The 72,089-nt window shown below is 38.9% G+C and overlaps 2 protein-coding genes across 2 annotated transcripts; both read left to right on the top strand.

The window, feature by feature from the left end:
- The first annotated feature begins 14,776 nt into the window (after positions 1 to 14,776).
- Positions 14,777 to 25,095, top strand: sdc4 (syndecan 4). Its single transcript, XM_017480079.3, has 4 exons — positions 14,777 to 15,228; positions 22,497 to 22,709; positions 22,860 to 23,028; positions 23,475 to 25,095. The coding sequence occupies exons 1-4, from the start codon at positions 15,169 to 15,171 to the stop codon at positions 23,624 to 23,626; spliced, it is 594 nt and encodes a 197-aa protein (XP_017335568.2). The 5' UTR covers positions 14,777 to 15,168; the 3' UTR covers positions 23,627 to 25,095.
- A 9,544-nt stretch (positions 25,096 to 34,639) lies between these two features.
- Positions 34,640 to 43,722, top strand: gdf5 (growth differentiation factor 5). The gene is made up of 2 exons (XM_017479397.3): positions 34,640 to 35,615; positions 41,914 to 43,722. Exons 1-2 carry the CDS (start codon positions 35,168 to 35,170, stop codon positions 42,774 to 42,776), a joined length of 1,311 nt encoding a protein of 436 aa, XP_017334886.1. The 5' UTR covers positions 34,640 to 35,167; the 3' UTR covers positions 42,777 to 43,722.
- Positions 43,723 to 72,089: the final 28,367 nt, after the last annotated feature.

The raw sequence follows: 72,089 nt of genomic DNA, 5'->3' as shown, positions 1-72,089 counted from the left end.
TTCAGTAATATTTGCACAGAACATGTTCAATGTTCATGTTAGGATTTATTGCTGTTGATTACATGTACTGATAAACTATGAGAATGACTCATCCAAAATAGCACATGTGCTTTTCACAAGCAGGAAATTCCAGGCGTTCCACACTAATGCCCCAGTCGTAACGCTCAAACCTCTAGTTGCTGCTTGGAGTTTCCTGCCACTCCACCCCCACACAGACTCACACAAATGAACATGTTCTGCTTCCCCCCTGTGAAGTTCCAGTGAAATTCATCAGTACTTACAGGAGAGAATTACTTCTCCCCCAACATAGGTTGTGTCGCAAATACCAGAGTAAACATCAGCCATTTAAATAAACACCACCAAACTCTATAACACATGAAAATGATTTTGACAAGATCCAGTCTCACTGGGTATCTCATTCATATCTAATTTATAATATTCTTTATATAATATATTTGTAACATACTATACATCATTATATAATTTAAAGGTGCAATAGTCTTTTTTTTTTTCTTGCATGTGCAAATATCCTGGAAAATATGCAGAACATGATAAAAATCATGTTTTAAGCCATGACCTCAGCACATGTGTATTATGTGGCATGTGTATTATGTAGTGGGTTAGGTTGTACTGCTATACATAACAAGGTATTGAAATTAGGTATTGAAATCATTTAGATATATAACCTCATTTAAATGTATGTAATCTTGGATAGCTCAAGTGAAGCTATGTCAACAATGGTAACAGAATAGGTTCAGGTAAATTGATTATAATTTAAGTACAGGGCAGCATAGGCATTTTTGACCATCCTCATAAATCAGGATTATGGCAATTTTTGCATGTTTCTGGTGCTAATTCTTGTCTTTCAAGCAGTTTGAATGGTCGAGTGGGCAAATGCTAAATATTAAAATGCTAACAGCAGCACTTGCTCATCACTGTAGCAAGTAGAGTACTTCTGTAACATGATTAGACAATAAGTCACTCAAGAAAAGTGAAAACCAATTGTTATAATTCAGTATTTCATTGAATTTTGTGTTTCTAGTCCTATAACTTGGCTTTCAAACAGTTAAAGGCAGAGTGGGCAAAAGCTAAATGCTAAAATTCTGGAGGAAATTTTTTTTTAGATGTTTGCCACTGTAGCAAGCAGAGTGTTTGTGTAACACAATTAGACAAAAGGTCACTCAGGATAAGTGAAATATAATTGTTATTAATCACAAAACCGAATAAATCAATCGCTGCCAAGTGGACATGCTTATCTAAGAACCACATTTCTGAAAGCCAAGTATAACCATCCTGTATATAAACTAGCTTATAGCCAAGTTATTCACTGTTGTTAATAGCTGGGGAAACTTGTTTTAGGTATGAGAAAGAACAGCAGATGTGTTCCAGCTTTGAGGTGTCAAGTGGCTAGTTAGTTGTAGGAAGCTTTTTGGCTTTATCAACTACTTTATAAGACTGTAGTGCTGGATAAAATGTAAAGCATAATTAATTAAATTCACTTATTGTATGTAGAGAGAGCTCCATGCATCAGTTCCTTATTATTCTGCAATGTCTTACAATATTGCTGTGTATTATTATTCTTGCTACTCTACTGTTCATTATTATACATTTCCCCACTATTCTGTTATTCTCTCATCATTATCATCTGTAGTAGGTACTTTTATCACAGATAGGGCAGACTCAAGGAGTAAAAACAATCATTCAAATGTTGGACATACCTACTAAACTGTTAGAGATCTTTAAATTATTTTAATAATCTTACATTATTAACCTTCAATGACTATAGCTTAGCTATAGGATTGAACCATATACATTTTTTAACATTCTGACTGAACTTAAGCTAAAGGGATATTTGTGTAAGGCAAACTGGATGCTTCTGAAACCAATCCAAAGTTCAGCTCACTAATAGGTGACATTTAACATGATTTTGATCATGGATCTAGGAAAAGTGAAACTATTGTGCTGGAGGGGAAGGCAAGAATACTCCCATTTATATGTGATTAGGATCACACATCATGCATATTTTAAGTTATTTAATTCTGTTTGAATTTAATTTGCATGCATCTTTTATTTAGCAGTTGACCTTTTGTACAATATGAATTTCCTCTATGTGACAAGAAAGCCACAAAATCAAGGAACAATGGTGAGGACAAAGTCTAGCACAAACTTTGTTTGGTGAGTTTGACATCATCACATCTCAATGCATGCAGAATGAGGCACACAAAGCACAACTGCTATTAACTAATTTACTTCTTTACTATTACTTAATTTACTTGTTAGTTCCAAATAGCAGAAAATTGCAGGCCAAATGTATTTATGTTTGAATACATGAGGGTCCGTTATGGCAGTGGTGAGTGTTGGCCAAACTAGCCAAACCATAAAGAGAAATATGTCAGGTTTTTAACAGTATATGGAATCTGGACCAAAAATGTTTCAAATGTAGGCAATGCTCATATGGCATTTAAAATTTGTGGCCCAGCTATAAAGCATGTAGTCTTATCAAGGCTGAGTAGGGGCTGTTGTGGCAACCAGATTCGGATGATATCATTGCCCTCATCCAATGGTCATATGTGGGCCAGACAAAGTGGTAAGTGTTGCCCAGCATAGTGCCATTACTCGTTTGTTATCAGGACAGCACATTAGCTGGAGATAGGGAACAGATGGCACATCTCAGCTGACATTTAATTTGACTGTTTTATGATGACCTCTACATGTTACAGTTACCTTGTAATACAGAAATACTTGTTTATGAACAATGGCTGTACTGACTTTAGTTTATATATATTAACCTTAATGTATATGCAGACAATTTGCTGTGCCATAAAATTGTGGAAATGTTGATTTCTGGTTTTACTGCAACAAATTAATGGTTACAAAACAAGAATTAGTACTTAATGTAATTAATGCTATTTACCATATCTGTATGTGTTTTAGTGTGTCAATATGTAACCCTATTTTTTTGTCAGTCTCCTCCAGCCCCCAGATATTTTGTCACATTTTAATCTTAATAAGATTGTTTTTACTATTTAAAACTGACAATAATACTACTTGCTTTGATAATTAGGTCAGGACTGAGTAATTCACCACAGCATTGAGTCTTCTCACAGGGTGAGGCCCACAGTTCATGAAGCCACTCATTACACTTAACCAAATCCTTTGATTTTCTTCAGTGCAGACAGTGTCCCAGTGTTGACTTGTGCTTCAGCTACACATGGCCCAATGTGCTCAGCAACCACTTTGTGATGGAGCATACATGTCTGATATATGCTATTTCATCTGTATGGCATTAAATGCATTTTTATTTTCTACAAATTTTTTGTGTGGTAGGTTGGCCAACTGTGTCAACTTGGCCAACAAAGTCAACTGTGAATTGGAGTACCTCGAAACCACATGTATACCAATATATACAGTGGTGCTTGAAAGTTTGTGCATAAATTTCTGCATAAATATGACATAAAACAGCACTTTCACACAAGTCCTAAAAGTAGATTAAGAAAACCAAATTAAACAAATGAAACAAAAATATTATAATTGATCATTTATTTATTGAGGAAAATTATCCAATATTACATATCTGTTAGTGGCAAAAGTATGTGAACCTCTAGGATTAGCAGGTCATTTGAAGGTGAAATTAGAGTCAGGTGTTTTCAATCAGTGGGATGACAATCAATGGGATCGGGTGTGACTGAGTGCCCTGTTTTATTTAAGGAACAGGGATCAATCAAAGTCTGATCTTCACAACACTTGTTTGTGGAAGTGTATAGTATGAACAAAGGAGATTTCTGAGGACCTCAGAAAAAGAGTTGTTGATGCTCATCAGGCTGGAAATGGTTACAAAACCATCTCTAAGAGATTGGAATCCACCAATCTACATTCAGACAGATTGTGTACAAATGGAGGAAATTCAAGACCACTGTTACCCTCCCCAGGAGTGGTCTACCAACAAAGACATATAATAGTCCTCGAGGTCACAAAGGAACCCAAGGTAACATCTAAGCAATTAAAGGCCTCACTCACATTGGCTAATATAATAACAATCATATGGACAAGTCAGAAGGCTATTGGAAAAAAAGTTTTGTTGAAGGATGAGACAAAAATATAAGTTTTTGGTTTAAATGAGAAGTGTTATTTTGGAGAAAGGAAAACACTGCATTCTGGCATAAGAACCTTATCCCATCTGTGAATCATGCTTTGGGCCTGTTTTGCTGCATCTGGCCCAGGACAGCTTGCCATCATTGATGGAACAATGAATTGTGAATTTTATACCAGCGAAGTCTAAAAGCAAAATGTCAAGCCATCTGTTCATGAACTGAATCCCAAGTGAAAGTGGATCATGCAGCAAGACAATGACCCTAAGCACACAAATCGTCTTACCAAAGAATGGTTAAAGAAGAATAAAGTTAATGTTTTGGAATGGAAGTCAAAGTTCTGACATTATTCCAATAGAAATGTTGTGGAAGGACCTGAAGCAAGCAGTTTATGTGAGGAAACCCACCAAAATCCCAGAGTTGAAGCTGTTCTGTACTGAATAATGGGGTAACATTCCTTCAAGCCGATGTGCAGGACTGTTCAACATTTACCGGAAATGTTTAGTTGCAGTTATTGGTGCACAAGGGGGTTACACCAGACAATGAAAGCAAAAGTTCACATGTTTTTGCCACTCACAGATATTTTATATTGGATCATTTCCTCAATAAATAATTGCCCATGTGTAATATTTAGTCTCATTTGTTTAATTAGGTTCTCTTTATCCACTTTAAGGATTTGTGTGAAAATCTGATGATGTTTTAGGTGATATTTATGGAGAAATATAGAAAATTCTAAAGGGTTCACAAACCTTCAAACACTACTGCACTGTACATACTACTAGACTATAAGAATGCATGGCAAGCACAGTTAAAAGTTAATGCAAAAATATACACATATATTTGGTTACATTTGAGGCTCCCACATGTAAGAAGTCCAAATGTGGCATTACAACTAGGTTCCATACAGCTTGAATTTGTTAAAATATCTGACCTTCCAAGTCATGTCTATTTAGAAAATAAATCCTTAAGTATTGTTGTAAGTAAAATTTGGTACTTTTTTTTTTTATTATTATTATTTATCAGAGAACATGACCTTGTGATACAGAGGCAATACCCTGGAGGTTGGCATAATCTTAAAGACCAGACCAAAACATGGGCAAATTGTAATACCTTTAACACATGTGCTCATAAGAAACTTTGAAGGACCTTAAATGTAGTTTATTAATACTACAAATGCTATTTTGGTACTCAGGTAAAATCTTAATCATTTGTCTTAAATAAGACTTTTGCTATTTGCATCAGCCACATAGCAATCAGAATAATAATGGAATTATCCTATTTCTTTGTGTTGTGATTTAGGCTACAATTAGATGTCATAAAGAGCTGCATCAGTAAAACATGACTGTGAAATTCTGTTCTTAAATTTCTACTTTGTATCAGATACATAAAACCACTTGGATTGAATTTTTCATTGTATCCAGAGAGGCAACAACACTGCACATGCCATGGCTGAAAACAACTCATTAAATGTAAGAAAAGTAGAAAACAGCAGGGCAGAAAATTATTATATATTTTATGCTGTGGGTTCAATATTATAATAAAATGAGAAGCAAACACATGCTAACATGCACACAAAGGTTTTCATTGTTGTACTGGAGGTGGAATGACTGTTAGACATCTGTGTCAGAACCAGGGTGATTTGTTGTGTTTTTTTTTTTGCATGGAAACAAAAGATTCTAGCTGGGAGAAAGTCAAGGCAGAAATGAGGAGAAGGGCAGTGTGGGTCTCTCTAATGTAGAATACTTTGGATGTGATTGGTTTTTGGGGTTATGCTGATCTAACACTTGCTGCTTACAGCTTCACCCAAACTTTCACCCATTGGAAGTGTTTGCTATGGCAACTATAACCAATAATTGCAGGTACACTTAGATAGACACAGAAGCATCACATGGATACTTCTCAAGGATGCCAATCTCTTCATCTGAATAATTTTGTCCACTGAAAAAAGTTTAATGAAAATTTACTGACAGAGTAATATATTATTAGCAAAGTAGTCATTTTAATACAAGAATAATATGATAATAATATAATCAGTCGTTATAATTACAATAAAATTCCATTATTGCAATTGCTTATGCTCTTATGATGATGTTAAATATGAGCAAAGAAGGCGGTGATAAAATTGTCTTTATTGTTTAACCTTTTGATCTTTTGTTCAAAGAATTCACAAAATAATTCGCTCCCATGGATATCAAACAACACAGGTTTATCCCAAAAAAATCTTTGTTAAATATAGGTGTGCAACAATTATTGGCACCTTTTTAGTCAATACTTTGTGCTACCTCCCTTTGCCAAGATAGCAGCTCTGAGTCTTCTCCTATAACGCCTGATGTGGTTGGAGAATACATGACAAGGTATCTGAGACCATTCCTCCACATAGAATCTCACCAGATCCTTCAAATTCTGAGGTCCACACTGGTGGACTCTCCTCTTCAGTTCACCCCACAGGTTTTCTATGGGTTTCAAGTCAGAGGACTGGGATGGTCATGGCATGATGGTCATGATTTTGTGGTCAGTAAACCATTTTTGTGCTGATTTTGATGTATGTTTTGGATCATTGTTGTTCTGGAAGATCGAACCATGGCTCATTTTAAGCTTTCTGGCAGCTGCAGTCAGGTTTTCATTTAATATCTGTTGATATTTGATAGAGACCATGATGCCATGTATCCTAACAAAATGTCCAGGTCCTCTGGCAGAAAAACAGCCCTAAAACATTAAAGAGCCACCACCATAGTTAACCGTGGGCATGAGCTACCTTTCAATATGGCTACATCTCTGTGTGCACCAAAACCACATTTTGGTTTCATCTGATCAAAGGACCCAATCCCATTTGAAGTTCCAGTAGTCTGGCAAACTGAAGAGGCTTGAGTTTGTTTTTGGATGAGAGTAGAGGATTTTTTTTTCTTGAAACCCTTACAAACAACTGGTTGTGATGAAGGTGACTTCGGCAGGGCCGTTTCTGGTCATTTTGGCGACCTAGGCAAGATTCCTATTGTTGACTCCCCAACCCCCCATCAATCACCAAAACCATCCGCACCTTCCACCGCCATAAAATGTGGGGAAACACTTATGTATTTTAGAAATAACATTATTAGCATGATACAGAACAGAATGAAAACATATACTGCATATTGAAATTATTCATGTACAATAACTTTTATACTTTTTTCTGTTGACTGAAATTGTTTGGTAGGTCTACACTGGTTGTCATAGTAACAACACCATCTTCAAAATACACTAAACATTAATTTCTGATCACTGTCTTTCTCATAGCATTAAAAAAATCCATCTTTATTATGCTAATATTCAGTTGCTTAAATTTGTTTTGGGGAACACATGGGGAATTCTTGCTTGGACAGCTTAACATTTGTGAATGTGTTGTGCTCATCGTGATGAACTGCTAACAGGTGTTAATAGGTGGCAAAACAGGTATTTACCATCCATAGACTACTTGTCGCATATTTCTCTTTCTTTTTCTTATCCTCGTTGTTCTTTTTGCAATACTGAGTTCCTGATGGCTTTGACCTTTTCATGATGAAAGAACATTCAAGCACTGTAAATCTCTATCTCTTCTCCTAATAGCGTGCCCACTATCACCAGGGATACCAAATAAATAATTGCATGCAATCATAAAGTGTTGCCTTAATAAAAATAGAAAAAAGCTAAATAACTTACTAATTATTATTATTATTATTATTATTATTATTATTATTATTATGGCAGGGACTTTGGGGCGCTCACTGGCGCCCCCAAGCTGGTGGTGCCCTAGGCAATCGCCTAGTTCGCCTATGCCTAGAAACGGCTCTGGACTTTGGATTATAGATTTGGAGACTTTCAGACCCCAAAACGCAACTAATTTCTGCAATTCTCCAGCTATGATCCTAGGAGATTTTTTTGGCCACTCGAACCGTCCTCTTCACAGTGTATTGAGACATTATAGACACACGTCCAATCCAGGTTGATTCATAACATTTCCAGTTGACTGGAACTTCTTAATTATTGCCCTAATGGTAGAAATGGGCATTTTCAATGCTTGTGCTATTTTCTTTTAGCCACTTCCCATTTTGTGAATCTCAACAACCTTGTGCCACACATCATGGCTATATTCCTTGGTCTTACCCATTGTTATGAATGACTAAAGGAATTTGGCCTATGTGTTACCTCATATTTTTACCCATGTGAAATAGAAAGTCATGGTTGTTGAAGTCAAGTGTCACATAATCCACGTAATGGAGGTTAGGATGGATGCAAGTGCAGTTAAAGACTTTTATATGAGAGAGACAGGCAGACAAATCCAAAGCACGAGACAATAGTTAGGTCAAGAAATAGGCAAAGGGTCAGGCGATTGGCAAACAGGCATAAACAGGGCAAGGCTAGAATCGAGAACTAGAAACGAGAACAAGATCAAGAACCATGAAACAAAATGAGGAACCGGGTATAATCGCTTGGTACAGTGATAACACTAATACTTTGCAAAGACATTGTTAGAAAACAGTCTCTTTACACTGTGAGTGAGTGTATGAAATTGGATTCAGGTGTGTGTGATTAGAATGAATGAGTGTTCTGGGAATTGCAGTCCATGGTGGCCATGTTTGTAGGCCGCAGTGCAGGATGGGAAATGTAGTCACTGGTTTGCTGTGATATGACAGAACCCCCCGTCAACCCCCCCGGGAGACTGAACGGTATCCTCAGCTGAGCAGGAAGGCAGAGCGACATCCTCAACTGAGCAGGAAAGTGGAGTGTTGTCCTCCTTCGACTCTGAACTTGGTTGGGTGTGTCAACAGACATGGGGGTGAGCAGAACTTGGTTGTCCATGTCAGCAGACTTGGGCGTGAGCAGAACTTGGTTGTCCGTGTCAGCAGACTTGGGCGTGAGCATAACTTGGTTGTCCATATCAGCAGACTCGGGCGTGAGCATAACTTGGTTGTCCGTGTCAGCAGACACGGGCTTGATCAGAACCTGGTTGGTACTGACGTCAGCTTCAGGCGTGAGCAGAACCTGGTTGGTCGAGACGACGACTTCAGGCATGAGCAGAACCTGGTTGGTCATGACGAGATCTTGCTTGATCGTGACATCGGTTTCAGGCATGAGGAGGTCTTGGTTGGTCGTGTCAACAGAATCGGGCATGAGCATAACTTGGTTGGTTGTGATGTCAGTTTCAGGTATGACCAGAACCTGGTTAGTTGTGACGTCGGTTTCAGGCATGAGGACTTGGTTGGTCGTGTCAACAGACTCTGGTGTGAGCAGAACCTGGTTGGTCGTGATGACGTTTATAGGCGTGAGCAGAAACTGGCTGTCCATATCAGCAGACTCGGGTGTGATCAGAACTTGGTTGTTCGTGACGTCAGCTTCAGGCATGAGCAGGAACTGGTTTTTCATGATGTCAGTGTCAGGCGTGAGCTGGAGCAGGTTGGTTGTGACATTGGCTTCAGGTGTGAGCAGAACCTGGTTGGTCATGATGTCGGCTTCGACCTGGCACAGGAACTTGGCATGAGCAGAGCTTGGGTTGGCCATCTCTTTGACCTGGGACAGGACCTTGGCATGAGCAGAGCTTGGGTTGGCCGTCTCTTCGACCTGGCACAGGAACTTGGCATGAGCAGAGCTTGGGTTGGCCATCTCTTTGACCTGGGACAGGACCTTGGCATGAGCAGAGCTTGGGTTGGCCATCTCTTCGACCTGGGACAGGAACTTGGCATGAGCAGAGCTTGTGTTGGCCATCTCTTTGACCTGGGACAGGACCTTGGCATGAGCAGAGCTTGGGTTGGCCGTCTCTTCGACCTGGGACAGGAACTTGGTGAGAGCAGAGCTTGGGTTGGCCGTCTCTTTGACCTCAAACAGGAACTTGGCCTGAAAGGTCACCTCTTTGATCTCGGACAGGAACTTTGCTTGAGAAGCCCTCTCTACAAACTTGGACAGGAACTTGGCTTGGGAGGCCGTCTCTTCGACCTCGAAACGGAACTTGGCTTGGGAGGCCGTCTCTTCGACCTCGGACAGAAACCTAACTTGAGAGGTCGTCTCTTCGACCTCGGACAGGAACTTGGCCTGAGAGGTCGTCTCTTCGACCTCGGACAGGAACTTGGCCTGAGAGGTCGTCTCTTCGACCTCTGACAGGAACTTGGCTTGAGAGGCTGTCTCTTCGACCTCGGACAGGAACTTGGCTGGAGAGGACCCCTCTTCGACCTTGGACAGGAACATGGCTTGGGAGGTCACCTCGTTGACCTCTAACAGGAACTCAGTTTTATGCTGGAACTCTGGAGATGAGACAACCTCGTGGGTCTCAGACTGGAACTCTGGGGATGAGACCGCCTCATGGGTCTGCTGCTGGAGCTCTGGGGGATGAGCCCACCTCTTTGGTCTCATGTTGAAACTCTGCAGGTGAGACCACCTCATGGGTCTCAGGTTGGAGCTTTTGGGATGAGACCACCCTGTGGGTCTTATGCTGGAGCTCTGGTAATGAGAACACCTTGTGGGTCTCCTGCTGGAGCTCTGGGGAGGAGGTATTGACCTCTGGCTGGAGCTCTGCATGTGAGACCACCTCATGGGTCTCAGGTTGGAGCTCTGAAGATGGAGTCACCATCTTGACCTCTGTCTGGAGATCAGCAGAGGAGACCACATACTGGGTCTTAGGCAGGAGCTTGGAGAAGGAGGTCACCAAGTTTGCCCGCTCATAATAGGTGGGGTACGGCCTGCTAGGTGTTTCTGTGAGCTAGGCCTCCTCCAACAGATCCTGCAGGATGGCCCTGGATTCTGGACTCCCAAACACCATCACAAATAGTCCCACAAACTGAGTTACATTCTCCAGTCCCCTAGATCCCATGGCTACTAAACGCTGTGCCCACTGGCAGGCTGAGCCAAAAAAATGGGACAACATGAACCTTAGCCATTGCTTCTCGCTGGTCTTGGGGTCTGCTAGGCTTGAAAAATAGATCTGGCAGTCAACAAGAAAATACAGTGCATCAGGAAAGTATTCACAGCGCTTCACTTTTTCCACATTTTGTTATGTTACAGCCTTATTCCAAAATGGATTAAATTCATTATTTTCCTCAAAATTCTACAAACAATACCCCATTATGACAACGTGAAAGAAGTTTGTTTGAAATCTTTGCAAATTTATTAAAAATAAAAAAAAAGCACATGTACATAAGTATTCACAGCCTTTGCCATAACACTCAAAATTGAGCTTAGGTGCATCCTGTTTCCACTGATCATCCTTGAGATGTTTCTACAACTTGATTGGAGTCCATCTGTGGTAAATTCAGTTGATTGGACATGATTTGGAAAGGCACACACCTGTCTGTATAAGGTCCCACAGTTAACAATGCATGTCAGTGCACAAACCAAGCCACGAAGTCCAAGGACTTGTCTGCAGACCTCCGAGACAGGATTGTAGGGATTGAAGGGTATAGAAACATTTCTGCAGCATTGAAGGTCCCAATGAGCACAGTGGCCTCCATCCTCCGTAAATGAAAGAAGTTTGGAACCAGCAGGACTCTTCCTAGAGCTTCCCGCCTGGCCAAACTGAGCGATCGGGGAGAAGGGCCTTAGTCTGGGAGGTGACCAAAAACCCGATGGTCACACTGGCAAAGCTCCAGCCTGTCTCTGTGGAGAGAGGAGAACCTTCCGGAAGAACAACCATCTCTGCAGCACTCCACTAATCAGGCCTGTAAGGTAGAGTGGCCAGACAGAAGCCACTCCTCAGTAAAAGGCACATGACAGCCCGCCTGGAGGACTCTCAGACCATGAGAAACAAAATTCTCTGGTCTGATGAAACAAAGATTGAACTCTTTGGCCTGAATGGCAAGCGTCATGTCTGGAGGAAACCAAGCACCACTCATCACCTGGCCAATACCATCCCTACAGTGAAGCATGGTGGTGGCAGCATCATGCTGTGGGGATGTTTTTCAGTGGCAGGAACTGGGAGACTAGTCAGGATATAGCGAAAGATGAATGCAGCAATGTACAGAGACATCCTTGATGAAAACCTGCTCCAGAGCACTCTGGACCTCAGACTGGGGCAAAGGTTCATCTTCCAACAGGACAACGACTCTAAGCACACAGCCAAGATAACAAAGGAGTGGCCACAGGACAACTCTGTGAATGTCCTTGAGTGGCCCAGCCAGAGACCAGACTTGAACCCGATTGAACATCTCTGGAGAGATCTGAAAATGGCTGTGCACCGACGCTCCCCATCCAACCTGATGGAGCTTGAGAGGTCCTGCAAAGAAGAATGGGAGCAAGTGCTCAAAAATAGGTGTGCCAAGCTTGTAGCATCATACTCAAAAAGACTTGAGGCTGTAATTGGTGCCAAGGGTGCTTCAACAAAGTATTGAGCAAAGGCTGTGAATACTTATGTACATGTGCTTTTTTTTTTTTTTTTTTTTTTTTTTAATAAATTAGCAAAGATTTCAAACAATCTTCTTTCATGTTGTCATAATGGGTTATTGTGTATAGAATTTTTAGGAAAATAATTAATTTAATAAATTTTGGAATAAGGCTGTAACATTAAAAAATGCGGAAAAAGTGAAGGGCTGTGAATACTTTCCGGAAGTACTGTATACAGGATAGCCAAAAAAAACATCGTACCAATCTGGGAGATCTATAAAAGTCCACTGAGGAAACTGGATCGAATCCAAAACTGGGATGGTTTGCTTGCTTTCCTTAGCATGACGTCTCCTTCATCTTCCTGCTGCATACATGGTGTGGCGAAGTATTCTGTCACGTAATCCACGTAATGGAGGTTAGGAGGGATGCAAGTGCAGTTAAAGACTTTTATTTGAGAGAGACAGGCAGACAAATCCAAAACACAAGACAATAGCGAGGTCAAGAAACAGGCAAAGGGTCAGGCGATAAACAGGCATAAACAGGGCAAGGCTAGAATCGAGAATGAGGATCAAGATCAAGATCAAGATCAAGATCCATGAAACAAAACGAGGAACAGGGTATAATCACTTGGTACAGTGATAACACTAATACTTTGCAAAGACATTGTTAGAAAACAGTCTCTTTATACTGTGGAGTGAGTGAAATTGGATGCAGGTGTGTGTGATAAGAATGAATGAGTGCTCTAGGAATTGCAGTCCATGGCGGCCATGTTTGTAGGCCGCAGTGCAGGATGGGAAATGTAGTCACTCGTTTGCTGTGATATGACATCAAGGAACTAGGAAGTCCTGTTCCTAGTCACCCAGGTGTACAAAAAAAATTAAATATCAATGGGAATATACTCCTCATATGAATTCATAGTGGTGCCAGTAATTGTTTCACACATATATTTAACTTTTTTTCTTTATAAACCTGTGTTGTGTTCATTGTTTGATATCCATGAGAGCAGAGTATTTTTGTGATTTTTTAAACAAAAGATCAAAAGGTTAAACAAAGACAATTTTTCACAGCCTTCTTTGCTCATATTAACCAATATTAGTACCAATATTAGTTGAGGGCACTGTATATCAGCACACACCATAGTTACATTATGTTAGAATGTACAGTGTTTATGAAGGTGGGGTATACCTAATAAACTTAGTGTCCACTATTGTCTAATTAAGTCTTTATAAAAAATTAAGATTAACAGTTTAAGCAGTATGATAATTTCCTCTAAAAACATAAAATGCATTTACTGATAGTTTCATTTTGATAACATGAACTCCAGAATTATTGACCTCCTTCCAAAAAATTGACCAAAAATGAATATATAAAATAAATTACTTTGAGCTGTACCTTGTACAGGGATCTTGGTCCACTCTTCTATGCAGAACATTTCAAGCTTCTTTAAAATCTTATGTTTGTGTACATAGATTGCTCTCTTAAAGTTTTTCAATAAAAAAAATTAAAATAAAAATGTAACCCCTAAAAGCATTTCTATTTTTATGTCATTATCCTGTGGAAAATATCCATCTTTAGCCAAGTCTTAACCTCTTGACAGAGGCACTCAGGTTTTATGCTCATAAATTTTGGAGGGCTTTTCCTTATATACAGTCCCCATTTTTGCCAAAGATGCCCATGTTGTTCATAGCTAAAATAATTATAATAATAATAATAATAATAATAATAATAATAATAATAACAATAATAATAATAATAATAATATAAAAAGTCCAATACTGGTGTCATCTGACCACAACATACCATGCCAAGAGTATTTCCAGTGACACTTGGTGAAGTTTCCCTCTCCCATTAGGCATTTCAGGATATAGCAGTATTTTCTAATTACTGCCAGTGCCCTCTATTTTGCCATGTATGAAGTTTTCCATAATGATGACTATACTGTAATTCCTAGGGCTTGGGGAAAAATCAATCAAAGGATAATGAAGTCAAACATTCCACCACCAGGAACTGCAGTCATATATTCACTGCTGTAATGCTGATGGAAATCTCCAAAGAGGAGAGTGGAGAACTGAACAGACAAGACAGGAAAAACGAAAAACAAAAGAAAGATGATGTAACGCGTTTTCCACCTAACTTGGACGGCATAGCTGATGACGCATTTGCAAGATGACGTAAGTTCCAAGAGCACGTACCTATTGCTTGTTTCCCTCTCAATAGGCTTTAGCTTTCAGTGTGTATTTAGGGTACTGAGTGAATCAATTTTATTTTCTATTATATTTATTTTACATGTTTTTTTTTTTTTTTTTTAAATCTATTTTAAAGTTAAAGGTCGAATGAAGTGACCTAGTCTATAAGTTATAAGACTATCATTATTGGCTTACATCAGATTCAGTTCAGTTGTTAAATTTGGTTAAATAGTATAAAAGCAGTTTAAAGTTAGAAGTTTATTGGCTTTCTATATGAACGCCTTTGCTGGCTTTTTTGTTTTTCGCTTTTCTTTTTTCTTCCGTCTTATTTTTTACTCCTTTATTCCCGTAAACAGCGCGGAGGGAAAGTTTGGTCTCGTATTTCCTGTTGGGGGCGGAGTTTAACTCGCCAACTACAGAACCGGAGGCTGTGGGGCTTCAGAAGAAAGCGACGTCGCTGCTGAAAGTTGCTTTTGTATAACTCAAAATCTAAGCTACGTTTAAAGCGTTTCAGACTATCTCGTAGGAATACGTTTTGTCTTGGTGGGTGTTTTAAACTGTTGGATTCCAAGATGCTGAACGTGTCCCTTGTGTTGGTTTTATTGGCTGCTGCTGCCGCCTTCGCCGAGTCGGTAAGTGACTTAGAGCTGACGTTAAGCCTGATATCTAGCAGTCCAGGCTAACTAACCAGCTAATTTAATATGGTTATTTGTCTATCTGTCTAACCTGTTAGGGTTTTTTTTTCGGTGGGGTTAATTAAACTTGGTCAATTTACGTTAGCTTTATTTAGTGTAAGAGTGGACAAGCAGTTTTTGCCTCGTACTATCAACTGACCTGTGTTTTAACAAAACACTCTGCGAACAGTTTTAATTAGCAAGTGCGCTATACAGTGGCATAGTTTAGACTGAGGTAGTCGGTTGTCCTGCTAGCTAACTCAGCCGTTGTCCCACATTGTTAATACACGTTATAAAGCGACACGGGCTCTTAAACGTTAGTAGGAAATTCATACATTTGTTTGCAATTATTTAATAAATAACAAGTAATGTAGTTTAAGTAATGTAAGGAAGTATTGTGTTTAAGTATTGTAATTATGATAATTTATTTTGTTTGCATGTGATTCAGTGTCTGAAAATTCTTGACTAGCGGCATGTTTTAAGGTTTTGTTAATGTCTAAAATATTGATGTTAGTTTTCTGAGTTGCCTGCTCAGAAAATCACTTAAAAATGCTGAAAACTTGATAGCAAAGCCAACACTTACTGTTCTATTCTCCCTGTAATCAGCTACAGATTAAGTACTTCCAAATTAATTACATCCTTCATTTGTTTTGGTCACGAAGGTTGTCTTTTTTTCAGTGGTTTGTGGCTGAAACATCTGTGTGTGACATGATATAAAGTCTTGTGCCATGACTTGTTTCGCAGTAGGAAATAATGGTCATGTACAGATGTTCCGCTGAACCAGAGCTGAAATAGAAAGGAATCCCACCTAGTGTGTGTGGTCGGTCAGCCATGATAACACACACGCACACAAACAGAATGCAAATGTGCTGAGCAGAAAACTTTCCATTTGCACTTTTGGAATATTGTGTACAAACCCCTGATCTTGGTTTTGCGCCTGTATTTAATTTCCTATTGTGAGGTGATCTAGAGCTTTAACTGTAATGTTCTTTCATTCTCCCAGCAATCATAATAGTCAGCTGGACCAAAGTATCTAATCGCTGATAATTGGCTATACAATGTGATATCTTCTTTATATTGTTTGTACTTTCAGTTCTCTTCAAGTCCAGTATAGGTAATTGTCATTCCATGAAAAATGGAACATGCCGTTTATTGGCACATGCCTAAACCAAAAAATACATTAATAGAGTTGCTTTTCTGTTAAACCTTTTGATTCTTTATGCTAAATGTGGTAGCACATGTTAAAATATCCACTCAGAGAAACCACAACATTCCTCAGAACCATCAAGAAGCATCACATATTCCCTTTCATTTCCCAGTCCTCCTCCTCATCTTCCTCTTATAGCATTTTCTGTGGAATTTGACCCCTTGTGGCCTAGATCAGCCTTCTTTTGGGAATTCACACACTCGGGTGGACTTAAATGGTCCAGCTCTTTTGTTGTTCACTCTTCCTCCATCCATGGGACAAGAGGCTTAAACTCAGGCATGGTGTTAATTTGAGTAAAGATCAGCGCTCTCTCTCTCTCTCTCTCTCTCTCTCTCTCTCTCTCTCTCTCTCTCTCTCTCTCTCTCTCTCTCTCTCTCTCTCATGCATATAAATATGCACTCTGGGTGATGAGAAAAGATGTGAATATGATGGTTTGTTTGATGGTCACACTGGGGTCTAATATGCAGTACTGATATTAAACTTATGCTATCCATGTTATCCTTTCCATTAATCTGGCAGATTCATATTTGTAGAATGACACATAAGTGGAGCATAATCCCATCCAAGCAGTTGAAAGTTAATTATTAAAGATAACCAAAGGACTTCTGTTATTATTATTATTTTTTATTAATGCAGACTTTGTCATACAGTTGACTTAAACATCAGTCTGGTTTTGTGGGAAAAGATTAACACACTGATAATGTTATTCTCTGTGGGTAACAGTAATGTCTGACTGTTAAATCGTGCCCAGAGCTGAATGTGAATATTTTTCCTGGTAATAGAACAACATTTATGCATAGTTACATTACTGGGGAAGAATTTCTACTTGGAAAAGCACTACACTAAAAGCCTTGCCAGGAAAAGCAGTTTAACTCCCATTTTGGGAGGAGGCATGACCATAATCAGCCTGTTTATGTGCATACCACGTGATTAATTGTACTTGTTTGATTTGGGTCATCACAGGGTGCTCACCACTATTTGAGTCACTTTTTTCTTTTTTTTTTCTTTTTTTTTTTTTTTAAATCATTAATAATGTTGTATTTCACTAGAATGTAATCTCCAGTGAATGTCAGAGCAGTGAACTTGATAAATGCTTTCACCAAGATGTAATAATGTTTTCTGCATTGCTGTCCACTGGTCTATAAAATCTCTTTGCTGAATGGTATGTTGGCATGTTGAGAAGCCTCATTAGTATCTGTGGCAACAGACAAAAAAAAGCATAATCTGTCTTAAAGAAAAAAGTAACCATCAAGCATTGCCTTTTTTGACAGAAGTATAGCCTACTACTGTTAAGTTTAGTATTATTTACCGACTGCTGAATGCTAATGTCTAGCTACCACCAAAAATAATTTATTACCCCTATTGTCCCCAAAACACCTGAATAATCACATTTGCAATACTCAAACAACTGTACATTACTTGGTAACATTTTTATAAATTTAGAATATGTGAGGATGGAAAATATTCTCTTCACTATACTTTATATTTACTGAGTCCATTTTTCCATTACATACTTTATTTTTCCATTACACATCGCTCATTGCAAAGGTATGAAATAATTTACACCCAATAGGAAACATTTTATAGTACAATGCAGAGATACATCAGTGAAATGTTGGAGTACTGTTGGAATGAGGGAGCTGAATGAAGCAAAACTCTGACGTTTTATCATCAGTTTAATATGGATAGATGATTTTTAAATTCATTTTAAGAGTCTAAAATTTATCAATTTATCAGTTTTTTTTTAACCGTGAAACTGAGAGAACAGGCAGATGGTACATAGTGAACAAGACATCAGACTGTTAAAGCTTTAAAACAGAAAAAGCTAGAAAACAGAATGAATCTAAACTGAATTGGTATTGTACTGTAGTCCATTTAATATTACATCCTAAAACACTTGAATTGAGTTTTGGTTCAGCACCCCATGTTTGTATTTACCGATACCTAAAACAAGCTACCTCCACCATTGAGCAGTTGTCTTGTCCAGAAGTATCCTCAACCTGTATGTTTACAAAATTCTGATTTGGTCTAATCTAAACAAGTTTTGATTTTTGCATAGAAAACCAGAAATTGTGCTGAGGAAAATGATATGCAAAAGGTGCAGTATTTTTTGCTCATTTCAGAACTAGATAGTTGAGTGAATATAGACTTCAGAGACTGCCACAGCCAGTGCTGATGTCCTCATGTCATACTTTTTCCATGCAAATGCTTTGGAATATAAAATACCCCAAAATATTAATAGTTCCGTACTAAAACATCTAGTTTTCATGTAAATAGTTCTCTCTCACCTCTGTTTACATTTGATTTCTCTTTTTGTTTTGCCTCAACAGTGCAGAACCAAACGTTTAGGCTTTATTAAATTTGAGCTCCGCCCTGTTCCAATGAGCCACTTAATGAGCAGCTTAATTAGTAAAAAAAAAAATGTGCAGGGTGGTGGTACTCCAGGACCAGGATTGAGAAACACTGCCTTAAGAGATTTTTCAGCTAACCACTTACCATATGAAAAGCCAGAATTTTCTGCTAGTATAGTGTTTTCATTAGCCAGGTGAAAAGTTACCGCAAAGCCAAGCACAGCTAGTGCCTGTCCACAATCTGCATGTCGAAAATAGAAAATGTTTGACAATCAACTTAAAATGAAAATCATTTGACCACTTTTTTCATTATTTCAGCAAAATCAAAAATACCCATGTTAACTAGAATACCTCAGTTGCAGGTTGGACAATTGGGCTGCTCTCATTTCATGGATTTGTGTAGCAAAACTGGAAACTTTCAGTTGTCACTTTACCTACATTCACCTCTCAATGAAAATGCATGGCGGTCGAGAGAATTATGTGAAAAGCCTTTTATTCTATACAGCATAATGGGAGTGTTTTCATCTTGGCATTGTACAGTACATAGAAGAAGACTATAAATATCTGCTTTGAAGGTGGAATGCTTCTACAGTGTGAGAGGCATACTCATAGTGTATATAGAGCAAATGGATCTGGGCTTGAATACAATATCCATCTTTTCCAAGCAGTAGGATCATGTTTTGTCTCCAGGGGCATAATGTGTGCTGAGTTATACAGGTATAACTATATAGATCACACGTTTTTGTACTATTATGTGATAAAATACAGGAAGTGGGATTGTCATGAATTCAATAAGGAATGTATTACTAACAGAGTAAAAAGCCTTCTTGATTTTGTTAGAAGATCTAGTAGGCAGCAGCAGTTTTCTACAATCATTTCTCAAATACTTCCTTCAGATGTCAGATTTTGCTTTGCTTTTTCTTTCGTGATTAAGTGTTGGGTACTTTCCTCAGCAGTATATTCTATGTAGTATGGTTGGGTCTTTTTCTCTTTCATGAAAGTTGTAGGTGTCTTCTTAGACATTGGTTCTTGTGGGTTGTTCTCTTCAATTTTGAACTGGTGTGGTTCTCAGAACCTTTCTCTGAGCAAGTTATTCAGCATTTTCTCTTTCTGCTCAAGAGTATTTGAGCTGGTGTGGTTTTCTCTATAACTTCTTAAAGGCAGGGGAGTTTTTAAGGGGGGCTTACACAAGTGCTTTCTGACTGCTCACTGTATGGCTTCCTCTCAGTGGCTTTATATTTCTTTAAAATGAGAGCGCAGAGCTGACTTCAGTTTCATGTGGTATTTGCATAATCCTGGTTTCCTGGAATGGGTCTGGCCTTTTGTCAGCCACTGCAGTAACTTCCCTTGTAAAAACCGCCTTTGTAGCTTATGAAATCATTTAATACCTTTTAATATGTTATTGGATAAATTCACATAATTTTTGTTGTTACACTAACTGAGAAACATGGGAGAAACATCTCTCCTGAATGTACAAGAGTTGGAAACAGTTTGGATTCAGTTAATTTGAGTTGTGTGTTTTATATACCTTCGTGGTGTTAAGTTTTATACTATTATGGTTATTCGCAGGTTTTCGGTACATAAGTTTGAGGAGATATAAAGACTCTCACCTGTGTCTAGAACTGTAGGTAAACCTGTGCTTACATGTTTCCTATCAAGTCTACCTTTTATATTTACATTTACAGCATTTGGCAAATGCCCTTATCCAGAGGAACTTACAGAAGTGCTTTGGAGTTTCTATCAAGAAATACATCCCAATACTTTTATGGAGCAGTAGAAAAACTCACAGTAAACAGGTGTGAAAGAAAACAGAAATGTCAAGTAGTAAGACAAATGTATCAAAGCAGCATGTGAGAATGTAGGCACTTGGAGAAGGAGCTAGTTACCCTTATACACCAGATCATTTGACACAAGGTCACCTGATTCAGTGGATCTCATCATAGGGCCATGGTTTTTATTTAAAATAGGTGTTGCTCTGCCGGTTTACACAAGGTCCTTATTTACACCAGGTTAAAGGACTGACGTACTAGCAAATATGTGACAGCATGTAGACAAAGGAAAACTGAGTCAGTGATGCATGATTCACTGTGTTGGGCTGTGTTGAATGTGGCACCCAATCCCACACACCTACTTGTGTCTTTTTAGCAGTCCATAATCGTTAAGGCTTTTACTGCCATGGCAACATGAGAAATAAATAGGTCGACTGTCTAAGACTGGAACTGTAGCATTCCAGAGATTCCTCTCCTTTTGCTAGTAGTAGACATGAGAATTGGAAGTATATTATCCATTTGTTTATATATTGTCCTAGGGAAGTATATTGTCCATTTGTTGATTTCGTTAATGAAAACACTGTTTAGCTGACTATGGTCCTTTAGCATTCAAGTCTTCTTTTATTGGCTTAAATTATGCCTGACTTAAAAGGTGCACTAATCCTCTGGTCCAGGTTAATTTTGAGGTTGAGTTTATCAGTGAGTGTAGTCTGACAAAGGTCAGCTGAGTGGATGAATAACACACAGTTGTGATCCACCCATTCTTGTGTACATAGAAACCAGCTTTAAATGTTACTATATCAATCTAGACTGATTAAACCAGTCAGGTGTTACTCAAGATGAAACCCAACAATGGCTAATTTGGACCTTTCTACCAGTAAATGAAGAATATTTTATTTGTAGGTTACATGCTTCATGGCTTTCATTATCCTTTTATTACCTTGCGTTTTCCACATGGCTTAGCTCTACTAACAGAATTAGCTCAATTGTTGTCTTTTATTTATACTTTCTAGTAATCATTGAAATTTCAGAGATGACAGCAGGACTGTTGCTTTGCTTTTGAAGAACAATCTGTACATTTAGCCTAAATGTCAAATCCAATTAATGGACCCCATTTACACCTCACTATTTCATGTGTCTTGAGATATCGTCCACATAAAATGTGGCCAGGTCTCATATAAAACAGCTTTAGACCAATGGCCTGAGATGCATTTTTACCATATGTTTATAAAAGTGTAAAAGCATATTTTAGTGTAAAAGCAACTCTTCAAGTTACACTTTACAACAAAAACCCCTCCCAATATGTGATGCATATGATCTATGAATGTCAAGGTTGGTGCCTTTATAAAAAAAAAAAAAAAAAAGTTATGTTAAAAAATTGCATTAAAAAATCACAATTTTTGTTGCCTCAACCATCATCGTAAAGCATCTAAACAAGGAACAGTACTGGAAGTTAGTGTTGGAATGTAATGAGGTAATTTCAGTCTTTCAGATAGGAGATGCATTTGACTACATGTGTAAATGCTTGCGTTTAAAATCTTGTCAGTTCAAATACAAGGCACACAAAATAGCCAGGTGTTTGGCCCTATTGTTTAGCTAAAAGACATTTACTGTGCTCAGGATTGTTGTGATATCAGTAATTTTCTGTATTAGGTGAATCATATAGATAAGGGCCAGTCTCCAAGGTTGGTGTCTCCAAGGTTATGGCTCTATCAGACTGAATTTTAAGCACAAAAGACTCTTCATGATATACATCAAGTCTTCATATTTGCTTACTGAACTCTAAATGCATTGATAGTGGTTTGAATAATATATTGGGCTTCATTGATAAATAATAAGTGGTCTGGTATTGTGTCCCTTCTTATGTAGATGAATGAATATTTATTTGTGTGCATGCAGGTACGAGAGACAGAAACATGGATGCCTCCAAAGGCTGAGGAATCACATGGTGAGCTCGACTCGTCTGGTGATTTCGTTTTCTCCATTGAGGACAGCACAACAATTGATGATGAGGATGAGGGCAATTATGAGGACACAGAAGACTATGATGACATGTCAGGCTCTGGTGATGACAAGTCATTAGTGTATGAAGACTCGGTAATAGCCTCTGAGGTAGGTGATCCAGCATATAAAAGTATTAAATAGCTGAGCAGGTTTAATTGAAACAAAATTAATAGACAGAAATTCTACATAATGTGTATGATCTAAGAAATACTATCTTGCTAATTATTATTATTTTTTATTTTTTTGTCTGCCTCTTAGCCTGAAGAGTTTGATAATCGCATCCCAGACATAGAGCCCCCGGTTCAGCCTCGGCCAACAGATAATGAGATCCAACTGGTGAGACAGAACGAAGTTGCTCACCCACCCAGTGTCCTGTTGTCTCATGCAGGAGAACAGAACATCTTTAACAAGACAGAAGTTCTGGCCGGTAAGATATATCAATCACATTGATTCGGAAACATAAAAATGGGGTTGCTCTCTCATGTTGTATGAGACATGGATCATATATTAGACTGATACTTTGCACCTGCATAAAAATGTCCACCGAACTCTTGTATTCCTAAAATATACTTCAATAAATAAATGAATTATTAGCTAAAAGTACATATAAAAGCCACTACCGAATAGCTAATACTAAACAGCCATAACAGCTATAGTGGCTCCTCCGTGACCCAAAGAGGACGTAGGCCAGACATACCTGGACTCAGGTATTGCTCATTTACCCAGACAAACAATAAACACAAAGTAAATGTATGAACAATGGACAGTAGGAAAGGTTTGAATATTACTTGAAAAAATAATGGACTCTGTTAAGTCTGTTTATATAATTTTATTGTATATTTTATTTACTTTTTATATTTGTATTCTTTTTAGCTGTTATTGCTGGTGGTGCTGTTGGATTGCTTTTTGCTGTGCTTCTTATCCTCCTCCTCGTCTACCGCATGAAGAAAAAGGATGAAGGCAGCTACGATTTGGGCAAGAAACCCATTTACAAGAAAGCTCCCACCACCGAGATCTACGCATGAGCACAAACATACTTTAGCTAACTCAAATATGAACTCTGAACTGTCAACTCACACAGTGCCTCTGAAGCACAGCCTGGCTCCATCTCTCTGTCCAGCCTGAGAAACTGCAAACCAGCATCTCAAATGAAACCATGATTACTCTGACTGTATCTTTGAATTTAACTTTATCAGGAGAGAAGGTGCTCTGTTGCAGCCTGCACTGTATAAGTCCAGGCATTTTCCTTTTTGTTTCTGGTTTCCAATTGTTTTGCTCAAAGTAAATAGCCATTGTGTTCCCTTTCTTTACTTCCCTGTTTTGTAACACTAAAAGGTGTGAATGGTCCATTTTGTGGGTAAAAAAATATGGATTCAGAGTCCTTACAAAACTTAGAAACCGTCAAAACTGACTTTGCACATGTCTGTGTCATTTAGCAGAAGCACGTGCTGTACATGCTGGGGAATGATAGCCTTTTGCTTTTAAAGAAACTGTGCTGAATATTTTTTTTTCATTCTTAGTGCAAAGTGGTAGAAATTGACACTTGACAATTGAGAACATGCTGTTTATCACTATAGCATTAATGCAGGTTTATTTTTAACACAACATACATTCCATATGTCTGGTGTATTAATTATGAATGATCATGTTTCAGACTAAAATAATTGTTAAGTAGCTTGGTCTTTGAGTTTAGCTGCTCCTCTTACTAAGTTGATGTGTGAATATTTTTGCAGAAGAACAGAAGAAAGATCTCTGCAAACAGTTTGTGCATATCCAGGGGTCTGTAAATAGCCGTTTGAATATGGTGAAAATGTACATGTCGGTACTTGGCCATTTTTGGCAAACTTCTATTTACCAAATATTTAAATGCCAAAATAATTCTCTTCTTGTTTTGTCCTGGTATTGAGTATGAAAATTAAACATTGAGTGAGTGACCCTCTTCATTGGCTATATATTGCTTCTTTACCAGTGCAAAATGGGAGTCTCGAATTCATGACTTATACTAACTTTTGTTCTGTTTCTCAGTGTTTTTATAGTTAACTTTTTCTGTCTCTATTCAGTGTTTCATATAATACTTGTATTTTATTATTATTGTGTTAATTTAACTTTTGAATAGACTATTTTATTGCCTCCCTTCAGGTCGGGGGTTTCTCCCCATCTAAGCTATATATGTAATTTAGAAAAAAGAAATCTATACACTAGTGAAAGATTTTTTCAAAGACTTTTGATGCATTTTTATATTGTAAGAGTTTTTATTTCTTTAGTTCTTTTTAAGTGATATCTATTTATATTTTGTAGAAGGATACTCATACTAGTAACAGGGTGAATGAATGAGCCATGTAATTTGCATGGGGTGAAAGTAAGAAAATTTGCTGCTTTTTTCATTCAACACATGATGTGAAATCACCAATTTAGTAAATATATCAGTGGATTGTTGGTTTCTGTATGCAGGTTCTTATCTGATCAGAAATAAAGCTATTTTTGTGCACATTAATTGTCTCATTTCGTGTATTTGGTCTGTAATGGGTTGCATTGTGTCCTAGAACATCTTAGTTAAGTGCTCAAGTGCCTGCTTTTGAATCAGTACAGTCCCCTATGAAACTATTGGAACAGCAAGGCCGATTCATTTGTTTTTGCTGTAGACTGAAGGGTTTGAGATCAAAAGATGAATGTGATAAGAATTTAGAATTTCAGGTTTTATTTCATGGTTTTTATATGCAGGTATGTTAAGCAACAGACAATTTTGTATCGGACCACCCAATATGTAAGTGAGCAAAAATATTGGAACATATAACTGACAGGTGTTATTGTTACTTTATTAAACAATAAACAGCACTGAACAACTACTCTTGATTTTAGAATTCAGATTCCCCTGTGAAGACTGGATTTGTTAAAAAAAGATAAGCAAACATGAAGATCAGAGAGCTGTCTATGGGAGAAAAGCAGGACATGTTTAAGCTAATCAGAAGCATTGCGCAAAAATTGGGTATAGCTAATACAACAATTTGGAATGTTCTGAAAGAGACTGAAACCACTGGTATACTGAGCAACAGACACTGAATGGGTTGGCCAAGGAAAACAACTGATGGAAGGTTTTAGACTGGCCAATTCAATCAAATTCATAATCAACCAGACCTTAACCCAATTGAGCAGCATTTCACCTCCTGAAGAGGAGACTGACAGGAGAAACTGAAATAGGGTGCAGTAAAAGCCTGGAAAAGCAACAAGACATAAGTAATGCCCATGAGAAGGAGACTCCTCATAGAGTTCAGTGTCATAGTAGAGGCCTGGTTTCCAGCCCACCTATAGTCCCATTGTGATGTTGTCCACTTATGCAATGCTGTTCAGGTTTGGTTTCATGGAACCCTGTGAGGTCAATGGGTTGTTTTACAAAATTGGTGACGTGACCTTGTGCAGAAAATTGGTTTCACCACAAGGCCATCCCAGAGTCATCTGGCCACCAATGAATTCAAGGAGAACTTATCACCAGAGCATTCAGTTCCCATACTGAAGTCATCACTAGCAAAAATGCAGTTTTTAAAGACACTGCTTTTCCTTTGGCTCCCATCCACAATCTGTCTAAACATGTACATAAATAAATTAAACTGTACACATTTCCCTATGTACAGTTTTCAAAAAACTGTGCTCCGTTTAAAAAATGTCAGTGTGTTTAGTTTTTTGGTTCATGCATTGTAGGGTTAAATATCGGAAATCTAAAAGGTTGTGCTTTATAGCTGACACTTACAAGAACACTTTACAGTTGGTTTCTTGAGTGTAAGTCATTCCCTTCAAATGCTATTGAGCTATAAATTATGATATATTTTGTGTATGAGCCCATTTGGTAGTGAAATACAACCCCAACTCCAAAAAAGCTGGGACACTGTGTAAAATGTAAATAAAAACAGAATGCAATGATTTGCAAATCTCTTAAACCAATATTTTAATTACAATAGAACATAGAAAACATATCAGATGTTTAAACTGAGGAAATTACCATTTTAATGGGAAAAAAAGGTCATTTTGAATTTGATGGCAGCAACACATCTCAAAAAAGTTGTAACAGGGTCATGTTTACCACTGTGTAGCATCCCCTCTTCTTTTAACAACAGTCCCGATAAGTCTGGGAACTGAGGAGAACAGTTGCTGGAGTTTTGGGAGAGGAAGGTTGTCCCATTCGTGTCTGGTACAGGATTCTAGTTGCTCAACAGTCCTGGGTCTTCTGTGTCGTATTTCTCATTTCATGTTGTGCCAAATATTTTCACTTGGTGAAAGGTCTAGGACTGCAGGCAGGCCAGTTCAGCACCCAGACACTTCTATGAAGCGATGCTATTGTAATAGATGCAGTAAGTGGTTTAGCATTGTCTTGCTGAAATATGCAAGAAATACAATTAATGCCTCCTCCTGGTAAAATAACAGTACTGCAAGTTAAAGTTTCCTTAAATTAGTTACTATGTACATTTAAAAAAAAAAAAAACATTTGGCAGACGCCCTTATCCAGAGCGACTTACATTTATCACATTTACAGGATTGAGCAGTTGAGGGTTATGGGCCTTGCTCATAACCCTATGATAATTTATTAATATATAATAAATTGCTGTAATGAATGCAATAATTTGTGACAAATGCAATACATGGTACACAATATTGTTGTAGAATATTATAGAATTGGGGAATCAGTTAAATTATGTGAGTACGCGGTTTGGGACGCAGCCCATGACATCTATTTGCACGTATAGCATGACAAATAATTAACTGCACTTGAAGCTTTCGTAAAATTAAAAATAAAACACCCAAAACTGTATATGGTACTATAACAGAGACAATTTCCTGTATGTTGATGCATGAAATTCTGGAGGGAACATCGGACGGCGTGGCGTATACCTTTAATCGATCTATGTTCTATAACATGTAAAACAGGAACATGAAAGGAATATTCTAAAAGCAGCTCATGTAAACACCTTAATCACAATATTGTCTTATCCAGAATAAGGTAAATAATTAGATTATTGTTGTCCATATAACATGTACATCAATAATCTAATTATTGACCTTATCTGTAGTAATCCGACGGCTTTTGGCTGCTTTATTTTTCACTGACCACCAGATGGCACTGTTTTCGACACTCTCGGAGCGTTGAATCATTTCCCGGAACAGTCGGGGCAAGCCTCAATGTTTTATGAGGCTTTATTTTCCCATCCCTACCAAACACTAATCCGACCGAACTAACTTTCAAAAATTATAAAGAAAACATATACAAAATACAGACAACAGTTAGGAAAATAATAATAATAATAATAACAATAATAATAATAATAATAATAATAATAATAATAATAATAATAATAATTTTTTAAAAAAAGAAAGAATGCCCCAACCAACCACACACGGCCACCATTCACACTCACACTCGCGTCCATTCGCTCCCAGCATGCATGAGAGAGAACGACAGGAAAAGACAGAGAGAGACTGTGGCTGAATTCTATAAAACAGCCACAAAAAAAAAAAAAAATAAATAAAAATTTTAAAAAAAAGTGAACACATGGGAAATTCATGTGTTTACCAAAATTTTGTTTTTCTGCTACTTTATGAAAAGAAAATATATTTTACCAAAAGAATGTGGACATTTTTATTTAGGCTTCTTTATTCGGCTGTCTACCTGCAAAAATCATGTTAGGTAAGAAGCCAGTTTAACAAATCCAGCGATAAAAACAGTCAGTCTCGATGTCCAAAACCTTTTTTGCGGGTAGTTACATGCCATGGTGAAATGGACATAAGCCTAATAAATTCAGTTTGTAATCAGATATGGGCTGTCAAAAGGTTTCCCATGCTCACATCATCATCATCAGATAACACTTTGTGCAGTGTAAGTGTAGTTTAATGAATTTCTTTAATCCAGTGGTCCATCATCCCAGTTGTGGGGACACCATGCACTACATGTTATCTAACAGCTGACACAGTTAATTTTGTTTTTGAGTTTAAACCAGGACAGGTGTATTAGCTCAGAGAAAGCACAAAACCCCAATAAAAAGGCTGAGATCTGTAATTATTGTTATTATTGATCATTATTTACAAAGCAAATATACCATAACATTGATAGGTGAAGTGAATAACATTATCTCATTTAGGCAGCAAGTGAACAGTCAGTTCTTGAAGTAGATGTGTTGGAAGCAGGAAGAATGGACAGGCATAAGGATCTGAGTGACTCTGACAAGGTACAAATTGTGATTTCTAGACGACTGGATCAGAGCATCTCCAAAATGGCAGGTCTTGTGGGGTGTTCCCGGTATGCAGTGGAATTGGCAACCGGCACCCTTTGATTTATGTGGGGAGTGAAGGCTAGCCCATCTGGTCCAAAGAGCTACTGTAGTACAAATTACTGAAAAAAGTTAATGCTGGCTATGATACAAAGGTGTCAGAACACACAACTTGCTGCATATGGGGCTGCATAGCCACAGACGGGTCAGAGTACCCATGCTTACCCCTGTCCACTGCTGAAAGCATCAATAATGGGCACACAAGCATCAGAACTGTAGATAGAACAATGATGAATCATGTTTTCTTTTAGATCATGTGGATGGCTGGTTCTGTGTGCGTCGCTTACCTTAGGAGGAGATGGCACCAGGATGCACTATGGGAAGAAGGCAAGCTGGCGGAGGCAGCTCTGGGCAATGTTCTGCTGGGAAACCTTGGGTCCTGGCATTCATGTGGATGTTACTTTCACACATACCACCTACCTAAACATTGTTGCAGACTAAGTACACTCCTTCAAGGTACAGTATTCCCTGATGGCAGTGGCCTCTTTCAGCAGGATAATGCACCCTGCTACACTGCACAAATTGTTCAGGAATTGTTTGAAGAACATGACAATGAGTTCAAGGTGTTGACGTGGCCTCCAAATTCCCTAGATCTCAGTCTGATCGAGTATCTGTGGGATGTGCTGGACAAACAAGTTCAATCCATGAAGGCCCCACCTCACAACTTACAAGACTTAAAGGATCTGCTGGTAATGTCTTGATGCCAGATACCACAGCACACCTTCAGAGGTATTGGGGAGTCCAGGCCTCAACGGGTTTTGGTGGCACAAGGGGGATCTACACAATATTATGCAGGTAGTTTTAATGTTATGGTTAATCATTATAAATAGAATGACACTATATTAGTTGGTTCTATTGATTATGTGTTGAACGAATTGAACTACCCACAATAATATTTATTATGTAATTTAATTATATGTTGACACAAGGCCTACGCTCACCACAAGAGGGAACCATATGCAGCTTCTTCTTCTACTTCTGCCTCCTTTTGGCCTACAAGCTTCTGCGCCCTTTTATTGATTTTCTGTTATGACCAACCTGTCTTCTTTACCTACATTATACTGATTCCAGTAATAACTAATGTAGTGCTATCCTTATTGCTAACTGTTACTATAAATGACATATAAACTGTAAACTAAAATTGAAGTAAACTAAAATTTAAATACTTTTATTAAACAACTTACAATTCACACTAATGGCCAGAGGAGGATGAAGTCCCCAGCTTTCTAGAAATCGGCATTGGCATCGGCACCATTAAAACCCCATATCGGTCGACAACTGTGTAACAGCACATATAAATGAACATTTAATGTGCATAATATTTATGTAATAGCCCCTAAGAAAATAAAAAATATTCACTTATGAAATTTTTACAAATAAAAATAAATAAGTTTTAGTGCGGCTTCTCCTTGTGTCTTAGATGCTGTTGCCATCGAAGAATAAAAAACAGAAAATACATTTTTGTTCAAATCAGTGTATAATTAGATTTTCCAATCACATAAATAAATAATGCTGCTTTAATCCAGTAGCAGGTTCTAAACGTATATTTAATTTATTGAACAAATCTGACCAACAGTCATTAATTAAAGACAAAAATAGTATGTATAATTCCATGTATTTTATCTTCAGTGCACAGTTACTCATAAATCTCATATAGTTATTTTAGCTAGTAACAGGTTGTTTTACTTTCTTAAGTCAAAGCTTAGGATATTATTTGAATAATACACATTTATGTCTGTGAGCTTTGCTTGTCTGTCTCTTTGTAAAAAAATAATACAAGCCCAGATGACAAAAGGCATTTTTTAACCATTTCCTGCTTATTTAGCAGCATGTAGCTTCCAAAAAGTCCAGAACACATGAAAAGGTACACTATACATGATATTACATTAATCATGTACAATTAAATATGGTGCACATGGATTTAAAATCATGGAATTCAAACTTACTATCTCACATTATGTTGCATACAATATTCAGGTCTCATCCAGATCACCTGTCCCAGCTGTCATTCGGGGGTACTCCAGCTTTTGTGTCCACAGAAAAACAGCATCCACTTTAAAAGATAACAAAGAATACACATGTGTCAGGAAGAACCAGTCAGAGGATTTGTGATCGTTTGTGAGTTAAAATGTTTTCAGTTTTGTTTGAATTTGTTTATGGCACATCTGTCTCCCTGCGGGAGTTCACCATGCCAAAGTGCTGTTGTGTGTAACATTATATAACATCAATTTAAAAAGTGAACAATGAGTGGTCATTTTACTCTCTGTCTTCAAGTCTGAATGGACGTGTTTTTTTTAGCCAGAATAAGAAAGGATGCGCTATATGGCGTCAAAAGTCTGGCTTGTCACATATCGGCCAAATGGAAAGATTTATTGGCCGATGCTGCTAATTTAAAATGCCAAATATAGGCCTTAGCGATATATTGGTTGACCAATAGTTTCAGTGCTTAGCTGCATTCCCTGCTGATTTTCTTGCTTTGTTTGATTTGCCAAGAGTTAATGAATTACCATTGCCAGTCATGACATTTATGAAAATGTATGAAAAACTTGATACAGTCCCTTCCGAAACTATTTGAATGGCAAGGCCAATTCTTTTGCTTGTGCTATATACCAGAGACTTTTGGGTTTCAGATCAAAAGATGGATATGTGTTAAACAACATAAAACATAGAACCTTCTGTATCAGACCACCCAATTTTTAGGTGAGCAAAAGTATTGGTACAGAAAAGTCTTGAAGTAACTTAAAGTAAATAACACTTAACATCAAACCTGTGACTCACTGACATCAACAAATTGTTGGGTTCTTCTTTTGTGATGCTTTTTCAGGCTTTTACTGCAGCTTCTTTCAGTTGTTATTTGTTTTGGGGGTTTCTCCCTTTAGTCTCCTCTTCAAAAGGCTTTGTTGAGTTGGCCTTTATTAAAGGGAAACTTCTAACAAAGTCATTTCTTAAAGTTCCTCCACATTAATTTGAATTAATTTCTCTGTAAATTAGAAGACAAGATGTTCCTGTAAAAGTCTGCTTTTCTCCCGTAGACAGCTCTCTGATCTTATCCTTTTTAAAAACAAATGCAGTCTTCACAGGTAAAACTGAAGGCTACAGCCAAGGGCAGATGTTCAGAACTATTTATTGTTTAAACAATCAGTCTAACAGGACACACCTGGATAACAAGAAACACCTGACAGTTACATGTTCCAATATTTTTGCTTGCCTACAAATTGGGTGGTCTGATACAAAATGTGCTGTTTTATGTTGTTTAACTCATCTACATAAAAATACCAGAAAATAAAAGCTGAAATTCTGATCTCAAACCCAAATGTCTTCAGTATACAGGAAAAATAATAATAAAAAAAAATTACAATTTTTTTTAAAAATTGGCCTTGCCCTTTCAATAGTTTCAGAGGGGAGTGTATAACAAGGCCAAAATATTACGAACCCTATTGTTTTCTGTTTGGATTCTTCTCCATCTTAATTTTGTCTTTCTTCTTTTGCATTAACTTTTTCTTCTTCTTCTGTCTGCCTGGATATAAACCACTGACCAAAGGTAGACCAACAGTCATGAACTACAAATAACTCTGGCCTCTTCACAAGATAGCCATCTCTTTATTGGTCTCATCCATGTTTAGCCCTGAGCAATGTATGTGGCTTTTGTCTCTGTACCTTGATATCACTGGTGTACTCTTTTCTAAATTTGCACTGTGGCATGATGCCAGTGGAAGATGTGTGGGTCGAGGAACATGGACACAAAGGAAATGTTCTTGCCCTCATATGCTAGCAAAGAGTGGGTAAACCGCAGGCCAGCGGACATTTCCTCCTTTTCCCTTCCAGCTCCCCCTTCTGAAAACATCCTGAGAGAAGAGTACATGTGGCAATGGTCAGACATAAAATGTGCTGTGTTCAGTGTTCTGAATGCCAGTGCTGAGGTTTTCACCCCTGGGTGAGTATGTTTATGTATACATCAAGAGTTTCACCTTGGCGATCCAAAATCTCACAAAAGCTCTCCAGATCCTGAGTGTTGTTCCTTTCAAAATGTAGGTTGGCTGTTGGATGTTATAAATGATGACTGAGTGGGTGTTTGCAGAATACCATTGCAAACGGGCCATAACCTTCATAACACCGGAGATGGAGCCATATAAATGTATGGATCAAGTATGAATGAACAGGAAGATGTAATTCATTCTTTTTATGGATGTAATATTTCAATTGAAATCTTTGTACAAAAAAAGCACCAAAGGCTTGATGAAAGCTATGCTACTTTAGAGGTTTAATGTATTATAGATCCATGAGTAATGGTGCTGATATTAAAATAGTTTTATGAAAGTATTTCATTTTTAACAGATGCTTCCCCAAAAAGCTAATAATAAATGGTATTATTAGACAGTAAAATAATAAGTTGTTTATCTAACAGAAACATTTTACTTTAATGAAGGTAGTGTTTCCTATTATTTATTTTCATTATAGGTTTTTTTTTTTCTTTTTCATTTTATTGATTTCCTCATGATGATAATAACATTATGACGTAAAACCAAAAATGACATTTTACTATGTAAGGCTTAACATTTCCAGAATCTGAAAATGATTACAATAAATCAGTCCTCATTTTATAAATTTTGTTAAAGGTTAAAACAACATCACAATGCCACCTGATAGAAGGGAACTGACATAGCTTTTTATGTTCAGTATTAGTTATGTAGTGATGAATGCACAGTGCATGCAGCATGAGAACTTTTCCACCAATAAAAAGTGCATAGTTTCTGTTTCAAAACAGAAGGGAGTGCCTGCCAAATATCAAAACCATAACAAGGATTCTGGCATCTAATTATTTCTTCAGCAGAGCTTGATATTTATGACTCTAATACAGCAATTATGTTAATGGTGTGATACACTAATGTGCCTGGATTGCTGCAAATAAATTTATGTGTGAAATAGGCCTAGTTATTGAGCGAATATGCTGACGGCATTCATCAAATATGGTGTCAAGTCAAATAGTGTTAGAAACATTTATATAGGGTTTATGAATGTCCCTATTATGGCACAATATATTATACTATAATGTAACAAAATTTGGCTGTCTTAAGTGGGAGTAGGATTTATTGACTGGAGCAAAACCTGGGAAGTTGGAATAATGAGGCGGAGTTAAACTTGGTTGTATATTTTTGAATCATATGCAACTGACAGGAAATGAGGAAGGTCAGATTGTGTGTGGGTGTGTTTGTACTGAAATAACATGAAGTGTCTTAAATCAGAGGCATCCAATTCTTGGCAATGTGAGTGGTGTAGAAGGTATAATTGGAATTCAGGACTAGAGTATATAATTTTAAATGCTTTAACTAACATTTTTAACCTATAACATATGTAGGCTTATTGCATAGAGGAGGGCATATCGAGAGCATCACTAATACATAATTATTTTCATATATCTTCTTTACCCTTCTAAATAGCCCAAGTACACGCTAAAAGAAATGGCCTAAGGTTATTAAAATTTTCCTCTTAGTGGTTTCATGCAGCCAGTGAGCTCCTGAGAACAACGGTGGAAACAGCGTAGACTTAAGGAGCAATATTGCAGTAAAATGAGTCGGGACCTCATGACATCATGGAGTAATTTATGTGGCTACATCTTGGCTCCAATCCGTGCACTCAGGTTTGTGCGTGATTTGCGCACCTGCAGATCTCTCTCTCTCTCTCTCTCTCTCTCTCTCTCTCTCTCTCGTTGTGTGTGTGTGTGTGTTTCACTATTTTCACTGGACAAGGTTCAAATTAAGACCGAGAAATAGATGACGGGTGATTGTAAGACAAAGAAAGAAAAAAGAAAAAAAGTGCCAGAGAGGAAGGGAGAGAAAGTAAATAAGAGAGGGGAGTAAAATAAATAATAGGTTAGGCGAGAGAAATAAAAGGAGAGAGAGGAACAGAGAGAGAGAGAGAGAGAGAGAGAGAGAGAGAGAGAGAGAGAGAGAGAGAGAGAGAGATGTGGCAAGTAGTAAGAAGTGCAGGGTAAGTGCCCAGAACTCCGCAAGATTTAGTACCGTTAACAACGTTTCTGATGTCCATCGTACTCTCGGACCTGCGTGATGGAGCACGACTACACGTGCAAGCAATTCGCCCCACTGTGGTTCTGCAGGGCGATAATCACAACTTTCGAATTTTAACCTGCCTCAAGTCCAACCATGTGAGGATGTACCTTCACTTCCCAGGTTCCTTTGGAACGCTTACCTTCACGCGTTTCTCCTGCGTCGGAACCCGCTAAAAACTACGAGGATGAACGTTCTCGCTCTGTTCTTCGGCTGCTGTGCGCTATTGTGCGTGCACTCGGTATCGCAAGCCCTTGGTCTCGAACCCAAACCGAGGCTAACGTCTTCTGCAGCGAAGAGCGGCACCAAGGTCTCGCGCATTCGCGCTGCGGCGCCGCCGATTCCGGTCGAAGCGATGCCCCCGCAAAGCGCAGCGCACGCGCCCTCAGGACTCACCGCACGCACCAGCGTAGCAAAGGCCATCCTCGCGGCGCATCAAAGAGCGTCGGCAAAAAGGAGCGTGAAGGTGAAAGGTAAAGTGGTGGAGAAAGAGAGACCGAGACAACCGGTTGTCACACCGCATGATTACATGCTGTCTCTTTACTGGTCTCTGTCCACTGGGCAGATAAACCGAAGCGCAATGCACGAGGCGGGCATGGCTAATACCATCACGAGCTTCGTGGACAAAGGACAAGGTATTGGCTACTACTAGTATATAATAATAATAATAATAATAATAATAATAATAATAATAATAATAACTATTATTATTGTTGTTTTGTTGTTGTTGTTGTTGTTGTTGTTGTTGTTGTTCTTCTTCTTCTTCTTCTTATTATTATTATTATTATTAATTGTGCAATTCAAATCAACTGTATTTATGGTGCTTTTAATAAGACATAAAGCAGTTTTAAATAAATGGCAAGAGTAGATTTATATTTAGATCCCTAATGAGGTGACAGTGGCATGTGACAATGAAACCACTTGAGAACAAAACAGAGGAACCAGACCCAAAAGGGAACCCATGCTCTTGCAGTAGAGTAAAGGTAAACAACTAAGTATGCTGAAAGGATGTTCAGTATAAGTATATAGTGAATATGAATCTTATTATAAGCACAGGACAACAGCAGTTCTAAGAAAGCTACAATATAAAAATCTGACATATGAATCCAAAGACTAGAAGCACAGCATCATTTATCAGAAAAAAATCGTATTTTTTGAATGTGAAATTAAAACTGATACTGTCAATTAAGACTGATACAATTGCAATAATGTATCTGTATACTTTCATACAAATTATTCAACTGAATGTGGTTGGCATGGCAGAATGATTCAAAACTGCACCTAAGTACATAGACTGGCATTTATATAAAATTTATAGCCTACTAAGCAATTAATAAATTATGTATTCCTGGGTGGAGCCTGGTTGATTATAACAGCTGTTATTTATGAATGCTTCATTGGGTTCTTATTAGGGCTGTCAGTTGATAAATTTTCTTAATCATGAATAGTCAGACACTAATTGCATGATTAATTGCATATTTAAACACTTTGAGATTTCACAAAAAAAGTGAAACTGTGTTAAGTCAGACAAAGCTGGTAAATGTAAAAATGTATATTTTAGGGATGTGACGGTGAGGAAATTTTCCCACCGTGGGGGTTGAAGCCTAAATACAATCGGCAGAAATAAATAGCTAACCATTTGCTATAAATGAACTACACCACGGTTGCTAGACTTCAATGTCATGTGAATGTTTATCCACATTTTGGGGGGAATTGTGCACAGCATACCTGAACCAGTTTATCTGCAAAGTTTTTTCCTGTTCAGTATGATGACATTTAATGTCCCTGTCAATGTCTGTAGTCCCATTTAGTAAATTGTTAGCAACCGCCTTATTAGCAATCACACTGGTACAGTGATGTAACAGCATAACAAACTTAATAGAAGAGAGTAGTCTCAGTACAAAAGGAAAAATTTATGGATTGCACATTCTATCAGTTTTTGTGTTTTCATCTCATTTAGCTACAAAACACATTTACCCAAACCACTTCGAAAATAAAATTATGTTTCATACAGTAAGTGTACTTACAATAAACCTTAACAGCATAACATAATCAAGAAAAAATCTACATTCTACAAAGCTGCCATGTCAGTGCCTCCTACTCTTCCCTGTGTTCCTTACATCTCTATGAGTGCACAAATGGCTCTGGATTGAACTTTGTAAGCGGTGGACCCATCATGTTCAAAAACATCAGAGACGAGATAGTGTGGATGGGAAGGGATGCATGCTGCGAGCTACAAATGAGATTGATTTTGGATAAACCCTGCTCACGCTCCACTCGATATTGGTATGGTATTCACAGTGGCCATCAACTGCCTCAGTCTTTCTGGAACATTTTGTCTATTTGAGTCCCTGTAGTCCCTAAAAGCCTGAATGACTGTACATTGGCTGTTAATTGTATTTAATTCCGGGCAGTCAATCTCACTTTCAAAGCCATGCGCAGGTTGACAACATTTATTAATGTTCGTGAAGCATTCATAAAAACCATGCACTATCAGGCTAGCATTATCACTGATAGTCGTGGGAATGGCCACCAAACTGCTTCATCAGAGTTCTGCTACCGCTCGCTCTTTTGGACTCTTGCCTTTATAGAATTTTGTTTGTGTTCTTTAAAAATGCTGGCATTGATAACTGCTTTCTTTTCACCATGACACACTCTACAATACATGCTACGTGGCTGTAGACTTCGCTATGTGACAACAAATTCAGGTGAACTTTGAACTTGAAATGATTACGTTATGTGAAAGATGCTATTGATTGGCTATTAGCAGTAATTTGAGCATTTCTATTGTCGGATTTTTGGTTGTTTTGTTTTACTTTTGGTGAATTAAAAACTGGAACTATTTGTTTTGATAATATTGCTGTGGGAGAATTTACATCCAGCTGCAAAGGTGCCGGATACACATAAAAAGGTTCCAGTACGCAGGTGTGCGATATTTTAGAGGTATATTTTTCAAAGTAAGCTCTGCCCGGGCAGCCGTGCGCATTTTATTTTCGCTTTTAAATTAGCGGCAATTCGGGGGCCGCAATTGCTTTTAATGGTTGGTTCATTATTATTCTTAATGAAAAACACAACAACAAAACTGTACAGTGACAAACTCACTTATATTAAACATAGAACATTTGAAACCAAATCTTCCACCATCGACTTGTCAGTCAGCTCGCCTCACTCTTGTTACATGATAAATGAAATCTGATCTCTGCTGCGACTCAGACTCATTCAGCTCATGCTGAATTGAGCAGACACATTCAGTTTTTAATTGTAACGTCCATTCTCTAACAGTTGTCCATGAACCAAAGGAGGTTTGGTTGCTAAACAATATCCAGTAGTCACCCGTCATTGCCATTGTAGTCTGGCACACTCAGTGACTCACAATGGTATGATTTGTTTTTAAATAGTAGGTTATAAACTTTGTAATCCTGTGATCATTTTGCTTAGACAAGGACTGACAATATTGCAGTGGACCCTTGTCCATTGAACCATCTGGGAGTGTTATAAAAGGAAAAGAACAGTGTACAAGTTCCCCTGTCTTCTCCATTGCTTTTCTCAGTTTTAATTTCCACCCTATGGTAATGATAAAAAAAAAAAAAAAAAAAAAAAAACAGGGCAGGTGCTTAACAACCTGAGTATAGTAACAATAACCTGTGATTTAAAACACGATTTTATGATTTTCATTACTATCCATGAGTTAAAAAATAAAAACAAACATGTTCAACAAACATGTTCATGTTCATGTTCAACAAATCTGTTTTTGAAGGTCTATAGTCAAATTATTTAATTCTTCTGATTATGTGGCAAAAAAATTAATATGTTGACAATATAGCTAATATACAAAATCAAATCAAAATCAAATACAAACTTCAATGCCGTCCACTGCCATCACGTCTGGAGGTTTAGGACAGATGCAAATGCAGATCAGATCTTTATTAGAGAAAGGCAGAAAAATCCAAAACGTGAAACACAGGTGTGGTCAAAAACAGGCAAAGGGTCAGACAATCAGCAAACGGGCATAAACGAGACTAAGCAAGAATCAAATAACAAGGACGAGAATAGGATCAAAACTATAGGATCTCCAAGGATCACAGCTGGAGAATTGCAGAAGTTAGTCGCATCTTGGGGTCAGAAATCTCCAAAACTACAATCTGAAGCCACCTACATCACCACAAGTTGTTTGGAAGGGGTTCAAGAAAAAGGCCTCTACTCTCATCCAAAAACAAACTTGAGCGTCTTCAGTTTGCCAGACACTAATGGAACTTCAAATGAGAACGGGTTCTATGGTCAGATGAAACCAAAATAGAGCTTTTTGGTAATAAACACCAGAGGTGGTTTTGGAGCACACAGAGAGGTACCTCATGCCCATGGTTAAATATGGAGGTGGATCTTTCATGTTTTGGGCTGTTTTTCTGCCATAGGACCTGGACATTTTGTTAGGATACATGACATCATGGACTCTATCAAATATCAACAGATATTAAATGAAAACCTGACTGCCTCTGCCAGAAAGCTTAAAATGGGCTGTGGTTGGATCTTCCAGCAGGACATACATCATTCCAAAACATACATCAAAATCAACACAAAAATGGTTTCTGACCACAAAATAAGTTTTATTTATATAGTGCCTTTCCACAAGCTCAAGGCCACTTTACACTTCATATACATTTAACAGGACAAAGTACATTAATATACATTTCAACAGAAGCCATAATTTCAATTACAAAACAGGAAATAAATCATCAATCAGTAATAGACAGATAATGCACTGAGAAAAGATACGTTTAAAGCTGAGTTTTAAAGATAGAATTAGAGGAGATGTCATGGAGGCTCTGAGGCAGAGAGTTCCACAGTTGTGGTGCAACTACACTGAAGGATCTCCCACCAAAAGTGGATAGATGGAATCTAGACCACAATTTGGAATCAGAAGAATGTAGAGTACATATTGGTGTGCATGGATGCAGCAGATCACATATATAACGAGGTCCCAGCACATTGAGTGCTTTGTATGTCAGTAGAAGAATTTTAAACTTAATATGGCATGAGACAGGCAGCCAGTGATTAAAAAAGATTGGAGTAATGTGTGCAGAACGCTTGGTGTTAGTGAGAACTATAGCTGCAGAATTTGGATGTATTGTAATTGGGCAATACTATTAGCTGGTAGACCAGTAAAAAGTGAGTTATAGTAATCAAGAAATGATGATATGAAAGCATGAACTAGTGATTCTGCATCCTTCAAACTGAGAATGGGGCAAAGTCGTGCAATGTGACATAGATGGAAAAAAGCAGTTTTAGTGATGGTTCTAATGTGGACTTCAAAAGTAAGAGATGGATTGAACGTTATTCCCAGATTCTTGATGGTTTTAGAGGGTTTGGTCGGATTTCCATCAATATTGACACAAATGTCAATATTTCTTATAAGTGTTTGTGGTCCAGAAATCATGATCTCAGTTTTGTCAGCATTGAATTTGAGGAAATTACTGTTTAACCAAGTTGTACATCATTTATTTAGGCAGTTAATGAGATGATGGCATGTGTTTCATCAAAACGTGTGGATGTATAAATCTGGGTGTCATCAGCATTGCAGTGAGACCATGACAAAGAATGGTCTAACCTAGTGGGAGCACATAAATTATGAACAGTATAGACCTAGTACAGAACCCTGGGGGATACCCAGGGAGATACCCTGGGAGTGAGAGGTCAAAATCAAGATCCTGCCATGGCCATCCCAGTCCCCAGATTTGAAACCCATAGAAATCCTGTGGGGTGAACTGAAGAGTAGCATACACCAGTGTGGACCTCGAAAGTTGAAGGATCTGAAGAGATTCTGTATGGATGAATGATCTCAGATCCCTTGCCATGTATTCTCCAACCTCACCAGGCATTATAGTAGAAGACTCAGAGCTGTTATCTTGGCAGAGGGAGGTAGCACAAATTATTGATTAAATGGTACCAATAATTGTTGCACTGTGGTGTGTTTGCAATTTTTTGATATCCATGTGTGTAGAGTATTTTTGTGAATTTATTTTTAAATAAAAGCTTTTTTTTTGCCTAATCTCAAATTGCCTGTAAAATACCAATAAGATGCTGAACCACTGTAATTATTGATATTTGTAAACAATTTGACTAACATTCTGCAATAAGTTGTAAATCTTTTTTGTTTCCAAGATTCCCATGATTTTTTTAAAAATTATTTTCTAGGTTAGCTTTTGAGCACTATTTAACTTTATTAAGCTTGCTAGGTTGTTCTGACTAGAAGAGGTTGTATACATAGATTGATAAAGTATATGTGGGAAAGACAAGCAACATAAGCCTTGTGATTTGTGAGATTATGATCCCCCAGATAAAAAAAGAAATGTAGACATTTACTGTAAATGTCACAAAATATTCATATATTTTACATTCATATTGTGTGCTCACAAGACCTGTATTAGTCTATCCAGAAAGCAATAAATAGTTTTTGTTTCCAGGTTTGGTGCACCTATCTTGTACCTAACATTTGCCATTTTATCAGGTACAGTTACCATATACAGTAAGTGCATTAATATTTGGCATATTGTAGCCCATCGTTTGCTATGTACAGCTGTTTTTACACACACACACACACACACACACACACACACACACACACACACACACACACATTTAAACACTTTGACTATAGTTCCATTATGAATATGTTAGTTTTTCCAGGAAAAAGTATGTTTTTAATTTTGCACAGATGTAAACACAGACCAGTATGGTGTGGTGTGTATTCAAATAGGGAAAACATGGCTTTTTAAATAGAGCAGCATCACAGAGCAGGCTGAAGTGGATAGTATTTTAATTTCTTAAATTATGTTTAAAGTTGATAAACCGAAGATTTTAGTTTGGATTTTCTGAATGTAATGTTTCAAATGAAGACATTGCCATGTTAATCTCTTACTTTTGTATTTCTTGTAGATGAGCATGTGCCCTTGTTAAAGCGCCAGAGGTATTACTTTAACATCAGTTCCCTGGAGAAGGAGGGACTGCTGGGAGCTGAATTACGTATTCTCCGAAAGCCCTTCACTGATCCTATTAGAAACCCTGCCACTGAGGGCAGAAACTGTCTTCGACTTTACACATGTGCCACAAGTAAGCAGAGGGCTATGTTGCTCCAGTCGCAGCCCATACAGGATCATAGCATCCCAAAATGGGAGGTGTTTGACATTTGGAAACTGTTCAAGAGTTTCAGAAACACTGTTCAGCTTTGTTTTGAGTTGGAGGCAATAGATCAGGGCCACCCATTGGACCTCAGGTCACTTGGCCTGGATCGTTCAGGACGGCAAAACAAGGAGAAGGCCTTCTTTGTGGTGTTCAGCCGCACAAAGAAGCATGGTCTCTTTTACAATGAGATCAAGGCACGCTCAGGCCATGACAAAAAAACTGTCTATGATTACCTGTTTACGCAGCGCAGAATGCGCCGGGCACCACTGCCACGTGTCAAGAAACTGAGCAGAAGTCCAAAGACACGGTGCAACCGCAAGGAGCTTCATGTTAACTTTAAGGAGATGGGCTGGGATGACTGGATCATTGCACCATTGGAGTATGAGGCCTTTCACTGTGATGGAATCTGTGATTTTCCCATCCGCTCACATCTGGAGCCCACCAATCATGCCATCATCCAGACACTCATGAACTCTATGGATTCTCACTCGACACCTCCCACCTGCTGTGTACCCACGAGACTTAGTCCTATCAGTATCCTCTACATTGACTCAGCTAATAATGTTGTGTACAAGCAATATGAGGACATGGTGGTAGAGAGTTGTGGCTGTAGATAGCCAAAAGTACTAGAAGAGAATGCTAAAAGAAATTCTACTATTCTAAAGCTAGACAAATTGTTCTTGCATTCTGTGGCTTACTATGTGGCATCAGTGTCCTCCTTCAAGGCACATCTTCTAACTGCCACTAGACTTGCTGGGTTCAAGCATATCATTTAGGTCATTGGAATAGTTTGGACTAGATACATAGTATACCTTCAATATAGATACACAAAGTACATTCTCGTATTTGTTAATCTATTTACATACACAATCTTTAGCACAACTTTGTGAAGATTGGTTCAATTCACATGTGAAGGATAAGTCTATGCAGATGTTTTCAATATATATATTTTTAAATCTTCCTTAATTTATTACACAAACCTAAATTAATATTCAAATATTTCAATTCTTACACAGCTAATTAATTCAGTAACTTTGGGGCATTTTCAGATTTTCAGGCAACATAAATTCAAATGTTATGATGGGGTGGTCTAAACTTATGCTGGGAAAGCTCTCTGTATTCATATTTAAGCAGGTACTAGACTTTAATTTCTGGACAGTCCATTTTAAATCTGTTAAATCTGTTTTTATTAAGAATGCACTACTTCTTTTTCTGTCAGTGGCATGCTCCAGTCTCCTGACTTAAAGAAAAAATAATTTCATATTTCTACCACATTTCTTTATAAACAACAGAAATGTTTTATTTATTGAGCTGCTGTTCCATATAGCCCATTAAGACCATGCACTGATCACAGGCCAGCATATGTCTGTTGGAGTTTCCAAAAAAATATAATTGAATGAATTTTAAAAACATTAATTTGTAAATTCATTGCATTCATTCATTGTTTTCTTGGATTGTTCTCCATCATTCCTGAATCTTCCCGAAAAATCACGTGCATTAAAATGAAATGTTTCTTAAAGGACCCCAGAATGACTCTTCTGAACTAACTAAAGTAAATCTGATAAAATATTATAGATGGCAATTGCTTTATACTATAAATAACAGTTTCTTGATTTGAAATAAACATATATATATATATATATATATATATATATATATATATATATATATATATATATATATATATATATATATATATATATATATATATATCTGAGTTTCCACTAAGGTAACGTGTGATTCTCACCTGTGTTGGATTATCCCGAGTTTACTTGTGTGTGTTTTTGCTTTTAGTGCCTCCTTTAACAAGTGTGAGAGAGGAGTGTGTGTGTGTGTGTGCGTGTGTGGTTGAATGAGTCTGCTGAATAGCGAAAGTAAAAATAGAGAGCATAAAAAGGCCTTTTGAGTTTCCTCAGCCTGCCTCCTGCCTCCTCATTCCCAACCCAATCCAGATGTATTACAGCGATATAGTAATAATTTAACATTATTAGAATGATAATTTTATAATTATTTAATTTTTTTATTCAAAATAACAAACAGCAGTCATGATATTACCATCTAATAAAATGTCTGTTCAATGAAAAAACATATTAAACTACAGTTTGCCAAATATATTTTTGTTTACAAAGAAATATTAAAATAAAAATAATAATTTCCTGTGCTAATTTTTTTCTCTTTATTTTTAATACTATTTTCTGCGATTTTTTGTGGCAAAGAAGCACTCTGAAATCAAATGTGTTCAGTAATTCTCTACAGCATGAGATGAGCTTCAGCCTGGAGACCTTTTCCAACTGAAGGCTGAAGGTGGCTATGCAAGTTTGTTTTAATGTGAGGGAGGAGAAGCATGTGGAAAAAAATATATTTGTGCAGACCTTATTTAGGCGTGCCATTGCGAACCTACTTTGTCTAACATATGTCATGTAAATATTTTTACTGGACATTGTGTCTAACAATCTTTTTGTTTTATCAGACATTCTGAATTTTTAATTGTCAAAAACCGACCAATAGAAACTCTGATATATTTCTGTTACGTCTTTCTCAAGGCCCAACAGTGGCAGCTTGGCAGTGCTGGGGCTTGAAACCCCAACCTTTTGATCAGTAACCCAGACCCTTAACCATTGAGCCACCACTGATGTGAATGCATGAGATTATGTAAAGAGGACTGTTTAATATGGATACATGCCTTTGTTTTGGTTTTGTTCTCTTCCTGTTCAGGTGTTGGTTCATGTTCGAGGGTGTCCCATTATTGGTTCCAGCTGTCTGTACTTAAGCGTGACTATGTTGGTTACTTAAACCCCTCGTGTTGCAGTGCACTTCGCACAGTATTAAATGAGTAAGTGAATGAATGAATGTAGTGGCGAATACGTTTAGTATAGTAAGTGGTCTTGTTTACGTGTCCTATTCTGTTCCCTGCCTCGCATCCAGTTTCTTGTTTAAACCTTGATTATCTGTTCCTGTCTAGACCGCGTTTCCTTTTTTATTGATTCCTGTTTGAAAATAAAGAAGTTGATCTGCACCTGCTTCTGCCTCCGCTCCCGTTTCCCTTGAGATGCTTTGCCAGACCTTTACTTCAGCTGCTTTTAGTTGCTGCTTATTTGTGGGTCTTTCTGCCTTCAGTTTTATCTTCAGTAAATGAAAAGCCTGCACCACTGGGTTGAGGTCATCAGATATTTAAGAACATTTAATTTCCTTGCCTTCAGAAGCTCTTGGGTTGCTATTACAGTACATTTTAGGTCATTATCTGTCTGTACAGTGAAGCACCGTTTTGCAGCATTTGACTGAATTTGACCAAAATTGAAAGTATAGCTCTATACCAGAGATACCCAAACTAGGGCCCGTGGTGACTTTTGATTTGGCCCTCAATGCCATATGTGAGAAGAGGGAAGGAAAGGAAAAAATGTCAGTGACGTTGATCTTCATTTCTAATTTAACATAACATTTTTAATTTATTTTTGAGCTACAAAAAATGTCAATTGAAATGAAATGTAGAGAATATAAGTGAATTTGACTTTTATTTAATGTACATGCGTACTTCAAGGTCAGAATGCTTTGCTCAACAAACAGGTAATAATGGAGAGATCCAGGCAGTGGCACACAGACAAAAGGAAATTTAAAAAAAAAGTTTGTCAAGATGATTTTTCATTTACTGAAATCAAGTTAAAGGTCTAGTCTAGTTTGCAAACAGTCAGTTGCTGTTTTGAAAGAGTACAATGTCCATTGTCATTATGAAACAAAACATTCTTCTGAGAATTATTCTGAGCAGAGCACGCTGCTACTTCTAACATCAGCTCAAGAAAGTGCAACACGGGCCAGGTATCAGATTTCCGCACTAATTGCTAAAAGTGGAAGAGACTTCGCTATTGGAGAGTTCGTCAAAGAGTGCCTTCCAGTGGCTGCAGAAGCAGTGTGCACTTCTCAGATACGCATGTTCTCAAAAATCAGCTTGTCAAGGAATACTGTTACCAGACGCATAGAGGACATGGCCCAAGACATCGGCAAGCAAATTAAGACAAAAGCCTTTTATGCCTTTTCAATAGCTTGCGACGAGAGCACCGACATATCTGATTCTGCACAGCTATTGGTATATCTATGTGGAGTAAATTAAAATTTTGAAGTGACACAAGAGCTGGCTGGCATTGAGACTCTTTCTGGTACTACTAAAGGAGAGGATCTTTTTTTTTTGCTGTTGAGAGAGTGTTGAAAAATAATGAATTAAAGTGGGAGGATATGGCTGGCATTACAACTGATGGAGCCCCAGCAATGGTAGGCAGGAAATCTGGCATTACTATGTTGGTGTCTCAGAAAGTCAGTGAATGTGGGGGGAAATTAGTAAAGTACCACTGTATTTTACATCAAGAACAGCTATGTGCCAAATCCATCAGGCTTGTGGATGTGATGCGTGACGTCATCAAAATGGTGAATGATATACGCTCCAAGGCGCTCTCTCACCGGCGGTTCAAGGTACTGTTGGATGAGATGGTTGTGCAATATGGTGATGTGTTGTACCACCAGGAAGTTAGATGGCTGAGCCGAGGAAAAGTTCTCAGGAGATTTTTTGATCCGCGTTATGAGATCAGAGCTTTTCAGGAAAGCAAGAATGGTAGTATTCAAGTGCCCATGGATAAGAAATGGCTTTCTGACCTGGCTTTTCTGGTGGATGTCACAGAGCTGCTCAATGTTTTAAATGTTCAGCTCCAGGGAAAAGACCAGATTATCACCCATCTTTTTGATCACGTTAGAGCCTTCAAACAAAAACTACTGTTGCTCAGAAGACATCTCTCAGCAGGTAACATTCACAATTATAATATTCACAATAGTTTTATGTGCAGTTATTATTATTAGTAATAATACTATATTTAATTTGCATTTATATCCAGTGGTGTCAGCTTTGGTATTTTTTGTTAATCAAGCTGATAATATTTGTGTCAAAGTTCTCTTAAATGATCATAGATTAATTTCCTTGTTTTGTCAGTTATTTATTCTATTTGCATCCCTCTGTTTTTACATGCCTGCTTTTCCCTTCTTTCACTTCCAGTCTCACACTCTTCCCCCCTCTCTCTCACTCTCTCTCTCTCTCTCTCTCTCTCTCTCTCTCTCTCTCTCTCTCACTCACTCATTCCCACATCCAGGAAATTTAGCCCATTTTCCCTGTCTTAGAGAGGCAGGCATGATGAAAGAGAAGGTACCTGAGTATGATGCTGTTCTCAGCAACCTTATCCAGGAGTTTGACAGTCGCTTTGAGGACTTCAGACACAATGCTTCTGACTTTGAGTGGTTTGCTCAACCCTTCACCATCAGTGTGGACACAGTCAGTGATGATCTGCAGATGGAACCAATTGAGCTTCAGTGTGATTCAGAACTCAAACACAAGTTCAGGTCCTTTCCCTTGACAGACCTCTGCAAATGTGTCCCAGCAAACAGGTACCCAAAGATGTGCAAACAGGCACAAGTGATGCTGTATCTGTTTGGCAGTACCTACCTCTGTGAGCAGACTTTCAGTCTGATGAACTTGAACAAGTGTAAACTGAGAAGCAAACTAACTGACTCTCACCTACATAATATCCTGACTTTGACAGTAAGTCAGCTGCATCCCAATTTGGAAAAACTTTTGAAAAATAAGGACCAGTTTCATGTCTCTCATTAGAGGTCACTGATATTGCAGGCATATGGCTGTGTTATTTATAGCTTGAATAGTTGTATTAGGCATTCAACATGTTGTACTATAAATGGGATTGTTTCTATGGTTTCATTATACTATAAGCTTCATTGAACTATAAAACTCTGAATATTCTCTACTCAATCGTACCATCACAATCACAGAAACCCACATCCGCGTTCCTCTTGACATAACGTCCTTCTTTCTTTTAAAAAGACGCACAATCTTCTCCTCTGCAATCCCTGTGCACCACGTCAGCATGTCCAATTAGGATGGAGCGACCTGTGAGAGTGAAACAGGAGGAGTGAGAGAGAGAGAGAGAGAGAGAAAACACACCAGCACAATACATCTCCTGACATAACAGGTCATACCAAGTAGATATGTTGTAAATTAAAATACTTTATTTACATATGAGTTGCTGTAAAATGTAATCTGCTATCAAGTAGAATACCAAAATAATTAAAATCCTACACAATTAACACATATTTGTCATTAGTTTTGTACTTGTCTTAAGGAGCACAAAATATTTTTGTTGCTAATAATTAACTTCTGGGTTTTACTTATATTAATAACAAGAGAGTTATTTGAACACCAGTTAAGTATTGTGCCGATATAATCAAGATATACTAACTCCCTGTCTATATTCCCTTCAGTAAACCTACCAGCATATTTGTACAAAAGAGAGATGGATTCCTGAATCCCCATGAAGAAGTTCTTCCACATGCAGTTGTGGGTGAAGGGGTTCTCCCTCCCTGCCCTGTGAAAGTATGTGAAAATAATCCATTGCCACTGACCAAAATGTGGTAAAAAGCACTTGGACTTGAGACTTTTCAAAGGTGTCCTAAGTGACACCACAGAATAGCCTATTGTCCATAGAACATAAGTTCAAATCCATATGGCCAAGAAGGCAAAATTGGCCACACTTTCAAGGAGGGGGGGGTTTAACATACTCCCTCTCCACTTTCAATCACCATTTTCATGCATGGAGACAATGAATGCTAACCCTAGTGCTTTCCTCTGAATGTGTTACGCTACTCTGTGATGTTTTATGAGCAGCAGTACGAAAAGCTGTGACTGGCTTCACATGTCTTAGAGGAGTGTTAGCCTTTGCCCTCCCTGGTTAGTAGCTGTCATGTGATAGGGGAGCACTAACTGGAGGGTGGGAACTGTCCATGACTAAATTAGGAAGAAAATCTGGGGGTAATAAAAAAAAAAAGAAAAAAAAAAGAAATGGGTTGGAGTTGTACATCTGTGTGCACATCACATATATGTTTTAGTGATTTAGGATCAATAAATAGAGAGATTAAAAATATAATCAAAATCAATTTTGCAAAGCAAATAGAAACAATGTGTTTATTCTCAAATAGCTTTAAGCAACTTTAACATCAGTACTAATAATAATTAATATTGGTTTACTTAGGAAGAATATGGTGACAGAAGCCTCAGAGTAGTACAGTACATATGACAAGCTCTTGAATCTTAATTGCACATACTAACATATTTACACATATACATCACGCAAAGAAATCAGTATACAAAGCAAAAAAATGCAGAAATATAATAATAATAATAATAATCATAATCATAATCATAATCATTATAATCATAATAATAATCATAATAATAATAATAATAATAATAAGCTTATTTTGTATAGTGCCTTTCTCAGACCCAAGGTCAATATACAACAATATGTACACAACTTCCCATGACTGGGTCTTGCCTAATGACCCCGGCGAACCAGTCCCAGCCTCATGTCTGATTCTTGGCTCCTCTCAGAACCTGGTACTTGTTGGACAATGCCTGTATTGGAACCTGAGGGGCTGTGAAGACATTTTGCCCAGAGTGCCACGACCACCAGGGGAGGGAGTGTATTTTGGCCCTTGGGGGAGTTCTGTCATATCACAACAAACCAGTGACTACATTTCCCATCCTGCACTGTGGACTACAAACATGGCCGCCATTGGCCACAATTCCCAGAACCCTCACTTTCATTCTAATAACACTCACCTGCATCCCATCTCACACACAATCACACCACAGTTTAAAAGGACTTTTGAGGGATTCACTTTTTGCAAAGTATTGAGTGTTATCACAATACCAAGCGTTTGTGCTGTGTTCTGTGATTTGTTTCATAGTCTTGGATCTTGTTTTTCGCTACATGCTTTTGCCTTGCCTGTTTTATGCCAGTTTGCAGATCACCTGAAACATCGGATGTTTTTTGAGCACGCTTTTGTCTCATGATTTGGTTTCATACTGCCTGCCTCTCTTTAAATAAAGCTCTTATCTGCACTTGCAACAGTCCTAACCTCCGTTACGCGAATTACGTGATACACCCACACACTATATATACCGTGGCAAGAAAAAGTATGTGAACCTTTTGGAATTTCATGGTTTTCTGCATAAATTTGTTATAAAATGTGATCTGATCTTCATCTAAGTGAAGGGTATTGACAAATATAATGTGTCTAAAATAGTAACACAAAAAAAATTCTGATCTTTCATGTCTTTATTGAGAACAACCAAAAAAACCTCATAGTGCTTGTGGAAAAAGTATGTGAACCCTTGAGTTAATGACCTCAAAAAAGCTTCTTTTTTTTTTTCACACCTCGAGTCTCATTAAGAAAATGAGTTTGGAGGTGTGGACTACAGCTACTTTGACTGATAAAAACCCCTCAAACGTTTGGAGTTTGCTCTGCACAAGAAGCACATGCTTATGTGAGCCATGCCTCGCCAAAAAGAGCCTTCAGAGGATCTACAATCAGAATGGTTGATTTACATAAAGCTGGCAAGGGTTACAAAGTGATTTCAAAGACTTTAGAAATTCACCAGACTACAGTTAGGCAAACATTTTACAAATGGAGACACTTTGGGACTGTTACTACTCTACCATGAATTGGGCGCCTAGTCAAAATGACACCAAGAGCACATCGAAGACTCATCAATGAGGTAAGGAAACAACCCCGAATGACAGCCAAAGATTTGAAGGCATCATTGGAACTGGCTAACATCTCTGTTCATGAGTCTACAATACGTAAAACATTGAACAAGCAGGGTATCTACGGCAGGACACCACGAAGGAAGCCACTGCTTACTAAAAAGAACATTGCTGCATGCTTGAAGTTTGCAAAAGAGCACATTGACACTCCACAGCGGTATTGGCAAAATGTGTTGTGGACTGATGAAACTAAAACTGAACTATTTGGAAACACCACACAGCACTACATCTGGCGTATGAAGGGCACAGCATATCATCATGAAAACATCATTCCAACCGTAAAGTATGGTGGAGGAAACATCGTGATTTGGGCCTGCTTTGCTGCATCAGGGCCTGGCCAGCTTGCAATCATTGAGGGGAAGATGAAATCTCTCTCAAGTATATCAGACAATTCTTCAGGATAACGTGAGAATGTCTGTACGTCAGCTGAAACTGTGTAGAAGTTGAGTGATGCAACAGGACAACGACCCAAAACACTGGAGCAAGTCCACAACAGAATGGCTTCAGAAAAACTAAATCAGCCTTTTGGAGTGGCCAAGGCAGAGCCCAGACCTCAACCAAATAGAGATGCTATGGAATGACTTAAAGAAAGCCATACACATGAGACGTCCAAAGAATATGACAGAGCTAAAGCAGTTCTGCTAGGAAGAGTGGGCTAAAATTCCTCCTGAACGATGTGCAGGTCTGATCCACAGCTACAGGAAGTGCCTGGTTCAGGTTACTGCTGCCAAGGGGGGGTCAACCAGTTATTAATTCTAAGGGTTCACTTACTTTTTCCACTGCCATTTTGAATGTTGAATGAGTGTGTTCAATAAAGACATGAGGGATCAGAATTTATTTTGTGTTATTATTTTATTTGTCAATTATATTTGTCAATACCCCTGACTTAGATGAAGATCAGATCACATTTTATGACAAATTTATCCAGAAAACCATGAAATTCCAAAAGGTTCACATACTTTGTCTTGCCACTGTGTGTGTGTGTGTGTGTGTGTATGTATGTATGTATGTGTGTGTATATGTATATATATATATATATATATATAGAAGGGGGCAGTACTAGCTTCTGAGGCCAAGGGTATACTTACTTTTTTCACAAATCTATTGAAATTTCTATTGAATAAATGATTGAAAAAGCTATTTTTCCTTGTGGCTTTGCTCAAGTATATCAACTTCATTAATAGCCATTGTATTAAAGATGACGAAGATGTATCCAAATATGTCAAAAAAGTCAGCAATTTCCATGGGGTGTACTTATTTTTTCCACATGAATATGCGATCTGTTTAATGGGAGAACCCTGTCAATGAGAAGCTTATGTTACATCCTGCAAGCTTCACACGCACACACACACACACACACACACACGCGCGCGCACACACACAGTCAACCCTTTCCCAACCCAATAACCAACATATGCCTTTTAACTGTTTCATGATGTAATTGTCCCCTGACACTTTTTAACCTATCAACTTCATTATTAAATGACATATTAGTGACTGAGAGTGCTAGCCACAGGCCTATAAATCTTTACAGTTGCATTCATAATTCTTCATAACACCTTTTCCATTTGTTCTCATTTTTCTCTGCAGGGTAGCAAAAACCACACTGCAGGCACCTACAGTCAATTCTCAGGGCACTCATGGGAATGGGGGGTATGGGGGGAGTAATTTCCTTTACTATCCATAATTGAGTGGTACATAATGGAGAAGGTGTGAAAGAAAGCAGAGTTAAAGTCTGGTGATTGTAAATATATTTTGAAGACTCTTTAGCTGCTTACTATGACTCAGGCTACTTCCGAAATCGCGTACTGTGACAGTACATACTGTCAATGCAGTACCTACTGCACGGCCGTTGAAACAGTACATACTAATTACTATGTGTGTGTAGTATGACTACAATCCCGGACATACTACATCCACCATGTTGGCACTGTCATGTAACCTCCTACATCATCATAAACACAAAAATGGACCACCAGATTAAAGCAAACGTAAAAACGCCAAAATACACATCAGCAGAGTTAACTGAATTAGTAGTTTAATGTGGGCAGTGTTGAGCTAAATTTGTTGCCAGCTAAGGCATGATGGAGATCGCAAAAAAGGTTTCAAACACCTTGGCAATTGTTCTCTTGTTTAAACCTTTAAACAAGTTAACAATTTATTTTGGTATTGTTAAACAAGTCCTGTTTAACCAAGGTTTAATACTTAAAATGAGCAGATGTGTTGTCTTCCGTGATATTTTTTCTGAGCTCATCCGCACCAGTCTCGTTGCGTTATGGGAATTTTTGACTCGCATAGTATCCATCGGTTGCACACTGCAAAATCTCACCGGAAGCAGCACACCTTCTGGATATTTCTCGCCTACTGGAATTTGGACATACTACCCATCTGGTGTACTGCTTTTCACCTGTTGTGTAGTAGGGTAGTACACCATTTTGGAAACAGCCTGTCTTGGTTCTTGGAAAAATTAATAATAGGAAATAATATAGGAAATACCTAAGTGAGACTTAGTATGTATTGCCACATCTATTTAACAAGAATGGTTTTCAACAGAAAAGTGTAGGCAGTGTCTTACATTACATGCAACTGTAATGTTCAATTTACATGCCATGGCCTCTGAGTCATGCACTCTGACATCCCTCTCCAGTTAGATGTTACTGCCCCATAACCACAGTTTACTCACACATATTTTATTATCAAGTCTTAGATTTTTGTTGAGAAGAGGACCCTCTGGAGTTCCAGGACTTTTACAGGATATAAAGTCTTCATGTATTTGAAAGTAATTATCAATAATTACAGCACAATGTGTTTATAATATAATTCTAAAAGGGAATTTTGAATGAGAGAGTGAAAGAGAGAAAGCCAACCAGCACAGAGCCTTGTGTGTGCGTGCATGGGTGTTATATGAAACAAAACCACGGAAAAGTGGAAACCATAGAATAAAGCGCTTTTTGAGTTGTTCCAAGCCTGCCTCCAACTTCCTCATTCCCTACCTGAACCTGAAAAGTGTTACACAGATATGGGGCATACTTGCAGGAAGCAAGCGGTTGGTCAGCAACAGGCTTGTCAGGGTCTGGTGGCAGGGCTGAGACAGACTTGCTGGGGTCAGGTGGTGAAGCTGGGACAGGTTCAACGGGGTTACTGGGTGGAAACCAGACTTGGATGGCTTCGCCATCAGCCTCAGGCATGAGCTGGTCTTGGGAGACCATGCCGTCCGCCTCAGGAAGGAGCAGGACTTGGGAGACCATCTTGTTGGCCGCACATTGGACTCTGGCTGGAGATTGGCTGTGGAGGCTTCCCTGTCGGCATCTTGAGGGAGCTGTGGAGGTGAGGTCACTACGTTGGCCTCTAGCTGGAGGTCCCCTGGGGAGACCACCTCATTGGTCTGGTCTCGGGCTGGAGCTCTGGAGGTGAGGCCGCCATGTTGGCCTCTAAAATATTACTAATGACCTAAAAAACACCCAATGGTCTCACCCTCCAGTACCTGAGTGACCATTTGGTCTGATCCGCCATGCCTACCTCAACCACACCTTACCACACACCTTAGAGATTAAATGGAACACCACCTTTGCCAAAGGCTAACTTGTCCAACATCACTGCCTTATTAATGATCTTATGGCTAAATGGGCAAATCCCACAAATACGCTCCAAAATCTATCGGAAAACCTTCCCAGATGAGCAGAGGTAATTATAACAGCAAAGTGGGGCCAACTTTATGACTGGTCAAATAGTGTACAACAGGGGTGTCCAATCTTATCCTGAAAGGGCCAGTGTGTAGATGCAGGTTTTCATTCTAACAAAGCGGAAGCCACATCTGACTCTACCTGTTTAGTCAGTTGATATTGGCTTTCAGTAGACTCATTATTTTTCCCCTCTTTTGGCTGCTATCATTAAGGGTTAAGACAGCAGAGCAAACATCCTCATATTTTGATTCTGGTACAAGTTTTATGCCGGATGCCTCTTCTAACACAACCCTCCCTATTTTCCGGGCTTGGAACCGGTACTGAGAGTGCACTGACTTGAGCAACCCTCCAGAAGCTGAGGTTGGTTCCCTGACCAGGTACTGAATCAGGGCCATGGCGGTGAGAGCCACTAGCCATTAGTCCACCAGGGAATCTTGTTGGCCATCTGAAGTCTAACAAGTAATTGTTAACTTAACAGCAACAGGCTGTCTGTAAGGGGTTGAAGAGCATGTATTTAAATAATTTTTTTCTTTTGGCAGAGAAAGCATGCTCATCAGCTACAACAATACCTTGAATTGACAGCTGGCACCCATAAAATAAATTAATTGAGGGAGCTGATTGAAGGAACTAAAATTGGATGGAATGAAATTCCATTGACAATTGACAGAGCTGTAGTAAAATATGTGGTTGAAAGTCTCCATCCAATTAGCATTGTGGAGCAAACAACATTCAAAAACCTCATTTGGGATCTCCAGCCAGGTATGGCTCCTGATTGGTTAGAATGAAAACTTGCACCCACACCAGCCCTTTCAGGATAAGACTGTACACCCTTGGAGTGATTCAAGACAAGCAACAGGGCAACTATTCTCTCTGAGTGACTAGACTTATTATGAATTATTATCATTTTTAAAGAGAGCTCTTCTAAACGTTTGATCATGAGGAAATAATTTAATAATTTTTTTAAAAAATCCTCCCATATGGCTGAATTAACAATGCAGTTTATTTTTCATTTTATATCTGATTGTATTCAATAATCCAGCAGCTTGCTATGCTTTTCTGTACTAACCTTTTTGTGTAAATTGTGCTTTCTGATAGTAGCAGGGGAAAAAAACAAAACAACTTTTATAAGTATATTGTCTTCTTCTATTAGCAAACATGAATATATCTTGCAAATGAAACTGTATAGTCATACTTGTATAGTTGATTTTGCATGTTTTATCCATTTAAGTAATTTTACCATGTTGTAGTAATGTGAATATACTTTAAAACTTGAGCCTTAGGCTTCTGTGGGTGAACTTTTATATGTGTACCTTTTCATGCGAAAAAATAAGTACACCCCATGGAAATTGTTGGCTTTTTGACATATTCGGACAAGCAAACATTTTATCATACATTTTATTTTAAAGAGCACCACTGTAAAGAAAAATAGCAAGGCAAAACGAGAACATTGCAAAATGGAATGCGGCACAATAATTGTTTTATCTCTATTATTTTGTGTTCATAATCATTTGAAATCGAAAATTCAATTAATCGACCAGCCCTACATGCTTCTACAATCAGAAAAAGATTGCACAAATTTGACCTGCATGGGTGGCATGCCAGGAAAAAGCCTTTGCTATCTAAAAAGAACATTAAATCAAGACTACAGTTTTCCAATGAGCATATAGGCCAAGACCAGGCCTTTTGGAATAATGTGCTCGGGACAGACGAATCAAAGCTAGAGCTGTTTGTTTATGGTAACAGCAGACATGTTTGGTGCAGACCAAAGACAGTGTTTCAGGAGAAGCAACTCATACCAACTGTGAAGCACAGTGGTGGAAATGTTATTGTTTTGGGTTACTTCACTGCCACAGGGACTGGACAGCTTGCATTCATTGATTCAACTATGAATTCTGCATCATATCAAAGCATGCTTGAAGATAATGTGATTCCATGTGTCTAAGCTGAGGTTGAACCAAAAGTGGACCTTTCGGCAGGATAAAGAGGATAATAATAAGGATAAATCTTAAGCACACTGGCAAATCCATCCAACGTAATGGACGTTAGGATGGACACAAGTGCAGATGAGAACTTTTATTTAAATTGAAGGCAGACAGACAAATCCGAATCATCAGACAATAGTGTGGCCAAAAAACAGGTGGTGGGTCACGCGATTGGCAAACAGGCATAAATGAGGCAAAACCAGAATCAAGAATGAGGGCGATAGCAAAACAATATCACAATGAGCCGAGAACAAACGCTTAGTATACGGAACGCTCACATATTACTTCACAAAGTCATAGTGTTAGAACAGCCTCTTATATACTGTGGTTGTGAGTGTTTGCGGGATTGGATGCAGGTGTGTGTGATTAGAACGAGTGTGAGTGTTCTGGGAATTGCAGTCCATGTTTCATCCTCATCCATGTTTGTAGGCCACCATGCAGTATAGGAAATGTAGTCACTGGTTTGCTGTGATATGACAACTAGCTTCTGAGGCGAAGGGTATAGTTAATTTTTTAGAATTTCACATCTAAGGATATTTCTGTTGAATAAATGATCAAAAAAGCTAATTTTCCTTGTGGGTTTGTTCAAATACATCAATTTTATTAATGGGTATTGTTTTGTTTCAAAGATGATCAAATTTTGCTTGTCTGAATATGTAAAAATATTTTTTTTTAAAAACAATTTCCATGAGGTGCACTTCATTTTTCACATGACTGTTAAACTATTATACACACACACACACACACACACACACACACACACACACACACACACACACACACACGCACACACACACGCACACACACAGATAGATACATTTATATTACTATTACTGCAAAAGAGACTACATTAAGCTGCTCTGTATGAATTACATGTTTTCTGATCCAGTCCTCAACATTTTATGAGGGACTTGTTTGATTGCTCTCTTCAGCTGTACCATTCTTTTGGGTTGTGTTAGTATTTGAGAACCACCTTAAAGGGTCAAATGGGACTCTCAATTAAAACCAGGCAGGGGCAATAAAAATTGTGGCTAAACAAGGAGTCACTGAATGGCGCAGGCCTCCTAGTGCTTGCAGAGTAAAAAGATACTGTGTTTCTGAGGTCCTGCAGTTGGCAACCCCCAGTGGTGTAAAGTAACAAAGTACAAATACTTTATTGCATAAGTAGCTTTTTCAAATTTGTATTTTACTGAGTATTTAAATTTTTTGCAACTTTTACTTTTCTACATTTTTTTAGCCAAATAAATACTTTTTACTCTTCACAAGTACTTATTACCCTAATTAAAATTATGTTTTATTATTTACACAAAAAAAAAGAGCAGAGTGGAGCATAATGCAGACAGTGCACAATGCACATACTCACAAACTTCAGTGTGACTATGCAGATGTTGACACTACAATAGCTGGCATCAAAGTGGAACTTGCAGGTACTTCCCAAACAGATTCTGTCCATCCATGGCCTTAATTGGATGTTTCAACTCATCTGAGGTAAAGGTGTTTCATACAGGATGAAACGTCTACTGTGAGTGCCAGAGACACACAAAATATTGGTGTCGAAAAATCCTCCATCGAATTTGAAGAAGCACATTGAGGTAAGTTTAGGTAAGTGATACTAATATTAAAAAGCTGTAACTATTTAAATAATAAAAAAAAAAGCTGCATTTTTACAGTACTGCCAATACTGAGTACACTTACAGGTACCCATTCAAGTGAACACTTTCTATGTGCTGGCTCTTTTTTGCACGTGTTGTGAAAAGAGCTTGAACCTCGCTGGTAGTGCAGATGCACTAAACACATTTCCAGTCAAACACACTTGAACATTCATTTGGGTGAGGTATTTGTGGAATCAGGGTCTGTTTGTATATCAGGCAGAAAAATTGAATGCATGTCAGAACATTGGATATGGACATTAGGCAGTATAAAGCTGCGTAACAGACCTGCCAGGGTCTGATTTTTTTTCTATTACTCAGGCAGAAAGATTTACAAGAGAAAGAGATTCCACTATAGGTGAACATAATTTTTCCCCTCTTTTGGCTGCTATCATTAAGGGTTAAGACAGCAGAGCAAACATCCTCATATTTTGATTCTGGTACAAGTTTTATGCCGGATGCCTCTTCTAACACAACCCTCCCTATTTTCCGGGCTTAGGACCGGTACTGAGAGTGCACTGACTTGTGCAACCCTCCAGAAGCTGAGGTTGGTTCCCTGACCAGGTACTGAATCGGGGCCATGGCGGTGAGAGCCACTAGCCACTAGTCCACCAGGGAACCTTGTTGGCCATCTAAAGTCCAACAAGTAATTGTTAACTTAACAGCAACAGGCTGTCAGTAAGGGGTTGAAGAGCATGTATTTAAATAATTTTTTCTTTTGGCAGAGAAAGCATGCTCATCAGCTACAACGATACCTTGAATTGACAGCTGGCACCCATAAAATAAATTAATTGAGGGAGCTGATTGAAGGAACTAAAATGGGATGGAATGAAATTCCATTGACAATTGACAGAGCTGTAGTAAAATATGTGGTTGAAAGTCTCCATCCAATTAGCATTGTGGAGCAAGCAATATTCAAAAACCTCATTTGGGATCTCCAGCCAAATTCTACCATCATATCAAAGCCCACACTATAATCAAGGATAGCGGAGGCTGCCCAACAGATAAATAATGTGAGGAGGTAATGGGTAAAGTAGAGAGCATCACTATATCCCAGACTGGTCATGAAGGAGACACAGCTTTATTGGAGTCACAGCCCACTGGATTGACCCAGAGATTCTGAACCGTTGCTCTGCAGCCCTTGCCTGCAGTCAGTTAAAAGACAAATAAATGACATCCACTCAGGGTGTAACATCAGAGAGAAAATACAGAGATTCACCACAGACAATGAGTCAAACTTGTTAGATGCATTTATGGTATATGGTGATGTGAACACAACATCTTGGGATCAGCCTGAAGCACTTGAAGAAACTCCTGAATTAGAATGCCAGCATAATGAGGATGAGGTAGAGGAAAGTGAAGACACTGAGCTTGTTGATGTTTCTTCTCTACTTGAACAGGGCAGTGACTTAGAGTATCAGCTGCCTAAACACTATCATTGTGCATGCCATCTTCTGAATTTAGTCTCTACTGTTGACATATTGAAAGCAAACACATCTGATTAATACAAGAAGTTGCACAGATCAACTTTTACAAAGTGTCAGGCTCTGTGAAATAAGAGTGTAATATCCACAACTGCCATGGAGGCAAACTTCGACACGTGTGGAATCCAGTTTATTTGCTCTAATGCCATACAGTGGAATTCTGCATCCATGGCTGTGGAGAGAATAGTTTGCATAATCAGAGAGAAAGGAAAGATTGCCATTAGGATGGTATGCTCTATATTGAATGTTCCAATGTAAGTACTGTTTATGGCTGATTGCTAGCATGTGATTACATTATTGTTTATCATATCCATTTAATCTTTTTTGGCTTGTTGACAGCTTTGGAAAAACAATAATTTAATCAGTGGTGCCAGTGCAGAACCATAAGATGATGCTAAAATGCTAGATGAAACTGACTGCACTGAAATAATATCTTGATATTTTAGTCTGAATCCAGCAGAAATTGCCTTCCTGATTCAGTATGCAACCACCATGTCCCCAGTCACAAAAGCCATTTACATACTACAGTCAGAAGCAAACCAAGCCTGCTCACCAGAGGAATATCCCTCAAGCTGAACACACCTGTACTTGCCTTAGCTACATGTAATAGACTCTTCAGTGTGGCTGGCCTTATTTTCAGGCCAAGGAAAGCAAGAGTACACTAATTTGAAAAGCAGCTTCTACTCAGGATGAACAGACAGTTCTTTAACTGGCCTGCTTAATCTCCTTTGCAAAAGCCACTGCTTGTTCATTTAAAATTATAGTATAGTCCATCCATCCATCCTTCCATCTTCTATACCGCTTATCCTTTTCAGGGTCATGGGGAACCTGGAGCCTATCCCAGGGAGCATCGGGCACAAGGCGGGGTACACCCTGGACAGGGTGCCAATCCATCGCAGGGCAAATTCACATACACATTCACACACCCATTCATACACTACGGACACTTTAGACATCCCAATCAGCCTACCATGCATGTCTTTGGACGGGGGGAGGAAACCGGAGTACCCAGAGGAAACCCCCGCAGCACATGGAGAACATGCAAACTCCGCGCACACAGGGCCACGGTGGGAATCGATCCCCTGACCCTGGAGGTGTGAGGTGAACGTGCTAACCATGGAAGGGGAGAGAGAGAGATGCATTGCACTTTGTGTTTTGTATGTGTTTTATGTTATGTTTGAGTTATGTTTATTGTTAAACTTTACATTGATGTTCAGCCAGTTCCCGCCTCCTCCTTGCCCATCACTGACGTTTGTTACATTGGTGCTGACACCCGGGAAGGAGAAGGGACACACTGTCAGAGAGGTCTTGCTGCTATGTGAGGATTGCAGCACTGAGGGAGAGTGAGGCGGTGGTGCTGGAACGGTTGCCGGGGAAGACTGAGGAGTTGCTGCCATCCACCAGGAGGTGGAGGAACCACTGCTGTCTGCTCAGGTGCTGCTATCCTCCACCTGAAAAGGGGAAGAGTAGTAGCCGTCTGTCAGTAAGTCCAGTGCCATCACCTGGCATCGTGGGGGAATCGCTTCCCAGCCTGCTAAGGACCAGATGACAGCATGTCTGGGGACCAAAGAACCAGTGTTTTTTCTCTCTGCTCCTCTTGCTCTTTCTCTTGCTCACTCCTTCTCTCTCCCCTCTTCCTCCCCTCATCTCTCCTTTCACTCCCAGGATGCAGGGACCTGCCCAAAACACATTGTTCAAAGTCCAGATATTACTTCCGCAAACGTCTATGTCACTATGTGAACTATTAGCCTAATCCCGCCCAAAGGCAGCCACAAATAACGAAGGCGAGGCTTCAGTGAATTCAAACACCATGTTATGGAGATGCTGTGTGTTTAGGTGCGAAAGTACAACCCCTTTGTTTGGCCTTCCGAAAAACTGACAAAATTAGGCATCAATGGTTACTGTTTAGGTATAATGCTGTTCCTGGGCAGTATAACCCAAAAGTTTGCTTGGGCACAGCGCATTTTATGGAGGACAGCTTCCTGAACCAGGACACAAAGGCCTAAACAGTGGGGCAATTCCCACTTTGGGGCAATTCCCACGGTAAAACCGATGGCATTATTAGCTGTGTTGCTTAGAAGCTTAGCATTGCTTCATCTGTGATCTGTCTATAAGACAAAAACAAGCCATTTTGAATCTGAGAAAAGAGGGAAAATTGATCAGAGCCATTGTACAAGCATTGGCCATAACCAGTATAACAAATTGGAATGTCCTGGAAAAGAAAGATTCCACTGGCATACTAACAAGGAAAACAACAACAGTTGATAAAAGAAATATTATGAGAGCTGTGAACAAAACCCCATAAACAACTGTCAATAATGTCATCAACAACCTCCACAGGGCAGGGTGAAGGTATCACAACATGAGCCACAAAAGTTCTGGAACCAAGATTAACCTCTACCAAAGTGATGGAAAGGCCAAGGTGTAGAGGAAGAAAGGATCTGCTCATGATCCAAAACATATCAGCATAGTGGTGGTAGTGTCATGGCTTGGGCTTGCATGGCTGCTTCTGCAACAGGCTTAGTAATCTTTATTGATGATGTAACTCATGATGGTACCAGCAGAATGGATTCAGAAGTTTACAGCAACATTCTGCATGTCAATTTACAGACAAATGCATCCAATCTAATCGGGAGAAATTTCATCATGCAGCAAGACCATTACCCAAAACACACTGCCAACACACAAAGGAATTCATCAGGGGGAAAATGTGGAAGGTTTTAGACTGGCCAAGTCAATCACCAGACCTTAACCCAATTGAGCATGCATTTCTCTGAGGAGACTGAATTGAGAACCCCATGCATAAGTGAATTATTTAATAATGAAAGATGTGCCACCAATAGAGGTCTAAATCTGAGTACTACAAGTACACAACCATTTAAGTCTTTATAGGTGAGATGCAAGATTTTAATTTTAATATGGTAGGGATGGCTAGCCAGTGTAATCTAAATGGTGTGTGTGTGTGTGCGTGTGTGATATGGGCAGGATATTTGGTGTATGTTAGAACTTAAGTCTAGCTCGTGTTATGGTACGAAGGCCAGTGAAAAACATCACAATGAGCTTTGAGTATTTTCAAAATTGGAGCAATATGGTGAAATATTGTGATGTCTTTCTTGGTTAGAGAATATGAAATATTTCAGTTTTCGGATCTGACAATAATCTATCATGCAATAATACATACAATAATCTGTAATGCAATGCCATTATCTGTATCTGTTTTTGTATTTGGGTTAAAATATGAAATGGGTGTGGTCTGTACCAGAGGTTTTTTCTTTCTTTTTTTCTTTCTTTTTACACTGGACACACTGTCATAATCTATTATAAGACTGGGATGCACTTACAGTGCTGCTGCACCTACAACATGTCTGACTTTTTCTGTGCCCTAACATTTTGGGCTAGTTTAAATTCTTTTTGTACTGTTGGGTTGTAGAACGGGACGGAAATTTGGTGAAACCTGGCAACCCTCCTCACGGCTTCAGCAAGCTGTTCTTTGAAGCTAGGCATTAAAGTAAAAAGCTTGTGTGACTTTTTTTTTGGTTGTTTTGCCTGGTGGATCCAGACTAGCAAGCTTAACAAATTGGCAAGCTTTCTAAACAAAAAAGGAATTTATCTGTATTCATATTTGTTTAGGATGTTATTTTCAATCCAAAATATGCATCTGTATATGTTTACACCCTAACAATACACAGGTATACATGCTTAGACCTACAGCTTTGGACCAATTAGACTAACATCTCTTTAATTGCTATGGGGTTTAAAGGTAATTACTGTCGTGGAAATTAGACAACACTCGCAGACTCGACCTCTCAAGGTAAAAAGGTTTATTACAGAAAGATGGTTAATACAGGATAGAATAAAGCAGGATAGAATAATGAGAGCTCTCTGAAGCCCTTGTACTAAACCATTACTATATATATGAAACACAGAGCATGACATAATTCTGTGTACTGATGATAAGCATTTTGAGGCAGTTCAAACAGGCTTTGTTTTAGGATCTTGGACAGACGAACCTTGAACAGAAGAACATTTTTGTGTCTCTGTAAGCAGATAAACATTCTGTACTGATCTCAGTGACATAACATGGCCTTCTTAGGCATTATCCTCAGATGAGAATGAAACAAGAACAAACTTACTACAAAGTAAAAATGAGTAATTTCTTTCACATTTCCCTGTTTTATCATTACAAAATATGATAACTAAAATTAACAGAGAAATTACTATGCTGTAAATACATCAGAACTTCAGAATCCTTTCACGGTTCAACTGAATTCATCATAAAACAGAAATAATGAAGGCGCTAAGGCTGTTTTTGCAGATATAAAGTATCCTGTAGTCAATCAAGCTCATGTATGGTGAATTGAGAATCGTCATGGTCAAAGGAATATTTACAATAGGTGTGAAATGGATGTCAATGGGTCTTCATCGTCAGTGTCACTGGGAGAATCTGATACCCAGTCAGGTTTAGGATACAATTCGTGTTGGTCTTCGTAAGGGTCATAGTCACTTTTTGTGGACATTTTAATTAGCATCAGTGTTTGGTCATCAATCATTGCTCTTAATGAGCGGAGGAAACACCCCCGCACACAGGAAATTACACATGCAGCCATGATGAAGTCAAGTAGAATGACAGTGACTATAGGAACACAAATGGTCAGTATCCACGACCTCCAGCCCCCGAAAACGTTCAACCAGTCAAGCCCCATCTCGCTAGTCTGCGGAGGGTTGCGTATCACAGACCGAATGTGTTCAATGATAGAATAACCATTATGTGTCTGTGTGACGAGGGAATGTGAGATGTTGTGTGGGTAGCACTGTTGATTCTTCTGACCAAAGGCGATACAGAACGGTTTACAGAGGCGGCCAATATCTTGGCATACGGGCTTTTAACTACTAATTGTCGTCCAATCTGCAGCAATAGTCTACTAAAGAACTTTGCGCGCTTATGTGGGACCTATAGAAATCACATCGCCTTAGGCACTTAGTCCCATCACCTTGATCAGCTATTAACCAAATTTGGGTAAAAGTGTGCACTCGTTCTGCTGCAACGATGTGATTGGCATGATTGATCATTAAGTCTTCCACCTAATTAACTTCAATATCGTGCTTTGGTTTATCTTTACAGCTTAAGGATCTACCCCGGACCCCCACAGTTGTCGGGAATGGTCCCAGTGATTTGTAAGTTTATTTCTGTGACAGGGCTTATTAACAGATACCACCTATACCAGGGGAAGGGTGTACGATTAGGAATAGGTTTGTATGTATGAGTGGATGTGCAGGTCGACATCTAATGATTTGTGTCTAGTCTGCAACAGTAGTCTGTGGGCAGGGAGTTTTGGGGCGTAAGAGGTGCGGTAGCAAAGTCATGTCATCTAACCTCTGTCCTGGTCACGTGGCTATATAGTATGCACTAATGAAGTTCAGTCCTCCTAAGAGTACAGTTTCCGTGTTGTCAACATTTTCTCCAAAAACTACATGTCCGTGATTTCGCAGGCTACTAGATACCACTTAAGACCGTCTATTGTGGAGTCACGTGGGATTGGTGTGATGATGTGTCGGGGTGTAGTGCGTCATGTGTGTGGGTGTGTATATGCAGATCGTTGCTCATGAGCATAGGTCCTCCTAGAGGCCTCTTGATAGAGAATTATGGTCTAGTTCTCCTATTGCAGTCCCGTCTTCTCCAGCTCAGTGCTCGGCTCTGGCACCCTCCTGCAGTGGCTCGCATGCATCCACATGGCTCTCTGGCTGGCCTTTACCACGGAGTGAGTGACAAAAAGGATCTAGAATGGCCCAGACCACCGTGGCTTGTTCCACCTGGTCCTGCGGAAGCCCTTGATCATGATCCACTCTCCGGGCTTCAGATCATGCAGCAAACCCGTGGCTGGAGCTGGATATGCTACTTTTAGAGGACAGTCATTTAACATTGCATCATCACATGCTGCAGCATCGGGAAGAGGAGCTGTCACAGGTCCAATTCCTGTGTGTGCAGGTCCCCCAAACAGTGTCCCAAAGGGGCTCAGCCCATCGTAGGCCTTTTTCAGAACAGCATTTGCTCAATCTGTTTTTTAGTGTCCCATTTTCTCTCTCTACCACCCCACCACTAGCTGGAAGATACACACAGTGCTGTTGTTGCTGTTATCACTGGAGATTTTTTGTGGGAGTTCCCCATCTAGGAATTACTTCTCTAAGCAACACCTTTGCTACCGCGTCTGAGTACTGTTTGGACATAGGGCCTTCTCTACCTTCAAACCTCAACCCATGTTACAGTGTAAACAATTTTTTTAGAGTAATTAGAGAAACCAATGCTTTGTTACCACAACTATCATTCCCCCTTTTGACGCATGGTCCCTGCGGTTACTACTGAATAACCCACTTGATTTTTACCCGTCTCTGGGTCATGTGACGCAGACCAGTCCACAAAAAGGATCAGATCTGGGTTTTCCAATGGAACATCCTTAAGGTCGACTCTAGGGGAGCAGAGTTCGTTAGTCAGTACAACACAGTTATGTGGTTCTCCGTCTCCCTCTGTTGGAAGAAGAGTAGCAGGGTTAAGGACAGTACATCATGGAACGATGTGAGGTTTTCTGTTCAAGTAGGAATAACAACACCTCATGTGGAACCAAGAGGTTAAATTCTGAGTAACCTACCAGGTCTCTGGATGACACCACAGCTTTCTCAGCTGCTGCTACTGCACGTACACATGGGGGAAACTCTGCAGCGACTGGATCCAACTTACCTGAGAATGAGCTGTCCAACCTGCCACATATGCCATCTCTCGGAGTGGTGCGTCTAGAATGGTATGGTTTACAATGAAAGTTCTGCGATACAAACACATACCTAGGAAAAATAGGACCTGTTTCTTCGTCAGGGGCTTGGGAATCTTCTGGATTGCAGATACTGTTGTGGATAAAAATGACATGAAATAAACATGAGGGAGACCTAGTATGAGTAATATGTAATTTTATTGAAAATTCACAGGACTGGTGGGTGCGTAATCCTGAGGAGAGCAGTAGGGGGAAGAAAATGGGGTGCGTCCTGGGGACATGGGATAGCCAGCAAGGGTGAAATAAGGAGAACACTGAGAGTACGGCGGACTGACAGGTGAGGAGAGGGAAGAATGGTCAGAGCCCAGATCAGAGAAGGTGACATCATCCTCAGACTGAAAGCTGGAAGGAGGATCAGGCAGAGGGTCTGTCTGTGTAGAGGCATCAATAGACAGATTCACAGGGTGGATTGTGTATCTGGGGGGGGAACCCCGCATTTCCATTTCCAGAGGGGGTGCTGCGAAGAACGTCAAGTAGCACCATGATGTCAGCAGTGAGATGCGCGAGCTGATAGTGAGTGTTCAGATCCAAATCCAGCCCCTCCAGTAAAGGGAGAAGGAAAAATGACGACGGGCACCTAGACACACAGAAATGGTATTAGGCGGATATTGACGAATTGGATTCACACTTTAAGATCTTTAAGAGTAACACACTATGGTTTATTAGTCACAGAGAAATAGAAGAGCTGAGGAGTGCAGGCTGAGAAACACACACACTCTCGTACAGTCAAGGGCAGGCGTGCAGACATAACAATCACACACACACACACAAAGGCCCAACGCACACACATAACATTATAACTTTATAAGAATAATAAAAAGGAGTATTAAGACATTATAAGGGTAATATAAAGAGTAGTAGGATATGTAGGATATTAGAAGGATAATATAATGATATTATGAAGTAGGGAGTACAGTAATAAATTTGCAAGCAGTATAACCATATATAAAATAGAGATATAGAGCAAATATGAAAGTAAATTATACACCAGAAATACAGAAAAATGTAAAAGAAACTTACTCATAATTCAGATGGTGAAAATTCTTGTCTCGCGAGGAAGGGTCAGGCGTGGTGTAGACGGGGGGCCTTAATTTTAAGAGAGAGAACCATGACGATGAAGACCAATCCTAATGGTAGTCAGAAAGTTCTCTTTCAAAACATCATGGTAAATTTGATAAGCCTCTTTTTAAACATCATGGTAATGTAGATGAGCTCTTTTTTTTAACCCTATTGGTATTGATATCATAGTCTTTCTAAAATATATTGGCTAATTACTGTGTAAATACAGTATAAATACTGGAGCTTGAGCACCAGGTGTCAGATCACTTCTGAGAATTCTCATCGGTGTGGATCTCGTGTGGTGGAATGGAACCAATAAATCTGGAACCTGGCTTCTTCTCACTCACGGCTGGTGTCTTATTTTTCTATCTCCAACTGGGTTTGCAGATGTGAGTATTTGTTTCTATGTTGAATTTTTAAGTGTCTTCAGGTAATAGACTAAATTTGAGCCAGCTGAGAGTTTCTTTCCCTTTGCAGAAATGTCATGACGAAAGAAATCTAACTTTTTGCTTCACAAACTGTAATTTTGAGAGACTGGCTTTGTGTCCCTCCTTAGCAAGATGCTGCAACAATTTAATGGTGTCAGTTTCACACTGTGCCCTGGAGAAAGCATTAGAGGTGCTAAGCTGTCCTTTAGCATTTGGTTGTATATTGTTAGTGACTCTCAATACCCTTAACACAAGTGAGTGAAAGTGTAAGGACGTTCGTCAAATATGAATGCAAACCGAAACTTCAGATATACTGAAAAAATGCATTAGCTAAATCTACGACTGAAAACTGTTCGCTATTTGCTGGAACCTGGCTTAATGTAGTGTAAGAATTTGGCACGTATGGAGCTCTCTGTTTGACTGCTGCATTAACCGCTTGCAAATCTTGTACAAATCACCATTCATCAGGTTGCAGGTTTTTTTTTTCTGCTGCTCTTACTGCTAATATTGGAGTGCGCACTGACAAATCAGGACTGGGAACAATGACCCCTGGCTTCAATAATGAATTGAAATCTGGTCTAATGCCCTCAAAAGCTTCTGATTTAAGAGGATATTGAGATTGTCTGGGCCTAAAGTCAGATTTGGGCATGATCATGACTGGTGGTGCACTTCTAATCAGGCCTATGTCATGTTTCCCTTGGGCCCAGAGCCCGAGAGGCACCTTCTTCAATTGTGGGTGTATCTCTAGGGGTGTGGGGCTTATCCCAAGGTTCAGAAACATTCCCTTGTAATGACATATTACATCCTGGTTAACCTTGCACATTTCCTGAAAGAATTTTTTATAAACTCCCAGTGTCGGGTTGTACCACATGTTGGAGGTGGGTTTCTGTTCTCAATCTGTAATTTTCCCACTCTCACATAATCTGACCTACAGTCCCACGTCTTTCGTCTGTTCTTTATTTTGGCTAATGAGACGTGGGGCGCTGATTCTTGGACGAAAAATGCACGCAACTGAGTGTCACTCAATTTGACTGAACATGCACAAAATTTGTCACACCAATATAGTTACAGCCCTTCACTTTCTGGGATATCCATAAACCATTCTTTCTCAAAATTAAAGTCTTTTCATTCTTACACTTGTGCTGTGCAATGGAGGACAGAGGACAGCATAAAATCAACATGGTTGTCCTTCATTTTTATCATGTGCCAATGTCAACAAACGAGCACAGGCTCTAGGCTTGTGTTATGCATGGACCATTGATAAACACAGAGCTCTGTTTCTTTAACAAATGGAGTTCCCAAAGATGAGTCATCAGTTATTGTTACTCCCTGAGGTGAGGAGATCAAATTTAAGTGTAAAACACAGATTAACTCCCTGCCCAATAGATTGACTGGACATGAAGACAAAATTAGGAATTGGTGGGTTACTCTTTTCCCATTTTCACATTCACAAACTAGCGGTTCAGAGAAACGTTCTAATACTGAATGCCCTACCCATGGAATACAGTGACCGTGAACTCGTTTTCGGGGATTCTTTTAATCACAGTGTTTTATTGCTGAATATGTTGCTCCTAAATCTACCAAAAAGGTGGCACTTTGCCCAATAACTACAAGAGATATACATGGTAACTGTGTAAAAGGAAAGGCATTATACTTTAAAAGGTTAAGGGTCATGACTGGTCAGTCTGACTAAGGTTGGATGTGGGTGTGTGGATAATTTAATTCCTGATAAATGATAAATGATAAATGAGCTAAATGATAGTTTGGGTGTCTGATATCACCTCTTCTGTTCCCAGGTGCCTCACCCTTCCCTTAGCTCTGCCCGTCAGTTCACTTCTGCTCAGTACAATCTCTTGCAAAATGTTCAACTTTTCCGCAGTTGTAATAGTTTAATCCTGGTCCACAGCCCTGATGGCCGGGTCTTCCTCATCTACGTGCTTTTAGTCTTCCTCTCCTCTCCATCTTTCTTTCCTTTGCCTCTCGTTGGAGCTTCTCCGCACGGATTGCATACCTTTCCACTTGTGTGAGACTTCCAGTGTCCCAGGTGATACATTGTTGTTTGATTACAGTAGCGATCTCTGGTTTCCTGCCATTCATAAAACTGTTTCTGAGACGTGCCTCCCATGCTGTGACGGTCGCCTACCCATCTGCCAGAGCGTCGGGTTTCTCCAAGCCTGAGTTTGCATCATGGATCTCAGTGAGCCTGCACAGGTACTGTGATACAGTCTCTGAATCTTGCTGCTTGCACTTTGCTTTTTTTGTCATGTCCATTCGCACAGGAAAGGTGTTCGTCAGCCTCTGCTGGAGCGCCATGATTTGTGCTCTGTATCTTGCGTTGACTCCATCATCCCACTGTGGGTTGATCAGGCGGACATCGTTCTCTGGGAATTCATATGAAACCTTGACCCAGTCCATGCCAAGTTTCGCCATGAGCAGTCATCGTAGTTCATGAGTGGTGGGTCTGAATTCTCTGCAGAATATCTGGATGGAGTGGTGTAGGCTGGGCCACTTCATCGTGAGGAGGTGCCTCTGAAACTTCAGTTTTCTCTCTCCTTACTGGCTGTGGGCGTTGTGGCGGGGCGGAGTCCAGGTCGGGATCGGCTTTCTGCAATTTACCACACTGAGAAACAGATAAGGGCCCTGCCTGACATTTTTTTCGCTCTTTTATGTGCCTCGCTCTGCCATTCAGCAAATGCCTTCCAGTCAGCTAAAAACTGAACTTAGCTCTTTGTTTTAGGGGTCACTCTATCCTTTGTCTCTAAATTAACTTTCAGTTGTTCTAACTGTCTTAGACTAAAACTATCTTTTTTTCTAGGAAACCACATTCTTTAACCCATATTTCAAATTGGTTCAAACATCCTTCCCCATAATTCACATGTATAAATGTGATATTAGGATCAACATATGAGCACCCTGTACATACCATAGCATGTGTCTCAGGATGTGCTTTGCTACATGTTTTTCCCATATTTTTTATTTATATATTTTTTTCTTTAACAGCTTCTCTAACTTTCAAAGTTTTAATCAATTTAATGTGTTATGAAAATCAAGTGAATATGCATTCTCATGCACAGACAGAAAAGGTTCAAAATGTGTGCCAAATCTCTAGACATTTAATGAATCATATAACTAATAGGTTCAATAGAGCAAACCTTAAGAATGTAAAAGAGTTGACCTGTGATGGCGAGTCCACATACAGCAATTTGGTAGGACTTACAGTTTTCTCTTCCCTTCTTTTTTTTTTTTTTTAAATATTTATTTGTTTATTTATTTATTTATTTATTTATTTATTATTATTATTATTATTATTATTATTATTATTATTATTATTATATCTCAGTAAAATTTACCAGTGTGTTAAATTTGCCAAATGTATTATGTACAGCTGATATGATGGAATGAGCCAATGGGGCATACCACTTGACAATAATCCGCCGTAAAAATACTGCGCCTCTTGCGTTTCATAATAAGTACTCTCGTTACTTATTTATTCCTCGAAACGGACTCTTTCCGTTTATTTTTACCATTATTATCTCTCTCTCTCTCTCTCTCTCTATCTATATATCTATATATATATATAGATAGATATATATATATCTATATATCCCCCCCCCCCCCCCCAGCTCCGAGCCTACTGCCGCTCGGTGGTGGGCCCCAGATGGTGTCTCGTCGTGACACACAAGGTGACAACTTGACAACAACAAGAAGTTGTAACAGTTCTTGAACACAAGGTGACAACTTGATGACAACAACAACAACATCAACAATAGGGTGCCTACACACCTTTGGTGCTTGGCTCCATAATAATAACTAGAAAAGTGCATTTCCTGAAGAAAATGCAGAGGGATTGCACCCGTTGTCGCTAAGGGGTTGATAGGGCATTGTCAGGCAGTACCTATAGTATTGGCTGTGGACCCTATCTTGTTCTTTCTGACACCACTACTATTGGGGCAATTGAGAGAGAGAGAGAGAGAGAGAGAAAATAACAAACACAGTAAACAGAAAAGTTGTGACCCTGCCACAACTGGTTAACAGCACCTTCAGATTGCACAGGAGGATAGAAGGAAGAAGAGAACAATATTGTAGAGTAAGTTTTGTTTAGAAAAAAAATATCAAATTGAAGCAGAGAAATCCGTAGCTTTTGAGCATCCGTAGCTTTTAAGCTACTAG

Source organism: Ictalurus punctatus, chromosome 11 (genome assembly GCF_001660625.3).
Source record: "Ictalurus punctatus breed USDA103 chromosome 11, Coco_2.0, whole genome shotgun sequence".
Lineage (NCBI taxonomy): Eukaryota > Metazoa > Chordata > Actinopteri > Siluriformes > Ictaluridae > Ictalurus > Ictalurus punctatus.
Note: the sequence above shows the minus strand (reverse complement) of the source record. Positions and strands in the feature narration are given on the sequence as shown.

Excerpts from the sequence above, each read along its gene's own strand:
- sdc4 (XM_017480079.3), top strand. The coding sequence starts at position 15,169 with ATGCTGAACGTGTCCCTTGTGTTGGTTTTATTGGCTGCTGCTGCCGCC. Across the intron at positions 15,229-22,496 it reads CTGCCGCCTTCGCCGAGTCG|GTACGAGAGACAGAAACATG; the intron begins GTAAGTGACTTA and ends GTGTGCATGCAG. Across the intron at positions 23,029-23,474 it reads CAAGACAGAAGTTCTGGCCG|CTGTTATTGCTGGTGGTGCT; the intron begins GTAAGATATATC and ends TATTCTTTTTAG.
- gdf5 (XM_017479397.3), top strand. The coding sequence starts at position 35,168 with ATGAACGTTCTCGCTCTGTTCTTCGGCTGCTGTGCGCTATTGTGCGTG. Across the intron at positions 35,616-41,913 it reads CTTCGTGGACAAAGGACAAG|ATGAGCATGTGCCCTTGTTA; the intron begins GTATTGGCTACT and ends TATTTCTTGTAG.